Source organism: Callospermophilus lateralis, unplaced genomic scaffold (assembly GCF_048772815.1).
Source record: "Callospermophilus lateralis isolate mCalLat2 unplaced genomic scaffold, mCalLat2.hap1 Scaffold_1167, whole genome shotgun sequence".
Taxonomy (NCBI): Eukaryota; Metazoa; Chordata; class Mammalia; order Rodentia; family Sciuridae; genus Callospermophilus; species Callospermophilus lateralis.
The window spans coordinates 480,299-549,683 of record NW_027511969.1 but is presented as its reverse complement, the minus strand read 5'-3'; the positions used below and the strand labels follow the sequence as shown (position 1 = coordinate 549,683).

Genomic DNA, 69,385 nt, shown 5'->3' with positions numbered 1-69,385 from the left:
CTTGCAACTGTTCTAGAACTCTGAAATTATTTCAAACTAAAAAGTTGTTACATCTGAAGAATTAAATGTATTCAGTGCGATGCTCTTTTGTTAAGTAGATACTAAATCAATGTTATCATTTTAAAAAAAGATTACATATGGCATGACACTCTATTTATAAAGAAAAAATAAACCAAACTAAACAACCTATTATTTGAGAATGCATAAATGCAAAACCCTTGAAGAGAAAATAAAAAGGTGTAATCATGTTTGACGAGGCTCAGTCTGTGATGGCCGCAGGGTAGGAGGGCTGTTGGACCTGGGCAGCAGCAGTAAGGGTGTGAAGAGATTCAAAATGCTGCTACTATTTTTGCACCACAAAGAAACGATAAATGTTTAAGGAGATAAATGTGCTTACCCTGAGTTGAACATTACAAAATGTTTATATGAACAGAAACATCACTTAGCACTGCATAAATACGTACAATTTTATGTATCAATTAAAAATTTTTAATGAAGAAAGCAGTGGTATTGATTGGTTTTTGGACTGAATAGTAGTTTCATGAATGTTCTTTATAGTATTTTATTTAAGAACTTGTACCAAATACTATATAAAACCCTCTACATGAATTAATGTACTTTTTTAAGGTAAAAATTGAGGCAATAGAAGATCATCCAGTTTATAAAGATGAATTTGAATTAGGGCTGGCCTTCATATCTAGAGAAGAGCCAAACAAGAGCTATAAGATGGACCCCACCTTTACCAGAACTAGTGCATATTTCATTAGACCCAGTTTCTGGATGTAACTTATTTACGTATCTATTGACCACCAATGCCTTTTGCCTTCCTAACAAAATTAGCTACAAAAGAATGAAGCACTTCCTTGAAATCCTTAATTTAAATTCTCTGGCTAAGACATAATAACTCTGCCATGAATAAATTATGTGCAACATTGTACTGCAAAAGAAAAAATCTCCAGGATATGCAGATGTGACCCATTAAATAATTAACCATCACTCTATTTTAGGGACCTCCAGGAGTCCTTCCTGCATAATACGGATCACTTCCCACTAGCTGAGAAATAATGCAATAAAATGGGAGTGGTCAATAATATCCTTGAGAGCTTTATTTGATCAATTCAAGTGTCTGAAGTCAGAATCCATAAAACAGAAAATTATTCTAGGTGCTGATGGTTGTTCACTAACATCTCTCCCAATCCTGCTCTGCCCCCCTCCCCGCCCAATATATATATCACAGATTGCTTTGTTTGCCTAAAACATTTAGGTGAAAAATAAAGAAACACTACAAAGAAGTCTTGGTTAGCCAAGTGAATCCCAACCTTACTACTAGTTTTCTAAGTATCTAAGAAAGTCTCTCTCCTTGTCTTCAATTAACACACTTGAAAAGGGATGTTGCTTTATTCTGAATCCAGAAGAATTATACAGAATAGTCATAGTTTGTAAGGCAAATGTGTTCCACAGACATGATTAATGAGAAATTTTATTAATGTCCCCAATTTTACAATTACACCATTAAACAAAAAATATTTATTGAGGGTCAGGGATGATCAGGTTCTAGTCTAAGGACTACAGATATGGTAGTGGACAAACAAGGAGTCTCAGCCTCCAGGGTCTTACCCATATTGACCTCCTACACAAATGAATGGGCAAGTGCCTTCATGTCATTACTAAGGCTTTTTTCATTGTTGTTGTTTTGTAGCACTGGGTATTGGACCCATGATAGGCAAGCATTTGACCCCTGAGGTACAACCCTCACCTTTTTTTTTTTTTTTGGAGACAGATCTTGCTAAGTTACAGAGGCTGGCCTTGAACTTGTGATTCTCCTGCCTCGGCCTCCCAAGCAGCAGGAGTACACCTCTAATAAGGTTTCAAAGTCACCTAAAATCCTTGTGGGTTATAACTTGGAGCCATGACTGTGCTAACTGCAATGCGCCTTGGTAAGGTCTGGACAGTCATCTACCACCATCTGTTTCTGCCCCATGCTGTTCTACTGTGCACAGCGTGGCCACTGTTTGGCCAAAAGAACATGGGACACTTTGCAGACATGTTTTTCTGAGGTGGTGGAGACCTGGATACAGTCTGCAGAGGAGAGTTGATGAAATGGAGTTCTTAAATGTTATAAGGGCAGCACACAACAGAATCATTATTATGAAAATGACACTTTCATTTATGGGAGACAGCACCTGAAGCTATCATTTCAATGTCAAATGGCCTCAAAGACACGTGCATTAAAGGCTTGGTCTGGGGTGGGGCATTGGAAGACGGTGAACCTTTTGGAGGTGAGGCTCCATTGGAGGCTCTTAGTCTTTGGGGGTGTGCCCTCAAAGGGGATTGTGAGACCCTGACCCCTTCCTTTTCCTCTTTTGCTTCCTGAATTGAACAGTTTTCTTTCCCATGTTTCCACCATGGCCATTCTGCCTGTCCACAGCCACCTAAGAGCAACGAGTCCACCAAATCAGAGACTGAAAGCTCTAAAACCAGGAGCCAAAAAAGGCCTTTTTTCATTGTAAGCTAATTATCTCTAGTATATTGTTGTAATGACAGAAACATGACTAACGGACAGAGTTCTTCTGTTACAAGGGCAGCACCTTCTACTAGATTATAAAAGTTACCCCCTCCATGACAGTGACTTCATTATAGAAAATGACATTTTTGTTTACCAGTGATAGTTCCAAGCTCTATCTTCAAGGCCAAGAATTCTACAGATTCACGATGTTCATCATTTATTTCAGAGTGGAATAACTAAATTGAAAAATCAAAGAAAGGAAAGGAAGAAGAGAAGGAAAGAAGGAAGGAACAGAGAGAAAGAAAAAACATAAGGGTTTTTTTTTGGGGGGGGGAAGGGGGTACCTGGGATTGAACTCAGGGGCACTCCACCACTGAGCCACATCCCAGCCCTATTTTCTATTTTATTAGAGACAGGGTCTCATTCAGCTGCTTAGCCCCTCGCTAAATTGCTGAGTCTGGCTTTGAACTCCAGACCCTCCTCCCTCCTCCCCTATTCGAACTCAATCCTCCGCCTCCCAAACTGCTGGGATTCCAGGCATGGGCCACTGCACCTGGTAAAATAAGGTTGTTTTTTTTGTTTGTTTGTCTGTTTGTTTTCATCATCAATGGATTCCTAGCAATGAGAAATTTGAGAATGTTTCCAAATTCTCACATTTGAGCAGCAATAACACATTGGAACTGTCCGAAGTGACAGAACAGAATTGGGTGCCATGGTCACACCCTTGACCTAGGCAGGCCCCCTGCACCTTCTTTCTGCCCCCGTGATCAAGAGACTGTAAAATTTCAATATTTCAGAACCAAAGCCTTTTTAATTTAAAAATTCCAGTTATCAAGAAAAGTAGGCTGTGAGAGAGAGAGAGATTGAAGAGAGAAAGAGAGAGGGAGGTAGAGAGGTGAAGAAACTAATGGTGTTCGCTGATCTTTCCAAATCCTGGTTCTGGAGTCTTTCATGAGGCTTAATACCTTTAGGAGCAGTGAGGTGTGTGGGCCTGCCGTCCACTCCCTTCCCTCAAACACTATGAAAAGCCCTCACCTCTCCGTGGTGCTCCACAGGCTGAATGAAGGGGGCCCAGGTGGGCAGTCCTGGGCTGCCTGAGACAGGGTGTGTTCCGGCTGCTCACACCCAGCAGCCTTCTCTACTGCCTCCACAATTCAGGGACGGTGGCTCCAAAAATGAAGATGAAACCCAGGGTCTGGATCAGCGCAGTTCCCCAGGCCCCTTAGGACTCCACTCTGCAGGGGCAGGACCTAGGACATGGCTTCACACAGGCTCCTGGACTGTGCAACAGTCTTTTTTTTTTAATGAGTGACAGCACAGCTCCCATTTTTTTGGCCATAACATGCTCTCAATCACTCTCACTGTTCCTTATTAACCTCCATATTCCCTTCCCTTGAAAGGCTCTCAGAAAAGGTCAGCTAGAGTCCTAGGAGGATTTCTAGGTGTAGTCTGATGATATTTACACTTACTGAGCAGTTGCTATATACTGGGCAATGCACTAAGTATGCTTTTTCATTTAATTGTCACAACATTTAAAGGTAGACATTATCAATCCCCTTTTATAGATAGGGAAAAGGAGGCTAAAAAGACAAACCATTTGCCAGGGGTCATACTGTTGGGATCTGCCTTTCCAAAAGCCCTGTCCTTAACCATGTCTACACCTGCGGGGCAGCACAGTGGGTCTGAAGGAGCACTTTGTGGGCAGGAGCCTTCCCACACCAGAGCCAGCATCTTGGTGATCATGGGACCTGTCCCAGCCACTCACTTCATCTCCCAGATGGGAATACAAATTTCTACCCTGCCTTTCTTCAGCAGTTGAAGAAGCATCAGCATCTGTTGCTGAGTTCCAATAAGTTCATTTCTCTGGAAAAAACATGTCCATCTGCTCAAGATCACAATAAGAGGAGTGGTGAGAGACGAGGTGTAGATAAGGAAGTTCAAAACTGAAATTACAAGTTAGGTGTTTTTCTTCTCACATTTTTCATTTGTCTTCCTGGAAATGTTGGGGATGGGGTCAGATTATAGTGTTTGACAATGAAATTCCATTAACATTAAAAGCTATCAAAATACAAAATTGAACAAAGTTGGGGACCATGTAGTATGCACTCAATAAATAGTAGAGGTGGGCCAGAAGAAAGACAGGCAGGGAGCACCTAATGCCGGTGTTTCCTGGGGATCTTATTTAATGATTAGCCAATTGGTCTTTCATTTCCTATGCAAGTGGCTAATTGACTCTTTTGAGTGTCTAGCAAATTAATTTGGCCAAAGTTATTTAATTTCTTTCTGTCCTTAGCAATGAGTAAAGAACTCAAAAGACAATGCTTGTGACAAAACAATTAAATGCAGTGACAAAGGGTCTTAGCAAGCCATAATATTCAGAAGTTTGAATTGACCTGTGATTTTTCTCAACTGAAGACCCATAGGATGGGGCTCCTATTTTCCCAATAGTTCCAATTGCTTGGTTGAAGCAACACCCATGAAGACGAAACTCACTCTCTCTCTCTCTCTCTCTCTCTCTCTCTCTCTCTCTCTCTCTCTCACACACACACACACACACACACACACACACACACACCACGATGACTCCCACAAAGCTGATACAAAAATAATGCTGCAAATAGCACTCATAAAATCCCAGTGCATGCGCTTATCCCTTTATTCATAGCATGACACTGATGCAGAAGATCTGTGACAACCTGCAAGGGGGACTCTGGGGGAACTCTCAGAAAAAAAGCACACAGATCAAGAAATGAAAATGAATTTATGATGGTTTGGTTAGAAGCTATGTTTAAATTAAGAAAATAAAGATAGTAAGTACTAACTGGGATATGGGGGGAGGGGCTAGCCATCCAGCAAGGATTTGGGTATATATAAAAAATGAAATATTCATCATCCTACACAAAACACACTTGTGGCTGAAGCTCGGCAACGCAGTCACAAAATCAACCAACTGCCTCCACTCTTAAAAATCCCTGAAAACAGCAAAAATGCCAATACGGATCCATTCAAAACTTTTTGTTACTTTGGGAATAGAGTGAATACAGCCCTACCACAGGCCCACCTGTAACCCAAGACACTGTTAGAGGGATGTGTGTCTCTGTTAAACACATAGCCTCAACATTCAGGTGGGTGGCAGTGGTCATTCTGCGTAGGATGCAAATATGTCAGGGACCTCTGTGGCCCTTCCTCCAGCTTCCATGGATCTGTAGGGACAAGAGGCTGGCTCTGGATGGGGACCCACAGAAGCAAGAGAGGGGGCATAAAGCATGCCTCCTTGCCACCCTGCACGCCCACTCCCACCCTTGCCCTCTCATCACATGACTTCACCAACTAATCTCAGCCATGAACACAGGGACTTTTCTAGGAAACACCTGGAAAATCCACACAGTCAAAAATGCTGGAGAAATTGTGTGTGAGAGAAAGAATAGGGGGTGGGGGTAGCTTCCATCTGTGAACTCCCTCCTCTCCTATTCGAACTCAATCCTGTTAAAACTGTTCATCATAGCTCAGTGTTCAGAGAGAAAATGTTTCCCCTCGGAGAGTCTGAGGGATCTGAGTGAAAAGCATTAACATTATCAAGAGACCATTCATTTCTGATTGAGACAGCATTTCCACTAACAAAAGCCAGGCACAAGATCAAGCCCACTAATGCTTATCAAAGACAAAAGTAAACAACAAAAAGATTTTAATTAACTCTACCCAGCTGAAGCAGATGGAAACTGAAGGCACTGCATGCCCCTTAATAACCAGGTTATGGGAAGCTCAAAGAACTACCAATAAATACAATGCTTTTTCTTTTAAGTCTAGAGGGGGAAAATGACTACAACTTTCACTGAGCACAGCTATGGGGTATTACATATGGAGCTGCATCCCGAATGCTGGACTCAATCACAGCAATTGAAACTGATTCAGAATATGGCTAAACTGCCTTACTTATTTATTAAACTATTATTTATTAAATAATTATATTTTATATATATATTAATATATATTATATATATATTATATATAATATATATTAATATAAATATAAATATATTAAATATATTAATATATTAATATAAATATATTAATATATTAATATAATATATTATATATAATATAATATATATTATAATATATATTAATATATATTAAATAAATAAATATATTATTTATTATTTATTAAACTTATTTATTAAACTATTAATAAATAAGGAGACCTTTCATTGGTTGGCAGGAAGATAGTTGCTACTGGCCAATTTGATTCCTGAAAAAGCTCACATATACTTTTTTTTCATATAAAATTCTCAAAATCCCAAAGTATTTTCTCTGGCATCAGAAGTTGGCATATCTGGCCACACTTTTCCAGGCCTACATGTTTACTTTCACCTGTTCCCAAACTGTTTATTTTGGACTTTTTAAAAACTGAAACTTCTTTGAAAGTGAAGAGTTTGGAAACCTCACAGGTAATCAGAACTCATTCATTAATAGTGAACAAGTAAGAAGAATGAAGGGGTGGGGGATGAAATTCTCCATTTAGGGTACACGGGGAGCCTACACTTTTAAACCTAAAATAATCGAGATTTCTTATTATTCCGCAAAGTTACATAGAAGATTTAGCCAACTGAGCTTAATGCCCCACATCTTGTTAGCAAGGAGGAGGTGGGAGGGAATCAAGACTGCTTATTCCTGATTTAGAACTATCTCCGGAAACATCCCTCCCATAGACGCTGCACCTGGGCTGGTGTACAGGTTCCCAAACTCGGTGGAGAGCGCCACGATTCAGTCACCAGCGGCCCCACCTGCCAGTCCCACCCTGCTTGGAGAGGAGCAAAGCCCCCCACATAGTACAAGTGTCCCACTACCCTCTCCTCTGCTTCCGAGAGCCTGGCCCTGCACGGCAGCATTTCGGGATACTGAAAATCAAACAGACTCTTAATAGAACAGGAGGGCGGCGGGCTGCCATTATATAATAACATAGAGCAGATAAGACTTTTAGAAAACAAAAGCAGTTGGCGGAAGGGGGAGGAGAGATGAATGGGGCAATGGGGAGCTGTCGCCGCCACTTACTCCAAGGCGAAGAAGAGTCTGCTAGTAACCAGGATGAGGATGAGCGTCAGGTAGAAGACGCCTGTCTGCCGGGCCATCATGATCCTCCCGTTGCAGAAGAACTTGTTTCTGCCCGGGGAACACCTCCCATTTCCTCCTGGCCGCGATTTTATTCTTGTTGTGGGGCGACTCCATGGGGGAGGAGCTGTGGGTGCTGATCTGACTGTACTTGCAGTCTTTCATGGGCCCTCCGCCGCGATGAGGCATCCATGAGGGCAGCCGGCTGGGGGCGCACACCCTCAGAAGCTCCCCTCGGGGCGCAGCGCTCCGGGGTCGGTGTGCCGGAACCGAGGCGCAGCCGGGGGCCCAGGGGCGGCGGGGTCGAGCGCGCGACCAGGCGCACGGCGACCGGGGGTCTGCCAGGCGATCCCCCACGCCCCACGGGGCCCCAGAGCCCCGGGACGCGGGCTGGAAGCCACCGAGGACCGCTACCGCGGGCTGCGGACGAGCATCGTCCCTGCTGAATGCGGATTCTGCTATGACAGTTGGGCTCCCCGAGGGGTTAACCTGGGTGTCCTCGGTAAAGTTGTCGCGGAGCTGGGAGCCCATGTAGGGGTTGCCCATGTAGGGGTCGCGGCACCGCAGCTCGGGGGGCGGCCGGGGGGCCGGCGGCAGTCGTGGCTCGGCGGGGCCCGCATGGCCGGGAGGCTTCTGGGGGTGTGCGCCCCCAGCCGGCTGCCCTCATGGATGCCTCCCGGCGGCAGAACGGGTCAGCCTCCTTGCAGCCGGTTGGGCGGCGGCACCCGCACCTTGCCAGCCGTGCTCCTCCTCCAACTCCTCCTCCTGGCGGGCGAAGCCCCGGCACCAGCACGGCGAGGTCGCTGCCCCAGTCCCCTCCAGGCGGACGCCCTGGGCTCGGGGACCCGGCAGGCCCGGCGCAGCAGGCCTCGTTCCCCAAGGCTTCGCCGAGGAGTGATCGGGCGCAGCGCCCGCGGCACCGCCACGCCATGGGCTCTCGGTGTCCTCCTGCAGGCTTCTCTCCTGGGTTATTGCCGGCAGCAACTGCTGCCTCGGGACACGCACGATTACACCGTCACTCGCAAACCCATTCTTGCAACTGCCGAGACCTGACGAGCCACGGCGTGGAGAGGTGACCCTCCCCGGCCTGTACCCCAGCCCGGCGCGCTTCCTCTTCCTCCCCATCGGGGCGCTTGGTCAAGTCGCCGGGGACTCTACTGGTGTCCTGGGAACGGGGTGGGGCGCCCGATGACAGGTCGGGGAGCGGCCGTCAGAGACAGGCCTGACTCTGGGAAGGACTGCGGGCGGGGGTCTCGAGGCCGAGCTTCCAAGGAAGGAGGAAAGAGAAGAGCCGAGGAGTCTGGGTCCCCTTGCCCGAGCTAGGGCTTCCCTCCCATAGTAAAAGCTCCTTGGTGGCCAGGCTGTTTGGGTCGCTGCCTTCCGGCCCTTTCGCTCTCCACTTCTCCTCCACGGGCGCTCATCATTGGCTTGTTTTATTTCTCCCTCCTTTTCCCGGCGGACCACCCTCACAAGCACTGGGACCGGGCGCCTATCCGCTCCGCCTGCGCCTCCCTCCCAGGGGCCTGACCGCCCGGTGGGCCGGCAGGCGCAGCCACCTGGCCGCACCAGTCACAGGCGCCTGCGCGCTCACGCCCTCTAGGCTTTGCCGCGGGATCCAAGCCATGGCTGCAGTGGGAGCCCAAGGTAGGGTGAGCACGGTCCAGGGGCCACTGTGGAGAGCGAAAGCAGCAGGCGGGAACGCTCGATTTTCCGAGCCCCACTTTCCTTTCACAGCCCACTGGGATGTGTAGTTCCTCCTCTCGCTGTCCGGCTCCGAGAGGAAACAATGACTTTGGAACCAAAAAACTACAAGTCCCTGCATCCCCCGCGAGGAGGGCGGGAGAGGCGCGGTGCTGGGCGTTCTGGCCTTGGTGGTTGGAGATGGGAACCAACAAAGGGGAGGGTGGGGTCGGTGCCTTCTCTGTGCTGACCACCTTGTGCATTACACGTGTTCTTTGTCTGATCTTCACCACAACCCTGCTAGACACTATTGAACTTGCCCAACATCACAAAGCTCCCCGGTGGTAGAGATGGCATTGAACCCCGAGCTCTATTTTCCTTACAAAGCAAGCCTTTCGGAGCAGTGTCACAAGGAGAAGAGGTTAACTGTCCAAAAGAGAAAAAGAAATATAGCCAGTTTCGAAAAGCTTCCTGTGGTCTGGAAAAAGTGGTGGGAATGGCAATTAGAATATGACGCGAAATAACAGAGAGAGTTACCAATCAAAATGGAATTTACAGGGGTCCATTCCAAAGCAGATTAGAATCCTGGGGGAATGGATAGGCCCTTAAACACACTATCAAAATTAGTTTTCAATATTCTTTGACAGACAAACATATTACAGGGACAACTCTGTGGCTGCATTGTTCTTGAAAATTCAACTGGCAAGTCTCTGACATTTCAAATGAAAGCTTTCATGTCCTTTAGCTGTGGGAATCAAGGAGGTGTTGTTCTATTTGTTGCAAGCATGTTTTCTCTGGGTGTCCAATTAATATGCTAAATCCATTGTCTCCATGACTTTTAAAAGACTTCCATTCTGGGGTTGGGGATACAACTCATTGGACTGGGGGCTTACCTAGTGCTTAAGGCCTTGGGTTTGATTCCCAGCAACAACACCCCCCCAAGACTCCCACTGTTCTCAATTAAACCCAATTTTTCTGGCACCATGGTTATGCTCTGTTAGAGATACCAAATACTAAAATATTTACAAGTGAAATGATACAAAGTCTAAGATGTGCTTTAAAACATTCCACCCATCCACCTATGAAATGAAAGACAAGGAAGTATAGAAGAAACAACATTGGAAACTGTTGAAAATTGTTCATGTTAGGTAATGCACTTAATTATCTATTGCTGAGAATTACCACAAACTTAGTGGCTTTAAAATATATGCAGATTTACCTCCCAGTTCCTGTGGGTCAGGTTCTCAGCACATTGAGTCCTCTGATGAGGGTCTCACACCCGCTGCCAAGGTGTCAGCCAGGCTGTGTTCTCATTACCTGGAAGACTGGCTTCCATGCTGTTTTGGGGGCACTGGTAGGAGTCATTGCTTTGCAACTGTAAGACTGAGCACCTGGCTTCTTCTTGGTTGTCCACTAGAGACTGTTCACAGCTCGAAGAGGTCACCTGCAATTCCTAGTAAAATACCTGTGGCTCATTATCTCCTGGCCTTCCCACCATGTCCACTGACTTTATCATGCCAGCAAGGAAAGTCTGCTAGCAAAACAGACTTTGATACATCACAATCACACAGAGGCCCCATCTAGTGTGCACTTTTTGTTGGCCAGAAAACAAGTGATTGGTTTCACATACATACACTCATACAGGGTAACAGACACAGGATGAGTGTGTCCACCCAGTGCATAAGAGGGTTCATTATGACATTCTTATCTGTTACATCCACTTGTGTTTATGTTTGGAATTTTTCATAATTAAAAAAGTGAATCATTCATTTTTAAATATTATCTGCATTATCCACAACAAATGCTGATTTCTAGGCACACTGTGCTGTGATTTATTTTATTTTATTTTTAGTTGTAGATGGACACAATACCTTTATTTTATTTATTTATTTTTATGTGGAGCTGAGATTAAACCCAGTGCCTCACACGTGCAAGGTGAGCACTCTACCACTGAGCCACAACCCCAGCCCCACTGTGCTGTGATTTCTTACAGATATCTTTCTAGGGCTTGTGTTTCTTACCACTCCCATGTATACCAAGGCCTTATGTATTAATTAATAGCTAATAATCACCATACTAAGCCCTAAGGCAATTACTTCATTTGTGTGGGTGACTCGGATTTTAATAAGTTCACTCAAACCTGGACTGGCAGCCATGGATTTTAGCTCACCAAGTAACACCTTTTCTTTAAGGTATGGTGGAATTCATTCACTCATTCATTCCATCACTTTACCCTTATTTATTTCAGGACCTGATCTGTGCTAAGTATTTTTAGCAGCAAGGACATAAAAGGAACCAAGAAGAATGATTCTATTTAAGGGATGAAGAGAACCGAAGGAAGCAAACAGCTAATAAATAAATGACTCGATAATAAGAAATCATCAAAGGACAATTACAAAAATGAAGCACAAAGCAAGATTGTGGGATAGACTGGAGCTGGTGAGGAACTTCTGCAGAAGAGACACTGGGGCAGAGATGGGAGCCATGAGAGACAGGAAGTCCAGAGGCTTCACAGCAGAAGAAGCCTGGAAATTTTCAGGAGTGCAAATAAACAAGTCTGCTGGAGTAGAGCAAGGAACAGAGACAGGGGTTAGAAAGAGGGCTGGGAGGAGACACTGAGGCACTGGAGTTGATTCTGCCTGCGCTGGAAGTTCACTTACTCTGCATCTATCCATCACTGGTTCAAATGTGAAGGCATCGAACAGAAGAGTAACATACCAAATTCCCTTCAGAAATATATAGATTCCAAACCTCAATGTTGGAAGATCCTCAGTGCATCTAGAATTATAGAACAAAGAGTTTATTTTGCATAAGAGGAAAATGAGACCCAGAAAATTCCTTCAGAATGCCTCACGTATAACAAATAATCCAAGAATGAGCCTTCATTTCAAAGTGTGCATTCTCTGATTTAAAGCTTTAGGAAACTGATACTGAACAATGACTTCATGCCTGTCATGTTCAAGGCAGTGTGATATAGAAATTTAATATGATCGAAGAAAGTATAATCTAGTTTGGAAATCAAGATGGAGACACATGAGAAATTATATAAGAAAATTGTAAAAATATCGATCTTTTCTCAGGTATCTTCCTGTATTAGGTGATAACATATTTCTTTATACATTCAGCTTATTAAATTCAGAGGACTTCCAGTGAGGCAGGGGCTATAATCTTTGTTTCATAGAGGAAGAGACTGAAGGTCAGAGAAATTTGGTGATTTGCCTCAAGTTTCACAGGAGCTAATGGAATCAAGATGGAAGAGATCTGTGTGTCTGATGTCAGCTTTTCTCTCTGAGCCCACTGCACAATGGTAAAAATACACCATGTCTGATGAACTTCCAACTGAGTAGAATTGAGGAAAGTATCTTGTTCTCAGAGCTAAGAGAACTCTCAGGCCTGAACTACAGCAAAGTGTGTCTGTGTCTGTGTCTGTGACAATCTGGACAGGCAGAGCAAAAGGGGTTAGTATCTCAGGGAAGTGGGAATGGTATAATCGGGTGAGCAAATTGGTAGCAAAGGGCAGTGGACAAGATCCAAGTGCACGTGATTCATCTGGAAGGGGATTCCAGAAGCAGCACTAGGTATAGCGAGCTGGTACGAGGGTACCACTGGCACCTAGAGCAACTAGCTGCCCTCCCTGGATTGGTGGTGACATCTTTGATTCCAGTGGTTCTTCTCTTCTCAGCTGCAAGGACCCACTGACAAAAGGGGTTACGTTATCAACAAAATTGAGATTTTTTTCCTTTCTCAGAATACCCACCAGCAGAGGATGGTCCTGTGTGCACTGTGGAAGGGACGTGTTTAGACCCCAGCACATTGCATGGCCTGTACACTTTTCAGGGCAGGATGGGTGTACACCCAGTATGGTCTGAGGGACATGGTCCTAGGAAAACTGTAAAACTGTCATAAGAAATTTTACCTGAGTTCTAGGATACCAGGAAGCAACTCTGGAAACCACATTCATTTCTTCAGAAAATCAAACACCCTGATTCCTTCCAACCCAGTTTTCTTAACATTTATTTGTACATGTGCTCAGCACATTTGGAAAGAGCTTGTGTCAAAATGAAGATGTTTAAGCTTGTTGCTGGGGTGTGTGCCTGTAACCCCAGTGATTAAGGAGGCAGAGGCAGGAAGATCCCAAGTTTGAGGCCAGCCCAGGCAACTTGGTGAGACCTTGCCCCAAAATAAATAATATAAAGGGCTGGGGGTATCGCTCAGTGGTAAGGCACACCCTGATGTTTAATAAGCTCAACACTACAAAAAAAATGACATAAAGCAGAAAAAATTTAATTTTCCTCAAGAAAAAGTTTTTCTTGCCTTTTAAAAATGTTATTAATGGGGCTGGGGTGGTGGCTTAGCCGTAGAGCACTTGCCTCGCACGTGCAAGGCCCTGAGTTCAATCCTCAGCACCACATAAACATAAATAAGTAAACAAAATAAAATTATAAAAAAAAGCATTAGTGAAAAATACATAACAGTGGGGTTGATTTTCACATACTCATAAATATATAACATAGTTTGCTCCATTTCAATCTCAAGTACTTCCTGTACTTCTCCCCTCACCCTCTCTGGCCTTTCTTTACACAAAAATATTACTTTTTAATATGCTTACAAAAATAATACCTGTACATTAAATATATATATATATATATATATATATATATATATATATATGACACATAAATAGGAAGAATGTAAGATTTTCAAGTTCAAATTCCCCACACTTGCAAATAATAGTCACTAAGATCAACCTTATATTGTTCATTGTGCACTTAAACACACACCCACACACACACATCTGTATCATTTAACAAAAATGGAATCACATCATGCATGTTAGTTTCATCTTGCATGCTTTTTTAAATTTGTCTTTTTTCCTAATTAGTGCCCCACCCTTGTTCTTCCCTCAATCTAGTGTTAGCCACTTGGCCTGGATCCCCTCCAGGCCCATGTAGTCATGAGCACACCCACACATTCACAGGCACACAGCCCATGGTACACTTTCACCCCTTTTGACCTAATACAACTGATAGTCCTTGAGAGTTGTTTTTCCCAGATCAGTCTCGAGCCCAGGGTCACCCATGGTCATTAGACCTAAGTCTCTTCTAAGGTGGAATGGTCCCACCACCTTTGAGATGCCGGATCTTGACATCCTGGATGACAACAGGACTCCCACCAGGTTACAGCCGGGTCACACAGGCAGGGGTTGTGTCATTGGGCAAAGACACCATGTAGTTAATTCCATTGTGGGAACATTTCAGATTTTTAGAAGGTTCCTAATTTGGAGATCAATTCCACCTGTCTAATTTCTGCCAGTGCTTCTGGGTAGATCCTACCCCCTTACTTAGCATCAGTCTCCCCATTCTGCTCTCCTCCAGCCTGAATCTCTCTCTTCCCCTTAACCATTTCTTCCCAGGGAATGAGGCTCAGCCTTCCCACCCCCAGCACCCTCACCTGTGTCTTTCTCTCTCTGGAGACAATTCCTCTCAGGTGACCCCAGAAGAGATGGGCCTGAGCAGGAGGGGCTCTCAGGTGAAGCTGCAGAGTGACCTCTGTCATTTCAGCCTTGCCAAACAACTCAACTGCTGCCTGTCGCAGGAACCCTGCAGGATGAATTCTCTGAACCTGGGCTTGTGTGTTTTCTTGTATGTTTCCCTGCTGAAGTTCACTTGTTTGTTTCTTTCAGTCTATGTAGTGAGGTGACTTTGAGACATTTCTCTTGTTCATCTTGTTCATTAGGTAACTGTGCCTTCTGGAAACTGTCACAGGCATGTCTAATAGGTAGAAGGTGCCTAGACATCTGTTGAAACAGCACTGCTGAGGACAGAGACCTATGGAATGTCCTCATTTGTGTCCTTCCAGGTGATACATAAATCCCTCTTGGGGCCTGGGTGCTCAACCAGCTTCAAATACAACCAACTTTTTCAATAATGCTATGAAAGGTGGGACTTTGCAAAAAGGTCTGCTGGAAAAAGAGTAGGACATTGTTCAGGGTATGGTGTTACTCAGAGTTCTGTCTGACCCGTGCGGGATGTGGTCAGTTTGGGGGTAGCACCACAGTGGAGCAGCATCTAGGGAGAAACAGAAACAGGAAAAGGTGACTGCCAAGAGCGGAGTGTCCCGCAGGCCGAAGACAGGCTAGGGTGTTAGAACTCACCATGAGTCATAGTAAGAAGGAAAACCCTTCCCTCCCCTCCTCTCGGTGTGGTGGACCTTAGCTTTCAGGGGGTGTGTGACTGAGAAAATTGGTGGCATATGAAGGTACATCAGCTGCCTGCTGCCATAGGGCCACCATTTATTTAAGTGATGATCTATTCACATAAAATAATTTATGAGAAAGGGGTGTGTCCCCCATCCACTCCTAGTCCAGCAGAGTGCCACAAGGGCCAGTGACATCCACAGCAAGATTGCTCTAGTGAACTAGGCAGCCAGAGAAAGCAGGCCTGAGTAGGAGACCCTCCAGGACAGTGCAGGAGCATCAGAAAGAGAAAGCAGGCAGACAGGGCATGGCAGATCGGTTGGACCATGCAAAAAAAAAAATGAATTTGCTGGGTGACAGATGACCATCCTTGGGTCTGGTGATGAGCCTGGTGAATTTGCGTTGGCCAGCATAAGTAGATCATGTGACAGAAAACACAGAAACCTCTGCAAAAGCAGTGGCCTATGGCTTGGAAGATGGGGGTATGATTGGCATACAACACATGGTGGATGTCTTCAGGACGTAGGGCTCCTGCCACAGCACTCTGGGCTACCTGGTTCCTTTAGGAGAACTGTGTCTAAAGCACAGTGTGAGCTGAAATCAGGGCTCATGACACACCTGCAGCTGGATCCGTAATTAAGAGGACTTGAGAGAAATTCTTCCTGGATACAAGATGATCAGCTACGTGATTCAAGGTCGCTCTCATTTCCATAGTCATGCAACTCTGCAAAGGCAACCAAATAAGGACAAACATACAGCAGGGCTTGAAATAGTAAATCTAATTCTACTGTACATCCGCTATTTTGGTTTCTCAACTCTACCAACTCAGAATGTGTTTGGGGAACTGCATCTTTCTTCCTAATTGATTGGAATGAAGTAGATTATCTGTGACCATTTTGACTCACCCCTGCCTCCCTTCCCCAGCAAACAGTTCTCTTCTCTTAGAATATGAAGAAAAGCTCTAAGCTCCACCTAGGGAAGGGAGCACTGACTTAAGGAGAAGGAAAGTTTCCACTCCCTCCATGAAATCCGGTCCTTGTTATTCCTGCTCACCCTCTGGTTCAGAGAAACAGCTGAGTGGAGATGTCACTAAATTTTATTTATTTTTTTTTAATTTTTTTATTGGTTGTTCAAAACATTACAAAACTCTTGACATATCATACTTCATAGATTCGATTCAAGTGGGTTATGAACTCCCATTTTTACCCCAAATACAGATTGCAGAATCACATCAGTTACACATCCACATTTTTACATAATGCCATATTAGTAACTGTTGTATTCTGCTACCTTTTCTAACCTCTACTATGCCCCCTCCCCTCCCTTCCAATCTTCTCTCTCTACCCCATCTACTTTAATTCACTTCTTTCCTTGTTTTTTCCCATTCCCCTCACAACCTCTTATATGTTATTTTGTATAACAATGAGCGTCTCCTTCCATTTCCATGCAATTACCCTTTTCTCTCCCTTTCCCTCCCACCTTGTGTCTCTGTTTAATGTTAATCTTTTCCTCCTTCTCTTCCTCCCTGCTCTGTTCTTAGGTGCTCTCATTATATCAAAGAAGACATTTGGCATTTGTTTTTTAGGGATTGGCTAGCTTCACTTAGCATAATCTGCTCTAATGCCATCCATTTCCCTGAAAATTCCATGGTTTTGTCATTTTTTAGTACAGAGTAATACTCCATTGTGTATAAATGCCACATTTTTTTTTTATCCATTCATCTATTGAAGGGCATCTGGGTTGGTTCCACAGTCTAGCTATTGTGAATTGTGCTGCTATGAACATCAATGTGGCAGTATTCCTGTAGTACACTCTTTTAAGGTCTTCAGGGAATAGTCCGAGAAGGGCAATAGCTGGGTCAAATGGTGGTTCCATTCCCAGCTTTCCCAGGAATCTCCATACTGCTTTCCAAATTGGCCACACCAATTTGCAGTCCCACCAGCAATGTACAAGAGTACCCTTTTCCCCACATCCTCACCAGCACTTGTTGTTTGACTTCATAATGGCTGCCAATCTTACTGGAGTGAGATGGGTTTTGATTTGCATTTCTCCGACTTTAGAGATGGTGAGCATTTTTTCATGTACTTGTTGATTGATTGATTGTCCTCCTCTGAGAAGTGTCTGTTCAGGTCCTTGGCCCATTTGTTGATTGGGTTATTTGTTATCTTATTATTTAATTTTTTGAGTTCTTTGTATACTCTGAATATTAGGGCTCTATCAGAAGTGTGAGGAGTAAAAATTTGTTCCCATGATGTAGGCTCCCTATTTACCTCTCTTATTGTTTCTCTTGCTGAGAAAAAACTTTTTAGGCAGGAAGTGTGAATCAGGCGGCATAGCGATACCAGATTTCAAACTAAACTACAGAGCAATAGTAACAAAAACAGCATGGTACTGGTACCAAAATAGGCGGGTGGACCAATGGTACAGAATAGAGGACACAGAGACTAATCCACAAAGTTATAACTATCTTATATTTGATAAATGGGCTAAAAGCATGTAATGGAGAAAGGATAGCATCTTCAACAAATGGTGCTGGGAAAACTGGAAATCCATATGCAACAAAATGAAACTGAATCCCCTTCTCTCACCATGCACAAAAGTTAATTCAAAATGGATCAAGGAGCTTGATATCAAATCAGAGACTGCGTCTGATAGAAGAAAAAGTTGGCTCTGATCTACATATTGTGGGGTCGGGCTCCAAATTCCTTAATAGGACACCCATAGCACAAGAGTTAATAACAAGAATCAACAAATGGGTCTTACTTAGACGTCGCTAAATTTTAGATCCAACCATGAGCTGAAGGGAGGAAGGCATGCTCTCTGTCTTCTAAGTGGAATAGCTGTATTTCCCTGAGCTTGACTGGAATCATGAAGTTTGAGAAAGAATCCCAGTGACTGAGCAGCTCAGTATTTTCTCAAGGTGATTTCTAAGGTACACAGGGCCACAAGATGCCCGAAACTAAGGTTCTATGGTCAAATAAGTTCATAGAATTTCTGCCTTATATGCCCTGCTCTTGAAGATGCTGAGAAGCCCTGAAGCCAAGTAACCAGGCTTACCAAATTTATTTGATCACAAGTAAGTATGTGTGTTTCCAGGTAACACGTAACAGCTTCTGGAGCTGATGTACCATGAAACACACTTGGAAGGATGCTCGTCCATTGAATCTTTTCCTCAATTTATAGAGAAAGAAAACAAAGCCTGTGTTAAGGTGCAAGAGACTAATTGATCTCCGTTACTTTCAGGACTGGGAACTAGACCTAGTTTCCAATTAAGTCCCGGCTCCTCCTATCACCTTCGAAGTCATTGTCCATGGTGGTGACTCTGAGGTCTCCCCTCAAGCATCCTTTTCATTGTCTGGATTTTGAGGTCATGTCTATTTATGGTTCACACAGTAATGAATCCATCAAATACTTTGAATGTTTTAAAAAGGGCATTGGGCCCTGTACCGTTGATCCACTCTACAATAAAGAAAAATTGAAAGGAATAACACATAGCAGCAACTTTTATTTACTGTGATAAAAACAGACATCTTACTCAACCTGGAACTGTTATAAAATAGGATTCTAAAAGATAAGTAATGAGATACCGCAAGTGAGTAATGAGACTCCTGCTTTGGAAGCCAAGCTTCAGCTCACCCAGAGGAATTATTCTCATGCTTACCATTTATATTGCACTGTATTGATTGTAGCACAGTGCACTCCAAAGTAGCTATGGCTCTGGGACCCTGCACAGAATCTGGGAAGAATCCAAGAGGCCCAACAGCTGCATATTGCAGAAGGCACATAGGCTCTCTGGACAGCACAGACTTTCTCCTTATTATGTAATGCTTCTTGTTCATTTCTTCACCTTCCAAGAATCTTGTCACTGGGTATCCTGCTGGAGAGATTGATGAACTACCCTGGAAACCTTACATAATATTTCTATTTCAATCAGAAAGTCTGTCTTTTAAATAAAGTGATATATTTTGGAAGTATTTTATTGTTTTCCTTCTTACAAAAGTAATAAGTGACTCATGTTAAAATGCTTTTGACTTTCCAGAAATAAGTGAAAATGTTGCTTTGGCTAACATTTCACTAATTAAGGCAGAAAATAGAAGAACTACAGATATAAAACTCACCTTTCCCTTCCCTCCAGGTCACCTGTGTGAGCATGAAATCCAGCAGATCTTTTTCTTCTATGCATGCACTTAATTTGACAATAACTTTAAAGACCTCTGCACTATATTTTTGTCAAGCAGCAGTGAGAATGATTTGACCAATATGTGACCCTTACAGCATTTTAAAAATAATTCAGCCTCATACTTTAAACACAGAGTAAGTGAATCTCCAAAGAAATGTTTTAAAAATTGATGGGAAAAAAAGGCCCAACAGTGTGTGAAACCAGCTAGAGCAAGGGCTACCAGAATCCTGGGAACTGTAATGCTAATAGATTTCTAGCTGTCAAAATTTGAAATAGAATCTACAGGGACCAAAAATTTTGAAATAAAAATGTGGTCAGATGCATGTCTGGTGGGGACTTTTCAGCTGACTCAAAACAAACACCAAAATAGCAACAGTGTCTATCTCTGATAGACTTGCCTTCCCAGCAGCCTCCTCTCTGCAGCAAGACATTTCTATTACATTTTCCTAAAAGGGACTCAAGCTTACTTTGAAGTGATAGTCCTGCCGGCATTGCATGCAGCACCAAAGCTCTGTAATTTCCTAATCTCTGGTTTCCACACTTGAAAATACTCTGTCTTGCTATTTTAGAACTAAAGTCTCTGTTTTGCAAAGACTGTGCTCTGAATGTTTGCAAGTCACCTGTTTAGAACTTGTATTATGCATTCCCACAGAACAAGTCTAAGTGGGATTTTGAAATTCCTGAAGCAGGCCAGTTAATCTGATTGCAGTTGAAGTACCTAATTGTGTGCACTGTGGAAATGTGAGACCTTGGGAAAAAAGATCTTTTTTTAAAAAATGTTTTCTTTCAGTGTTTCAACTTGGGATGCCTGGAATGTGGTCCTAATCTCAGGTCCTGTACTTGTGGTTTAAGGCTTCTGAGACTCTGGAAACACCATCTCCCAGAACCTGGTACAAGGCAAGTACCTAGCGTTGGTGTGGAATGGGGGCTGAAATCTCTCCCGGCAAACAAATGCACCCTCTCCAAGGAACAGTTGGTCCCTCCTGTAGTTTGTATCCAAAAGGGATCCTCAAAATGCAAATGACTTACCCTAAGGCTCAAGAGTAGCCACTGGTTTGCTTTACTTTTTCATTGATAGTGTATTGGGAAACAAGCTTGCAAGTAGAAAAGAGGGAAACTGTGGTTTAGATCAGGGAGTTAGTATGAAGCCACATACTCCATTACAAAAGTAGATGGGTCCCTCAGGGTTTGTAGTTGCTCTCAAAACACAGACTCTGGATCACAGAACTCTGCAACTTCTCTAGATTTGAAGGTTCATTATCTCCCTTATGTTTCATATAGTAAAGAGCAATACAATCCTTAAAACAAAAAAGGTTCTGTGCTTCTACTGGGAGACAGCAAAGGAGGAGAGAGTGAAGGAACCTGCACTTCTAGACAAGTGAGTTTTCAGGCTCCACTCAATTGAAAACTCTGGAACTAGGACCAGCAATCTGTGTCTAACATTCCTCTCTGGGTGATTCCAGTCATCAAGCTCAAGTGTAAGGACCACTGGCCCAGTGGATAAGGAAGAGCCTCTTTTTAAATCCTAGTGTCACCCCTTAACAGCAAGCTGCATAAGCTCTAGCAAGTTGTTCTTTCTGAGTTTTTAAGAGAAGATTAAATGAGGCACTGTATTAGAAGCACTTGGGGCAATGTCATACTGTGTTGATCAGCTTTCCATCACTATAACAAATAATGACATAATGAACTTTAAAAGAGAAAAGGCTTACTTTGGCTTATGGTTTTAGAAGTGCTAGTCCATAATAGGTTGGCCTTGTTGCTTTTAGGCCTGTAGTGAGGCAGGACCTCATGGTTGGAACACATGGTGGAGGAAAACCACTTAGATTGGAGGGATAAAAGAGATAAAGGACCCTTTCAGACCCTGGCATCCTACTCTCAGAGAATCTAAAGGTCAAATACATTCTGTGGGATCTCATCCACACAGAAAAAGAGCAGTATTTCTCAATCCTGGCTGATCACTAGTGCCTTCATGCAGCTTTTATTCTTTGCCCTATCCGGGACCTTCAGAGCCATCATCTCCAGTGGTGGAAGCTGGGAATCTGTAATTGTTACAATCTCCATAGGCAATTCTGAGGGGAAAGCCATTGGAAATCAAAGGTGGTAATGATTGGAGAGAACATTTATTGAGTGTTTGTGCCAGGCACTATGCTACCTTCTTTATATACATTTACTTCTCACTGCAACCCTTCCAAGGTAGGTATTTAACAAATGAGGAAACTGAGGTATAGAGAAACTAAATAATCCAATTTCACACAACTGAGAAAGTGGTTTAGGACCTGAACTCATGTTTGAGTTGGTAGATGCATTTAACTGGTTAAAATAATCATAATGATAATCTTAATGCATTCATGTAGTCATTCATCAGACATGCATTTACTATGTGTGGCCAAGTAATAAACTGGGAGCCAGAGAATGTAAAAATGAATATAGATCTGCATCCCCATCCTCAAGAAACCCACGCCCTAAAGTGATCCGGAAAAAAACAAAACCCAAAAGGGCAGACAGGCTGCTTCATTCGGAAAAATGATGTCATGAGTCTCCCAGCAGCTGAAAAGGTTTCCTACTAACCACTAGACCTGTCCTCTCAAGAGCCATGTACCCATCCGTGCCCGTTTGGCTCCCCGCCTCCTAGGCTGTGAGGTCCAGGCCTGTCTGCCAGCTGTCCACGCTCCGCAGCAGCGCTGGGGCGCCCCGGAGCCCACGTGGCTGGCCCTGCCTGGGCCTCGGCGGTCCTCACTGGGTCCCAGCGCTGACGCAGTCATCTTGCCAGGCATCCTCGCTGGGCTGTAGGCCGACCAATCAAATCGGAGGGAGGAGGCGCAGCCCCACGGAGCGAGCAGTGGCTGTCTTCCAGGAGTAAATCCGGTCACTCGCATCAAAGGGACAGGAAATTTCTCAGAAAAGTACAGAGAAAAGACTGAAGCCTGTCTTTAGAATCGCGGGATGTTAGCGCGGGCCAAATCACCGGACACGGTGTCAGAAAACCGAGCCCCGGGTCTCACCTGGAGGGGACCGTGCTCCTGGCTAATCTGCGACCCCTCACTGCCCCCTAGAGTTAGGGTCGAGCATTCTTTCAATAGACAAAATAATGATTAAAGTCAGCGATCGTCACCTTGGGGAAGGCGAGTGACCCTCCCAGGGAGACCGCCGTGAAGGACATCGCCCCTGCTCCCGGTGCGGGGCAGGGGACACTGCGGGCTGCGCTCGCATCTTTCCCGCCCAGACCAGGAGAAGCGAGGGTCTGGGGACAGCTGCCATACTCCGGATTCGTCTTCAGGTTGCACGGTGAGGCCGCAGCGGAACCTTTCTCCTCCGCCCTGCTCTAGATTCCACCCGGGCCCCGTTGGCGCCGTATGCAGTGGTGGAGACTTAGACATGGAGAAGGCGGGCGCTGGGTCTGGCGAGCCTTCTCATCTGGAGACTCCGGCGCCCACGGACGATCGGCTTTTCCTGGTTAAAGGTGTGACGCGGGGAGGTGCAGTGCCTGGCCTGCGCCCAGGGTCATTCCCCTTCGCATTTCGCTCAGAGCCCACGTCGCGGCCTTGCCCCTGGATTTGGCGGGGTCGGGAACCGCTGGCCTGGGGAGGCGGCCGGAGCCGGGAGGCGGGTCCGCGATCGCTCCTCGCGTGGGGCTGCATTTCCCCATCCCCTCGGCAGTTTTTCTCCTGCTCTAATTACACTCACTCTCTTTACCCCCGGGAGAAACTTCACGCCGCCGCCCGCGGAGAGGGCAATGAACTGCATCCCGGAATGACCTCGGGAAGCAGAGGTCGTGAGGTCGGGCGCACTTCACCCGAGGCTGCCGCTTACCTTCGGCAACAGCTACTTAGCCATAATTTCTCGAATTTCAGAAGTAATTTTGAATGTAACTTAAAAAGTATCTGAAACTTATTTGTTTTGAACTTAATTGTTTCTTCTTTTTTTTTTTTAATTTGAATCTCCCCTCCCCCAAACTCTTGGCAGGTGGAATTTTCCTTGGTTCTGTTGCCACAGCAGGAATGTTGGCTGGATTTGTTACCACACTATCATTGGCTAAAAAGAAAAGCCCTGAATGGTTCAATAAGGTTTGTGACACTGAGATCCATTCTTTGCATTGTTATTGTTTATAATAAATTGCATCTTTTTATATAAAAAAGTAAAGGAAATGTTGATGTCCTTTCTCATTGTTTTAAGAAGTAAGTCTGAGTATACCACATGGGTTAAAGAAATTTACAAATTAATTGATGGTCTTCATTTTCATTTAAAAAGAAGTGCTGGATTCGTGGTTTTTTAAATTTTAGCAGAACAAGACTTTGAAAGCTTATCTGGTATAAGTCACAACATGACTTTAAATTTAGGTAACTCACTGTTAGTATAAGAGGTCTCAATATTTTATGTACTATTAGAAAAATTATGGCAGTTAAGCTCTTGATACTTACTGCAGTAGGATCTCTGTTTCAGAGATGTAATACTGAAATAAAGCGAATCCTTGTGTCAGTGAGAAATATGTCGGCTCTTTAAACAGGAGGTTCATTCACTGCTATGGCCCCAGCCCCTAGAAAATAATTTAGATGCTCAGAAACTAGTTGAATGATTGTAACATACTTAAAGCAAAATATCCTTAACTTATTAGCAAGATTGACACAGTTGCTTTTTGGTGTTGTGTACCTCATTTCCTTCACTTATGAGGAATTTTCTTTGAGTTTTCTTGTAGATTCATGTCTTTGTATTGTTCCATCTCTTCTTCCCGCCCCTTTTGACTTATTCAGTACTTCATTGCTTTAACAAATGTTTACTTGGAAACTTTTATGTGTCATACACTGTACTAACTAGGTGCAAAGGATAAAAAATGAACAACACTTCTGCCACTCAGGAATCTTAGAGTCTAGTGAGGTGGACACAGATTAAATATTCACCCAGATTATTACCGTTGTTGAGGAAGAGTGTTGCATGAAAAATCTTAAACCATTTGGATTTGCTTTCTCTTATCTTGGGCATTCATACTTAACTCTTCTGGACACTGTAATGACAAGAGCCAAATTTAAAGCATTTAAATTCCCTATGAGGGCTTACATGGAACAACTCAAATTATCGCTAAGAACCATATGGATCATTTTCTCCCTTTGTAATTGAATATTTTTAGAGCAGAAATATATCTTGTGGCAGAAAGCAGTAAAATTTAATAGTGGTGCTTTAACAGTAGAATTTGGTTGATTTGTAAGCTGAAGTGTTTTTATGTTAACCCTCAGCTCACAGACTTAAGAATCTGATGAAAGCTAGAGATTCTACACATATTTACAACTTTGCATTCTGTTTTGTTCTTAGATTTATTCATCACATATGCTCTTCATGGTCTAAGATGGTGGTTTGCAGACTGATCCAGAGAACACTGGTGATTGAAACCCTTTTGTGGGCCTGTAAGGTCAGAATTATTCAAATTCTGATTATTTGAATATTATTCAAATTCTTCATGATTATTCAAACATAATTGCACTCATGGTATGGAAGTAATGGACAGTGAAACTGCTGTGCCTTGGCATAGTCACCGTAGTGGCAGAAAATCATACTAATAGTCATTTTTGGGTTTTTCATTTCAGTACATCTGCAATTAAAACAAACAAACATTACATAAGAATGTTATTGTCCAAGCAGTAAAAATTTTAGTTTTAGTAAATCATGACATTTGAATTGTGAGAAGAAATGGGAAATACTCATACAGTTTTTCTTAACATTGAGGCAAGATGTCTTTCTCTAGGAAAAGCAGTGTGTGATTGAGTTGCCAACTGAACAAGCCACTTTTCCCTTGGAATATTTTTATTTGAAAGAACAACTGACAAACTGTTATTTAGAAGGAGGTATATGAAAGACATTTTCCTAGGAGTGAAAAATATGAACCTGTGTTTCCACTGTTAAAATTCAAACTTTCAGTTAAAATTAGGTTTTAGAAAACTTATCTGCCATCCTGGGCTTAACCCCTACTTAGTGGTCAGCAACTTTACTGATGAGAATTTTTATGGTGATATTAAGGATGTTTTAAAAAATATATTGTTTAATAAATCATATCAGTAATTGAAATATGTATATAACTTGGTAAATCAGTATCTTCTGAGTAATCATGTATTCATGGACAAAGTACAAAATAGACTAATATATTTTAATGTAATAAATTACAAAGAAGTTCATTGACATGACTTCAGATTCCATATTGTAACTAACCTTGAGTTAGGAGTTTTGTCAAGTTTTATAAAAAAGGAAAGTTTTTAAATTACTTCTCTCTTTCCCAGCCATATATCTGTAGGCCAGATTTTATTCATATAGTTTAACCAAAACAACAACAAAAAAAAAATTTGCAACATGAAGCAGACATGAAAATCCAGTTCTCTTTTTTATTAGACTAGGCATCTAAAAAATTAGCAAGAATGTAAAATTTGCTTCTATTTTAAAATGAATAAAACTTGAGAACTTCTTGGTTTTGATTTCTAATATATTAAATATTAGTAAATATAACCCACATAACTGAAAATCTTTTAGGTCCAAGTATAAAAAGATCCTGAGACCCAGAAAGTTTGAGAACCACCATTCTGGATGGTTAAATATGTAAGTTCTGCTTCCCTCTGGGAAACAATGGAATCAGAGCATTACCATTTTTCCATGTTCTGAGAGTTAAAATGGGTTGTGGAAGAACTCAAGTTCTGGAGCACGCATTTAATCAGTGTGTATTGAGCAAGCACCAATGTAAGAGTATCACTGAGGCAATGAACTTAAAGGTCACCCACCACCTAGACATCTTCTATTATTATAATAATTATTTTTCCAAACAATGAATACTTGCCAAGTGCCAGCTGTTATTCTAAAGGCTTTACCCATTTAACCAACACACAGCCCTATGAGCCGATATTACTGTGTGTTGTTCCCATTAAAGAGCAAGAAACTGAGGCACACGTGAATCAAGCAACTTGCTGGACATGGTACTTTTCTATCTTCAGTTATTTCTGGGAAATAAATTCTGGGGAATAAATCATACCACTTAGTAATATTGTTATTCACATAAACTCCTATCCACTAACCTGGGAATGTAGGTATTTATTATAACACAGGATTGTAACCCAAAAGTACTTTTTAATGACCAACTTTTCAGCTAGGGGCTACCTACACTGCTTCTATTTCAGACAGATAATCAGCTCCTTAGTGACCTATTTTCATTTTTAGCTGTGTCTTATGCTAGAAAGCTGGAAACTGGAAAACAATAATAAGGGCTAAGTAAGCACAGTTGTTTTTCTTTGTAATTTTTTGAATAAAAAGGAAAATGCCATCTAAGATGGCCAGAGAGTCCACTCTTGAGCTTCTTTTATCTATTTAAATGACCAAGCTGTATTTCTAAAACTGGTTCTTTTCACATATCAGTTTCATAAAAAGATTGCAAGGTTATATGAGTGAAATTTTGTGTGTATATTTCTATTAATATATACATAAACGTGAAATTTGCTTATCTAAAGTAATTCAGTGCCTTTACTTATAAATGTTATGGCATGGAACAACTTTATCACATTACTGAGTTATTTCAAGATCCATTTATGTAACAAGTAGATTAAAAGGACAGGTTATCATTCATCTTTCTCATAGCTGTAACTTCTGAAAAATTATAAAAAATACCTTTTAAATGTATTTTGCATACATTATTAAGTTATTCTGTGACGTAAATATAAAAATTTGATATTAGATAAGAATGCTTTATAGGGGAAATTAAACTAGATTGAACATTCTTTTTAAAAAATCTATTTGATTTATGTAAAATCCTAGAATTATACTGAAAAAAACCTAAAACGTAGACTTATTCATTAGTATGCAGTTAGCATTCTGACAATTTGCTCTTGGTAGTTCCTACGTGTATGAATAATAGATTATTAATTCTCAGAGGCTACTAGGTAAATGTTAGAAGATAAGGAATATACATATGTTCTGGCATAGAAGTATTATAAATACTGAGTTTTCACTTAGAAAATCATTTTTGTTTTATCTTGGGAATACTCCTTAGTGTTTTACTGTAACTGCAGTATGATTTGTTAAATTCAACTTCCAAATACAAAAGCCTGAGTTTTACTTTTAAAAAAATGAAGCCAGGTGCAGTGGCATATGCCTGTAATCCCAAGACTCAGGAGGCTGAGGCAGGAGGATCTCAAGTTCAAGGTCATCCTTAGCAACCTAGTGAGGCCCCAAGCAACTTAGTAAGACCCTGTATTTTAAAACAAAAAATGGCAGTGAGAGAAAGTGCTTTCACTTTTTGGCAAATTAATCTTTTCCTGAAGCAAGTCAGTCAACATTCATTTTGAAAAATTTGAATGGAGTGCGTGAATGTCATTTGGCATTTTCCCCTAGAGGAAAAAGCTTGGGTCTACACTTTTAAAACTCAAAGATTAATTTTTAACATCAAGTTGCCACAAAAATTCATTTTCAGAAGCATAATTTATATAGTATGACTAATAATAACTAATTTTATTTTATAATTTATGAGACTGATATTACACAAATATGACCTGCTTTTTAAAAAGTCTAAGGCAAAATTAAGATTTTCATGTGAATATTGATGTATCATTAAGATTTATTTTCATGCAGTTTCTTTTTTACTTGATTTAGTAAAACAAATGTGGGTGAATGTAGACTTTAAAATATATATATATGCATAGGCCAATTTCTGTCCTTCCCAGGGGAATGATGGTTTTTAATCTTTGTTTCTAAATTAATATTAAGGCTAAAGCACTTAAACTGACCCTGGTAAAATAACATTTGGTTAATTCTGGGCAAAAATCAGGTCAATTAAAAGCCAGGGAGTGCATCTATGTGAGATATGTGGTGTCTAGGGAACCACACTGAAACTACAGCAACATGGACAAGGAATGAGATGGAGAGAATATTGTTTGTATTGTGGAAAATGGTTAAAGAAGGATGTGTTGGTGACCTGGTTAGGTCTAAGAATATCTACAAAAAATGCCAGTCAATAAGCACTGCATACCTAGTAGATGTAGTCATGATGCTATGTACAGGGATGCAGATCAACAAAGTGTAGGCTTTCTGTGTGCTGGAGCAGTGTTAGCAATCTCCAGCCAAGCATGCATAAGAAAAAGTGGCACTAAGAAATAGGTTGAGCAATATAAAGAAAATTCTTCTGAAAAAGAAGCGGACACAAATAAATAGAATTTTCTTTCCAAATGAAAGACAGGATGTTATAATCTGCTGTTATCAGATTAGGTAATTATTTTAATGTTATTCTAATAAAAATGCCAATGATTGGGGAATAGAGAAATCTCGTGGAATGTTCTGAGTTTTTTTCGGGAAGAATTAACAGGCACAGTGTCTTGTATGCTGAAATGTCTGTCAATCAGAGATATTGACTTAATAAGAAGTGAAGTTGCTATTTGACCTTGGTTTGGCCTGGCCTCCTAGCATCATGATGCTTACATCATTTCAAACACTCCCAGCTTTCTTATCCTTTCTGAATTGATCATTTTACCCAATCCTTTCTGTCTTCATTTCAGGGAAGCATGGCTATAGCTGCCTTACCAGAGAGCGGGTCTTTCCTTGCCTTGAGAGCTCTTGGCTGGGACTCTGGGCAAAAATTTATGCCTGGTGTGGAGTTGGTGTGATCAGCTTCGCAGTCTGGAAAGCTTTAGGATTTCACAGTGTAAGTAATTACAAACTTATGATTGGCATCTGGCTGTTTTTTCTACTTTCTGCTATCTAAATTTTCCTGGTGTTCGAATTTCCATATAGTGTGGTCCTGTGTTGGGAAGTAATGTCAAAGAATGTAATGAAATTCTTGCCAATTTCTAGGCAACTTCTCATTACTAGTAACTAATAAAGCTTTTCAACTATAATTATGTAATGACTAATTCATAGCTAATGTTCATTCTATGTAAATTGATGTTAGCTACTTCTTTAATGAATTATTAATTGGAACAACTTTCTGTACTATTTAACATCCATCCATATGTATAAACATTCTTGTAAAATAATTAAAGCATTTTTAAAATGGGTTATTTAAATGATTAATTGTGTTGTTTACACATTATTGGAAAAAATCCTAAGAGCCTAAATATGTGTGTGTTTATGTCTGGGTGTATATGTATGTGTTTATAAAATTTATACCCTAAGCTAAAAAGCTATTCATTAAAAAAGATTGGTTTCTTTCTTTTCTGTTGTTAAGAAGGTCCACAGAATTTCCAAACAACTAGTAGGAAGTTCTGTGTATCAGGCTCTTAATGACAGATGAGCATTGATGGGAGTTTAGAATAGGTGGCAGTAATGGAGTTGATGAAAAGAGGTTCTGGATTTATTTCAAAGGTGGAGTTAGCAAGGTCTTGTTGTAGATTGGATGTGGGATGTGAGAAGAAAGTGAAATCAGGGAATGTCTCCAAGATTTTGGTGTGGGCAACTGCAAAATGGATAGAGACCAATGTTAGGGGATAACATAAAGGGCTCAGTCTGGGACTTGTGTTTGAGATATGTTAGACAGCCACATGAAGAACCAAGTAATCAGTTAGATATAGAAGTTTGGAATTCAGGGGGAGGTTCAAAGTAGAGATATAAATTTGAGATTCATCAGTAGATGGATAGTGTTTAAAGTCTTTAGACCAGATGAGCTCATGAAAGCAGGCAGCTGGGTGGCAAGAAAGCAAAGAGGTTTGAGGAGGGAGCTCTTATGCATTCCTAAGGTTGAGAGATTGGAGAGAGGAGAAAGTAGCAAAAGTGATATCCTGACCAAAGAGGCAAGGAGAGCCAGAGTAGTAGCTGGCATTCCAGGAGAAGAAAACATTTTAAGAAGAGGCTGTGTTGCATGCTAGTGAGAATTTGCATAAGAACACTGACCACTGACTTGAGCATAGCAATATCATGGTCACTGTTGAAATGGTGGCAGAAAGCCTGAGTGGAGTATATTCAAAAGAGAAAGAGGAGAGAAATTGGAGGCAGTAGGTACAGACAAGTATTGAGTTTTGCTGTAAAGTGAAATAAAGAAATGGAGTCATAACCAGAAGGATTGGGGGCGGGGGGGAGTTAAGAAGGTTTTGGTTTTAAGTTGCAGAATAATGTGGAGATGAATTAATTTAGTAGAGAAGGAGACACTGAGTTGTGGGGGGGCAACAGGGAGTAGTTTGCTAAAGCAACCTTATAAACATAGTTGAGCTTTTCACATTCACTTTAATCATAACTAAACATGGGGATTATTGTACTTTTCAGTCAAAACACACTGATGGACAAATGATAGTTTCCCTGGTCTGAACAACCGTTATTTTTAAAGTGATTTTGCTTTCTAATCATCCTTTGTAACAATAAATTAGGGACAACTTGGAAAATTCTGAAAACCACTGACTGAAGATTTTTGATGATTGTTATTACTTCAATTTTTTTCATTTCGTCCATTGTACCAACGTTTTAGACATAGCAGACTATTTATTCTGCCTAATAACAATATAGCATTACTATCCCCCATTTTATAAGTGAGGAATAAGTGCTCAAGACCCTAACTCACTTGCCTAGGATCACACAACTGACAGAGTCAAGTTTTGAACTGAATTCTAAATCTTAATATCTGTGTGTTTTCTAGCTTTACCTCCATTAGCTAAGATGGGAAATAAAGGAATAAGTGAAAGGAGCCAGGGGAGGAAGGCAGGTAGTGAATTTGGTTTTGATTGTGACCTGACCATGTTCTTGATAATTCACCAAGTTTTTCTGGGTAAGTGAGAGCCTCATCTCTCCACATGATAATTGATGTCAAGTCTGGTCTAGGACTGGCCATTCTTTACTCAAAGAAGAGAAAATCTTCTTTTAAGCTGTCATCTGCAATTAAAAAATGCCTACAATATTACAGTAAATGGAAAATGGGACTCATAGCTATGTATGATAGGAGAGCGGGTACCTGAAACAAGTTACCCGGGAAGAAAAATGTCAGATAGAAATATGTGAGTGAATTATGGGCATATGAGTGAATTTTTTATTTTGCCTTTACATATTTTCCTTTAAATTATTACTTTACTAGTAATACCTTTTAAAAAATTGTGCAAGATTTTATTTCTATTAGTTTTTTACTGCAAAGGAGTTCATAAAACTCCTCTGGCTACCCATGAAATGTACTCTGGGCTTGCACCTAGTAATAAAGTTAAGTGGCTGACAGTCTGTTAGCACTTTCCATTGACAGTGCAATTGATGGGTGATGTTTCCAGTGTTTAGTACTCTGGTTATAAACTCAATAAAAAAATTTGAGGTATTAAAATATGAATAAACTTTGATTTAAGAGTCATGGAATGATTCAATCTAAATTTTCATAGACCAACAAAATTAGGATATTATACACTGGAGAATTTGGCTTTATGGGCTAGATTGTGCTATTTTAGTTTCTAGAATGTGAACTTTGTTTTATGGCACTAGTAAGGATTATTGCCTAAATTAAATATTTTGGGGAGAAAAAATATTTTCTGACTGGCAACACTGAATACAAGAATACACAGTTTCCTTTTCTGTTGCATCTTTGTCTAATTATATAGAGGGAATGCAGATACCCTCTCCCCACATACAGGTCACTAGGCACATCAGTTTGATCTGCATATTTAAGAAGTGTCACAGAAAAATGAATCCACTAATATTTTCCAAGAGGCACATGTTTTAAGGACAGCAGTATTTTTAATTTGTTGGTGTGTGCATTTGGAAATCATTAATGGGTCTTTCGAGAGCCGCACACTGTGCTAAGAACATCTCCTCAGTAAGCTGTTGTCTAAGCCTTACCATTCCCTTCCCAGGAAGATTCTTACTACCCTCTTCTGAGGCTCACAAACAGCATATGGGATATTTCATCGCTACATTTAGAGAGTTCCTGCATTTAGAGTTTTGATGATGAGATTTACCTAAGTCCAGTAATGAACTTGTGTCACTATCACTTCCTCTTTGGGAAATGGCATTTTTCTCTACCTAAGGACAACAGTATTGGTTAGAAAACAAAGACCAGAAATGGTCCATGCACACAATAAATCGTTAAGAGGGGACTTTCTAGATAAATGCAGGTAAGTAAAAACCAACTCCAGCATCAAATAATTGTTGTTTAGCTACCTTGAAATGCATTAAATCTGCAATAAACTCAGCCCCCACCATCACAAAAAAAAGGTGCCATCTAATGGCTGACTTTGAGCAGCTTGATAAAAGTACGTGTATTTCCTAATTTAGTTCACAGCTACATCTACTGGCCTAAAAGGGAACGAACGTGTTAAAATGCTTAAATCAAAATACTGTTCAGATTCTTAAAAATATTTTTGTTTTACTATATTTATAATTATCATGAAATTTCATATTTCATGGAGCACATGTAATACATCAAATATATTTGTATTTTATATAATGGCACATCATTTAATCAGGGTTCAAAAAAAGGAGAGCTAGTGGGAGTTCAGTAACATGCCCAATTAGGGGGTTTTCCCAGGAATAGGTGGGGACCTCCCTGCCTACAGAAATCAGCATAGACTCACGTCTACCCTGCCACCTGGCCAGCTTTGGGCCAGCAAGCACAGCCTGATTGTTCAGTCTAGGTTTGTTGGTTACTCTTAATTATTGTATCATTTGAGTAGGACTGAGGATTAAATTCAACACAGTAACTTAATTGTGGAGGGGGGAGATGAGTTTGTCCTATGGGTTCATTGTTCCTAAACGAGCTATGCACCTGATCTCAAGAGACTGATCATTCAACAGGGGCAGTATGATTAGCTTGTTTTATCAGGGCAGATACTTCAAGCTCAGAAAATAATTGAGGTAAATGATCTGAGTTCCTGTAGTGGACTAACTGGCAATTCCCTAATTATAGAAGAAAAAGTAGAAACCATGTCATATACAGTTATTCGTATGTTACTCAATTGCATAACTTTGACTTTATTACTTTTATTATCTATAGTGGGTATTGATATTTGAAGGATTTCTGAAGAGGTTTAGCTAGTTTTCAATTAGACTACCTTGGATATTGTTTTCTTCTGTTCAGAGGGGAAACACAGGTATCTCAGTATTCCCTGGTTGATTCAATTGGAACTTTACAGAAGGGAGAATACACTGCTGAGGCCCTGTGCTGTACATTTGTGAGGGGTTGCCATCTCAAAGAACTGGCAGAGTCACCTCTGCTTCCCTTTCCTGTGTCTTGTGTAGATGTATTCATGATGCCTGGTATAGTAAGAATTTATAGATAATTTATAGCAATTGCCTTCATAGAAACTAAAACCCAAATAAAAACAATGAATGAAAATGTTCTTAGTTATTTTGAATTACTTTAAATTATTTAGAGATATAAATTATAAATGTTTTTAACTTTTTTATTGTGGGATAAGAGGTATTTGTCTTTATTTCTATTTTATATTAGTCAGCTTCATGTCACTATAACAAAATATCTGAGAAAATTAATGTCTAAATGAAAAGATTTAGTTCACAGTTTTGGAGGTCCCAGGCATATTGAGTGACCCCATTGCTCTGGCCTCCTGGTGGAGGTGCTGGACAGCAGTGGCAGGGGTGTGAAGTGGAGCACAGTTGCTTGCTCATATCATGGGCCAGGGAGCAAAGAAAAAACTGCACAGTCCCTCTGGGTCACATACCCATGACCTCAGGAACTCCCACAAGATTCTACCACCTTCTATAATGTCCTTCTTGGGACCAAGCCCAAGACATATAGGTCCTGGGGGACATTCAAGATCTAAACTAAAGTACACATATTGGTGTTTATTTTTAAAGAAAAATATATTTAGGGCCTATCTTTTTTAAAAAATAAAGATGACATTGGTTTGGGGTTAATATATATATATATATATATATATATATATATATATATATATATATATATATTCACTGTTTAAAAAAAAATCAACTCAATGTAGAAAAGTACAAAAAACAAACAGAAGCCAGCAGAAATCCCACCAAGTTACAGTCACCATAGTAGGAACACCCTTTTAGACCTATGCTATGTATCTACAGGTAGATTCATAGAATTGTGCAGAAATGTTGTGTGCTGGGTTGGGATGGAGCTCAGTGATAGAGAGTTTGCTTAGTATGTGGGAGGCCCTGGGTTCCATCCCTCGCACTGAAACAACAAAAAACCCCTCGGGTACTGGGACCTTTTTGACTGCACAGTTACAGGGAAATTTCACACAGCAGAGTGTATAAATCTCTATCACTTTTAATGACTACATGGTACTCCATTGCATATTATAATCTACTTAATCTGCTTAACTGTCAGTAGTAGTTAGATAATAGTTTTTCACTATTATACACCATAGTGATCATGTAGGCATACATCTTACTGTACTTTTCTTGATTGAGAAATTTGTCTTAAAGATAGAGGATGTATGTTTGAAAAATGTCTTTGCAAAAAATTTAAAAATAAAAAATAAAAATGTTTTGCTATCTACTGCTAAATGACCCTAACCCTAACCCTAAATGACCCTCCAGAAAAATTTGTTTATAAGGTAACAGCTTAGAATAAATCTGACATAACTTTCCTATGTTTGAATATAAATATATGAATACAACACCAGTGAAATTCCACATCATGTACAACCTCAAGAATAGGATCCTAATTAGAATAACTTATACTCCATGTATGTAAATATGTCAAAATACACTCTACTGTCATGTATATATAGAGAGAGAACAAATTTTTTAAGAAGATTACAGCCCATGTAAGTTTCCTAGCATCCTGGCCGTTTGTGACTTGTATTATTCTGAAACTTTTGGCCATGTGATAGATAGGGAATTATCTCTTTTTTTTCTTTTTAAACTGCATCTCTGTTGCTATAAAGGCTCAAATGAAAACAGTCTGTGATTGGATTTTTTCAAACCTCCTCAGGCCTGTCCTGTCTTCTCATCTGCTAATATAGGTGGCTGCTTTCTCAAGATCCCAGGTCTCCTTTTCTTTAAAATAAACAAACAAAAAAGGTAAACCATATAGTAGAACAGCTATCTTTTAAATATTTTTCTAGAAATGGGCCTTTGGCCTTCCTGTTCTGAGAGTTAAAGGAAGTATTATTGTATTCTTCCTCTGAGACTATTCTGGGTGTATTCTAACAACATTTATTTTGTCTGATTCTTTGTTGTAACTGCTGCAAGGTATAATTTTTATGTTAATATTTAGATTTATTTCTTAACTCTATGATCAGCCTGATGGTTTTTGCTAATTATAATTACATTTCTTCCTTTGACTCTTTAATTCAGTTTTATTACTATTCTGGTTCATCCTTTATTAGTACATTTATTCTTAGACTATTTTTATGTATTCATCTCAAGTGAAGCAGTATTGTAGAGTGACTGTAAGACCCTAAATGTAAGTAAAACGAGGGAAAAATCTTAGAAGTTTTCAACTTTGAAGATATCTAACAAAGGGAATAGGCTAAGTTCTGTTTACTTCTCACTGGTTTAGTTCAAAGATTAAAAACAAGTATGAGTCTCCTGGCAAATTGTTTAATGGTAGCCATTTCAGAGTGATCTGCAAGGGAAGTCTGAGAAGTGGCTGAAGCATCTTTCTGCGTCTTCCTAATCTAATTTCAATGTTTCTGAGATCTCTACCAGTTCTGCCCTAGGAAGAAGCTTCAGTTTTTTACTCTGATTAACACTCAGCATACTGGCCTCACCTCCTCTTCTTCACAGTGCTCACTAGAACCCCCAGAAAACAGGCAGAATGATCTTCCAGAGATTGTTTCATCTGTCAATCCCTTAGGCTTTCAAGCAGTTTATGGATTAAGGAATATTTTCCTGGAATCATTTTTAAATGAATTGGAAGCATCAGTTAGTAAGTTTGAGGCAACAGAGACATCTCTGTTGCCCTTGTTTTGCATTACTTTGCAGCTCTGATGGCTTAACATAGGGCTGGGGAGAGGCCCTTGATGTGTGGAGCAATTTGGTGACAGGGGGACTGAATCACAGGTCTTGTTCAGTGTAAAATGGGAGATAATGACCAACGTGTTTTACACCAAGGAAGGAGAAATCTGATGCTGGGGCATATTTACAAAATATTTCTTTAAAAACCCACCAGTTTCCTTTCATAAGTCAAATTGGGCCTCTGGCAATTTATGAAATGGGAATGTACACTCATTAAAGAAGGCCTTCTTTCCAGAGGCCTGGCACAAATCAGGCTTAGTCACCTCAGGAATGGTCCCAGCCATATTCCACAGGAGGAAAGGTGGCCTTGGTCTCACTGAGTTTTCTTTTCATTTTTTTCCTTTGTCCTTATTTCTTATACTGAAATTATAAAATTTGGCCGGTATGAACAGATGTCTCTAAATAAAGCATTGTGGACTGATAGACCTGATATTGTGCTATTGTGTGCTTCCTCTTAAGCTTCATTTTAAAAGCTACCTGATATTGGTAGTCAAATATAGCTAAAGTTCAATGAAACATTGAGTTTAATAAATATGTGCTGCAGTCTGGCTGGGCACAAATCACGAGCCACTCACAGCTTGTAGATTCAAACAGCAATTCTTTATTCCCGATCTCACACCGGCCATCTACAAACACGTTCTGGGGAAATCCATGTTCTCTGCCCAAATCCACCTCCACTGGGCTTCTGTCTCCCAATTATACTGTCTGACCCTAAGAACTCAAGAGGAACTCAGGCAGCAGGATACGCCCTATTCCCCCGGCAGGAATACGCCCTAAACTCGGATTATCTTAAACCGGGAACACCCTAAACACGGATCCGCCCTGGTCCTTGAGCAAGGTCACTTTCCAGGAGTCCTTCCACTAAACAATATAGGGGTACACTGGCAAGGAAATTGTCATACCTACTTGGCTAATGGCTCCCAGCAAATATGTTAATATACTTATATACTTACTTGTCAGTATATCAGAAAATGAAGTCTCTTAAATTCAATTTCCCTAATAAATATTACTAAAAATTTTAAGAAGATATATATATATATTTATTTATTTATTTTTTAGTTGGGAACAATATCATCTTTATTTTTTATATTTTTATATGGTGCTAAGGAGCGAACCCAGCATGTGCTAGGCAAGTGCTCTACTGCTGAGTAGCGAATGGCAGCACTGTCCACTAAGGTGCCCCAGGGGAGAAGCTAGATCACCATTCATGACCATACTCTTTCTCACGCTGTCTTGTCAGTCACGAAATGCCTCTCTCCTGCATAGCCACAATGGCTGGGGACACTTCTTGTCCCAAGATGATCAAAATGGCCTCTCTGCTCTCTCTGCCTCCCACCTTTCTTCACTGCAATCCTTGCTGTATCTTACTGCCAGGCACTCTGGCCTTCACCTTCCCCAGACTTCTCCCTGCAGCTGTACCATACACTCTACTTGTTACCAGGGACAAAATCTCCATGCTGCTACCAAAGGCCCACCCTTGCCACTTGGGCAGTAGGTCCCAATCCAGACCTTGCTGCTGTCCTGTTCCTCAGGCTTTACTGATGGTTACATTCTCCCTATTGCTGTAGCATGTACAGATGTGCTGTTCTCTCCCATTGGTCTGCTCCCTTCACAGAAAATATTTCCTGAAAGGATTGTATGTGGTGGTCTATCTCCTGCCAGCTTCTTTCCTTGGGACTGCAGTACTATTGTCCAGGTTGCCAGTGCTCTCCTTCTTCCTAGATCCAGGTCTTACCTCCGTTCCTTGACCTTCTGGCCGCATTTGACCCATTGAGCGACCTCTCAGGAAGCAATGTCTTGTGGGTCTTGTGGTTTCTGAGACACCTTGGACCTCAATGGTCTTTGCCAGCTCCCCCTTTGATACTTTTGACATTAGTCCATTGACTCCATAGAGACTCTTTATTCTTCATCAATGCACAGACCCTCAGCTCTGTCATCTAGCTCCTGGCATTTTAAATCAATCTGTTCATGCGAGTGGCATCCAGATATATAGCTCTTCAGACTTGCCTCTCGGCTGCACTTTCCATTTTCACTGTGCCTCACAGGCATGTCTAATGACCCATGTCTCATCCAGAGCTCTTGATTTCCTCACCTCCTCCCAATGTATTCCTCACCTAGTCTCTCCCCCATTTCAGGAAGGACCACCATCATCCCGTCCCCCTAGTTCAAACCAAAAGCCCAGGTAAGAATTGTTTCAGATTCTCTCATTTCCCTTCATCCCTTCTAATCCATGGGCGAGACCTGTTAGTTGTAGCTCATAGCCCAACTCCTTCATCTCTCTCCGCCTCCATTCTTCTCTTACCTAGTGTATTGAGCATCCTTTTGGTCTCCTGACCTCACCTTCATTTCCCCTGCATTTTTTTTCTCCACACAGCAGCTGGAGATATTTTTTAAATGTAAGTTAAGTTATGACACTATTTCACTTAAAATTCTTCACTAGCTTCCTGTGGAAGAAGGTTTGCATGGTAAAGCCCCACCTCCTTCCCTGACCTTGTCCTGAGCTACCACAGTTGCGCACCCCTCCTGTTGCACTTGGGCCCTGCCAATCCCCTTGTTTCCCCAATACACCAGGTTTACTCCTGCCTAGGACCTTTATTCTAACTTTACCCAGGAAATTTATGGCCTGACTCTCTGTACAGCCAGCTCTATTGCCATTCAGAACTTCCACCCAGATTTATTTCACCTCCTCAGAGAAGTATCCTCAAACCATATGGTCTAAAATTACTCATTATCCTGTTTTCTTCACAGCACCAATTGCAAAATAAAATTATTTGGCCTATTTCCTTGTTTTATCAGTTTTTGTAAAAATGTAAATTCTGAAAACAGAGCTCTCCTTTATCTTGTTCTTTGTATCATCGGCACCTGTCACAGTGCCTTCCATTAGTAGGTGTTTTTTAAATATTTGTTGAATGAAATCCGCTATCTCAAGGGCTCCCTTTGCCTTGAGAATGAAATTCAGTTCCTTTAATGGTTTATGCACCCTTCTGTGATCTGGCCCCTGCTTATTCTTTAACTTATTGGTTCTCAACTGGAGGCAAAAATGTCCCCCCACCTAGACCCAGAATATATGTAGAAGATATGTGGCAGTATCTGGAGGCACTTTTGCTTGTCAGACCTGGGATGATGCTGCTGGCATGGTGCTTCTTGGAGACTTGGGGGCTTCTTTAATTCTAAAATATAATTTTATAACTTTAAAATTACAAAGAAAGCTTTTAAAATAATTTTGTTTATGTAATGCTCTTCTTCCTTATGAGTTTATAGTCTGTTTCTGATCAGATTATAATGTTAATTAACACTAATTTTTACTCATTTGGATCCTCCCCCCCCAAAAAAAAATCAAGGAATTCTTATGCTGATTTTTTTGGGGAGGTACCAGTGATTGAATCCAGGGGTGCTTAACCACTGAGCCGCATCCCAGCCCTTTTTATATTTTATTTAGAAACAAAGTCTTACTAAGTTGCTTAGGCTGATTATTTTCTTAATGGTTCCCCAAAACAACATTTTAAATAATTCTAATGTTTAAAAATATTTTCTCTTCCATTTGTATACTTGTTCCACTGTATTTCTAGTAGTATAGATTTTGTTGTTATTTTAACTTGGTTAAGGTTTGAAAAATGCTTGGCTATGAAAATAGGTAAGAATTTTTTTTAACTTATAGCCTTGCTAAGAAACCCCAAAGGGAGATGGGCGCAGTTGCAGACACCTGTGGCCTGGGAGGCTGAGGCAGGAGGATAGCAAGTTCAAAACCAGTCTCAGTAATTTAGAGAGACCCTGAGCAACCTAGTGAGAGCCTGTCTCAAAATAGAATATAAAAATGGATAAATATGTGTGGCTCAGTGGTCAAGTGCACCCCTGGGTTTAATCCCCAGTATCAAATAAATAAAAAATAAATAAATAAATAAATAAAATAACCTAAAGGGGCATCACTCATTTTACTACCTCTGTTGTAGCACCAGGTAGATTCTCTAGCCCAGCTTTTCATCTCTTACTCTTCTGTCTAGCCTTACAAATTCAGGTCTGCATTGATTTACTCATCCTTTTCTATCATAAGCATTTCCCAAATCCCTATTCATGTGTCCATCTCTGATCTAGAGGACAAGGATACGCTAATAAATAAGGTTGATCCCTTTAGAAGTGATATATTCAATATGTATTTCACATTTAATTGTGATAAATCCTGTAATAGAGATAGGTACAAAGTGGTGACATAGGATTTTTAAAAATCTATTCTGCTTGAAGGATTGGCAAGATCTGTGAAATGATGGGCTGTGGGAACTGGGCTCCTGGACAGAAAAAAGGAGAGTGGGAGTGGGCTGGGAGAGGCCAGGTGGAAGGACAGAGTGACTGAGTTGCAGCCATTCCAGAGACATGCGGTGGTCTGAATTTCCTGCCACCTCCCTCCTGAGTGGTATAAACAAAAGCATTAAAGTGTAATCCTGCCATCAGCTATAATATCACACTGCATTTTGAATAGATAATTTGAGCTAGGTTTTCAATTCAAAAAGAATAATGAGCCACCTAAGATAGAAACCATTAGGGAGCTGTCTGGCTATATTTGGCTTTCCACAACTTTGAGTAGACCTACATCTGCTCTGGAGGTCACTTACATCTCTCCATACTTCCCATTTATCTTGAGACTTATTGAAAATAAAAAGTGGCTTTGTTTGATGTATTTTTATTTTGGAGAGGTTTACCCCCCCCAACCCAGCCCTATAATGATTTAGTTATGGCTAGGTGGAAAGACTGAAGACACTGGTCTCATATATTATATTGCTGAAGAAATTCAAACTCTAGGAAGAAAATTACATAGAAGGAAGCCATCCACTTTAGAGTCTTTATGTCCTTGAATTTCATGCTCAAGAGCACTTATCCTGGAAAATGACTTGTCTGGTCAAAGGAATCATTTAGGAAGAAGGTGGGAGCACTCATCAGGTTAAAACATTTCCAGTGAGGACTAGGATAAAAGAAATGATAGCTATCAAAATCTTTTTGTTTCTTTTAAAGGATCCCTCTAAAATATTGGCTACTATTCAAAAAAGATGATTATTTTTAAAATTCAGGTTTTTAATTTGACAAATGGTATACCATAAATCTGACTGCCTGAGTGGAGAGAATTCATGTTCTGATGCTTTTGTGCTTTTGTGTGTCACAGAGCTTGTGGCTCTGTACCATCTAAATAGAGTGTTGGGGTCCCTATGGCTTAGACAGTGCATCATCACAGCCAATGAGTCACATTGAAACAAGGTTGTGGAACTACAATGATTGCCAATTTTCCCCACCCCTCATCCAACTCCTTTGCTTATTGTTCCTCTCTTCAGTGTCAGGAAGAATGAGAACAGCTTTTCATGTCCTGAATATAAATTATTCATTTTGTCAGGATTTGTTATCCCAAAACTGTAATCTTGTGCATTATGAAAGGGCTATATGTACCAAGAAGCCCCATTCTGGGAGAGTAAATCCTGTCTTAGAACAAGAGAGGTGCTTTGAGCAATCCTTACTGGGTTCAAATCACTTATGAGTGGGGAGAAAGAATCATAATTGTAAGTGAGGCTTTTGTAGTTTATTGAGTTTATCAGAGGGTGCATTTCATCATATGTAAAATGTACATCTCCTCAGCAATTTGTAAGGAAATTAGTTAAGAAGACTGCCTTGAAAAAATGCAGAGGAAGTAAGATATACTAATACAGTGTTGTATACTAAATAATTTTCATTATTTTAGTCATCAGTCTGATTTGTGCATTGCTTAAAATTTGTGATTTTAAGAACATTTTAAAGATAAGTTCCTTTTTTGTGACTTCTTAAGAAGTCGTTTTTACTAGGACTCAATCACAGGCCTTCCTTTGGTATAAGAAGGAATGTGTATCCTCTCCTGGTGAGTTTTGACTATTGAAGTAATACACGGGCAGCCCCTTGCCCTGTTGTCGAGCACCTGTCGACTTACATGGGTGTGAGTCATGGTCATGGTCATGGTCAGTCCTTCCTAAATAAAAGGTCCTTCAGCTAAATACACTGGGAAACAGGAGCCCATTTCTCTTCCGATGCTATTAGGAGACAATGCATAGGCACCTTTGTGGCCTGCAATATTACATACTCACCTGTACTTGATTGATGCATCTTACTTGGTCTGCCTACTCAGAGTAGAAAATCGATGACTCCAGGACTCTGGGTTCACCTGCCAAACGTGTAGAGTATGTGTATAAAACGGACTGCAGGATGCCCTCGCTGGACAGGAAGCCCATCCCCAAGCCTTGGTGTGTGCAGAGCCGGAGTGCTTGGCGAAGCCTAGTGGGATGGGGGCTTGGCCTGCGAGGCCTCATGGGATGGGGGCATGGCCTGTGAGGCCTCGTGGGCGGGCGGGGCCTGCACAGAGGCGTTACCTTGCCCTAGCCGGGTTCCTCTGGCCCTCAACCAACTGTGCCTCTGCGGTGGCTTTCCTCCCTCTCTTCCTCCTGAGTGCGCAGCCATGAGCTGGGCTGCCGGCATGCTGCAGTCCAACCAGAGAGCCAGCGCGAAGCTCCTGGGCCCCGGGAGAGCGTGCAGGCCACCTCGGGCGGCGCAGGTCCCGCTGGGCGTCGGTCGGCTGCTCACGCCCGATTCGGAGATGGCGACCGTGAAGGGGACCCTCTTCAAGAATTTGGCTCCCGAGGAGCGCATCCACCACACCAAGGTGTCCATTATAGGGAGCAGGTCGATGGGCGTGGCCTGCGCCTTAAGCATCTTGCTGAAAGACCTGAGCGATGAGCTCGCCCTTGTGGATGTTAACGAAGCCAGGCTGAAGGGCGAGACCATGGACCTTCAGCAAGGCAGCGCCTTCGCGAAGCTGCCCAGCATCGTGTGCAGCAGAGACTACCTGGTCACCGCAAACTCCAGCCTGGTGATTATCACGGCACGGGCGCACCAGGAGAAGGGAGAAACCCGCCTCGACTTAGTCCAGCGGAATGTGGCCATCTTTAGATTGATGATTTCCAGTGTCCTCCAGTACAGCCCCCTCTGCAAACTGATCGTGGTTTCCAACCCAGTGGATATCTTGACCTACGTAGCCTGGAAGTTCAGTGCGTTTCCCAAAAGCCACGTTATTGGAAGTGGCTGTAATCTGGATACTGCTCGTTTCCGTTTTTTGATTGGACAAAAGCTTGGTATCCACTCCGAAAGCTGTCATGAGTGGAGAACATGGAGAACATGGAGACTTGAGTGTTCCCATGTGGACTGCAGTAAACATCGCTGGCGTCCTTCTAAAAGATCTGAACACAGCTATAGGTACTGGTAAGTACCCTGAGCAGTGGGAAAATGTCCACAAAGAAGTAGTTAACAGTGCCTATGAGATTATTAAAATGAAAGGTTATACTTCATGGGCCATTGGCCTATCTGTAGCTGATTTAACAGAAAGTATCTTGAAGAATCTCAGGAGAGTGCATCCAGTTTCCACCATAATTAAAGGTCTTTATGGAATAAATGAAGAAGTATTCCTCAGTGTTCCTTGTGTCCTAGGAGAAAATGGTATAACAGACATTATAAAGACAAAGATGACCCCTGAAGAGGAGGCCCGCTTGAAAAAGAGTGCAAAAACTCTTTGGGGAATTCAGAAGGAGCTCAAACTTTGAAGTTGTTTGGAGACACCATTCTGAAGTTACTAAAGACAAGATATAGATATAGGATTGTGTATGCCAAGGTTTGGAATAACTTGAATTCCTAAAAATTGATGAAGAGGTTCCCCTCTTTATTTAGCCCTCCAGGTTTTGTTTGTTTGGTTTTTATTATTTAGTATCCAGATGTTAGATGGTACTTTTTACAATTCTTGACTGCAACATAAAAGGGGGTTTTGGTGTCTCTTATTTATCATTACTTTCCTTGAACATCAGTGTGGTTGCTATCTAGTCCAAAAACAAGTCTGTTTGGTTTGGGATACAAAACAAAGATATTGGTGTTTATTGTGTTATAGAAATTCCATTCTTTTTGTTAAATACATACTAATTCATTCTGGCTCATTGATAAATATGTTCACTTATATACTCTTTTTAAAAGTTGTAACTTCCTCTAATACAGAAATAAAATTGTGTAAACACATGGTACTTTTTTGTAATGAATCCATCTTGAGGCTTCCCTCTTTTTGCTGGGACAGCCAATCAGCTGGACCATTAAACACAAACATCATGAAATGGGGACTCTGTGTGTGTGTGTGTACAGCACACGTGTGCATGCATGCCTGTGAAGCAAGATCATTAAATATGAAAATAATGGTGATCAGATGTAGCTGTTATCAAACGTTCAATGCAGGGGGGCTGAGGTTGTGGCTCAGCAGTACAGCTCTTGCCTAGCACATGTGAAGCCCTGGGTTCAATCCTCAGCACACATAAAAATAAAAAAATAAAGATACTGTGTCCATCTACAACCAAAAATTAAATATCTTAAAAAAAAAGTTCAGTGCAGTCAAGTAGAATATCTTTAGAAAGAGGCCTGACAGTCACAGGTGGTACAGCTACTGTCATTGATTTGGCAAAAAAAGGAAACCCTTGAATTGTGCTGTTACCAAAAGTAAAACCTGATTTAGGGAAAGCAATTCAGACATGCCTGTGAGAACATCATTTGCTGTCTTGTTAAATCAAGATGCTATTATAAATTGTTCTAGCTGGGCTAGGTCTTAGTACTGTGGGCCCTGGCTCCGAGAGTCATTCCTGTTGCTTGGTTTATTTCATGTGAACAGCTTTTGCTTTTCGGTTGTGCCCTGTTTTTAATTGCTTCATAAGACTTGGCCATCGTAGTGAGAATTGCTTTTCTCAGAAAACATTCATTTAAGTTCATATTCTAGACTTTATGGATATGATATACTAAGAGTTTAGGAAAAAGTAAAGATGGTTTATCTGTCCTTTACTTAAAGGACAATATTAATAACTTAGAAAATGGAAAGCTGAGATTTAAAAATTCACATTAGCTTTCCTAACACCATTGGATATCTAAATGAATAACATGATTATGTTCTAATACATGTCATCTTCAAATCCTTGTTGCAATCAGCATCTGCTCTCTAAGCCAAGCCAGTGCTGGCTGCTTAGTTGAATTTTATCAAACAGATTTAGGACAGCAATCCCTCATAAAAAAAAAAATGGCCCTGTGTATGCTGATCAGATGGATCTCCCATATACAATTTCACTGAAAACATCTAGAAACGTTCTAATTCCCCCAGGAAACAGTTTCATATAAAGGGATTAACTGATTTGCTGAGTTCCCTGAACATGGGAAAACTGGTGGTTTGTTTGACCCAAGTGGGTATAAGAGATTTGTAGGGCTCATTTGCAGAGTCCCTGTTCCCTCTTATGTGATAAACTTTCATTCAACTGTGTTACAGTCATAATGTATGACTTTAGGGTATCAGAGTATGCCTTATGTCTGTTTTTTATGTCAGCCAGGATAGGCTGAGTTATGCCACAATGAAAGACAATCTCCCCACAATCTCCCTTAAAATACAGAGGTTTATTTCTCATGTAGACGCCTCAGAGGGTTCAAGTGAGTCTTTTGGAAAGCTCTTCTTCAAGTTCTGGCTTAGCACCTCAGGTTACTTTTATCTTGAAGCACCACCTGGGTGACACAGATTTCCAGTACTGCAATGGGAAGGCAGGAGAGGCCTAGAAAGTCAACTCCCATGGTTAATACTCAGCCTGGAAGTGCCAAACATTTCTTTTTCTTATATACACTAGTCACATGTTTATCGAACTTCAAGAAGTGGGAGTATGATCCCTTATCTCCAGAAGTAGATGTATCCTGGCTCTTGGTGAAAATTAGTGCTACATCTGTCATACATACAAAAGAAAATATCCACTATTACAAGAGGTATATATTATGTTTTTAAAAATGTTTTCAGTGAAAGGTGGCACATGGGTGAAAGTTTTAGAGACACTTTGTGTTTCTGGATCATAGAAACAGTGTGACTGAAGGGAGATTCCTAGACATCAGTCAGCCAGGCAAGTATCCTTAGGAGCCACATCATCTCTCTTATTTCTGGTTTTTCATAATAAAGCGGAGAGTCATAATTTAAGCTATATAGAACTTTGAAGATTAAATAATGGTGCTTTGTCCATGCCTGATACATAGGATATCCCAAATGATAAACATTATGATTCCTGTTCAAGTAACACTTTTACAACCTAATGATAATTTTTATCTCCTGATATATTAGTATTATATGGTCTTACTCTGTTCTGTTTTAGGAAGAAACTGAATTACCAGATTCTTGAAAGTTATCATTGACATATCTAAAGGCTGTGCCTTCATATCAGTAGATCCTATAATGATCCTGGCAATAGTCCTACATCTGCAAGTGAGAAGATAGAAACTAAGTGAACTCATTAGTGGCAAAAACAACTCAAAAGAGTTTTAAATTCCAATAACTGCCCATTTATTAGAATTGATGCTGTAAGGATTTTCAGAAATTAATTAAACTGAGGTATAATCTGAAGATCTTAAGTATATGGAGCTCCATATGGAGCTCTAAAACAACTAGAGACCCTGTTTATAACTTAAATGTAGACATTTAAGGCACCACCTTGGTGACAGATTTCCAGTATTGCAATGGGAATGCAGGAGAGACCTAGGAAGTCACCTCCTATGGTTAATACTCAGCCTGGAAGTGACACACATTTCTTTTTCTCATATACACTAGTCACATGGTTAAGCTACATATACTTAAAATCTGAAGTTGTTGTTGCTTTGCTTTGGAGAAGTCAGTTCTTTCTATGTACTATCAATGAAGATTTTCAGAATAAAAAACTATACCAAAAACTCCCACAAAATACAAATAGTAGTCCACCAAGATTGAGGCAACCAGAAATAAATAGACACCCCCCTATAGTTCCAGTTCCTTCCAGGGATGAAGTGCTATCTCTAGTGAAAAAAATGTGAAGATTTTAAGTAGCAGAGCTCCATTGTCTAAAGCAACTTGAGACCTGTTTATAACTTAAATGTTGATGCTGGGTTTCCATATCCACAGCTTGAGCATTCGAGACTAGGGCTAAGTGGTGTTTCCCCCACTCTCCTCGGTTCTTTCTCCTGTTTTGAAGCCCTTATATTCCTGGTTGGCTGTTTTCCAGATGATTCCTCCTACTGGTTCAGTTACTTACCTATGACCCTGGGAAAAAGTAAATAATACAGTATGGGGGAAATGAGAGGAAAGAGGAAAACCAGGCCAGGAATGGGAATGGGAGCACTATCCTGCTGAAGTTGAGCAGCTGCCCTTCACTCTCCTACCCTGGCCTCCTTTGCTTCCCACCCACTGCTTCCTGGCAGCTTATTATTCTATGTCACTGAGAAGAGAACAGTAAATGATGCTGCTTGTGCCTTGGTCATCTCACATCCCTTTTGAAAACTGTGTCATTAAGCTAAGTTTTAACATGTTCACCCAGAAAGACGAAGGGAGAGAACCAGGCAACACATTGTAAACTCTGTCCGAGAAGTGCCTGTTTTTCAACTACGAAAGTCTGTGCAAAGTTCCTCAATGGGGGCATGGTTGGTGCTTTGGACAAGTCAGTTCTTTCTGTGTACCATCAATAAGGATTTTCAGAGTAAAAAACTACCAAAAATTCCCACCAAATACAAATAGTAGTCCACTAAGATTGTGACAACCAGAAATAGACACCCCCCCCCCAATATTCCAGGTCCTTCCAGGGATGAAGTACTGTCCCTAGTGAAGAACCTCTTATAAAGGGATCATCATAGTGCAAAAACTCTGCTCAGCAAGGAGAGTGAAAAGAAGGGGTGGGGGAAAGAGAGGCATGTCCCATAATGTGTGTATCTTCAAGATTGGAATCTGGGTCTAGAGCTTGGAGATGCTTGGCGTGGGTCTCCTAAGACTATATAGTATCTTCAGTCTCAGAACAGTTCAACCAAAATTATATATAACTAAAATAATGCTTTTAACAAACAAACCACTATAATTATATCCATGTGAGCTTTGTTCTTAGAACACATCTTTATAATGTGTGTGCACCTAATATACAGTAGGTGTGTTTTATGTGCATCATCGCAATCCTCACAACTGGAGGCAGATAGTTATTATCTCCATCCTGCATAGTGGAAACTATGGCTGGAGAGAGTAGGCAGCTTTTCCAGGTGGCGGAACTAGAGTTTGAATGGAGACTCTGATATCACCTCTGAATTTGGAAACAAGGTAAAGATTTAGCCTCAATTTGAAAAAAATAAGTATCAACATGAAAAAATATATTAACTAACTCTCAGATAACCACTCTAAGAATGTCTGCATGTTGCTGATGAGTCCAGGGTTCTTCACAATCCAGATGAGGAGAGGAGAAACGGTGAGGCTGTGGTGCTGCCGAAATGGCGTCTTCATAGGAGACCCAGAGAGAGGATAAGCATCCATCAGAGTGTGTAAGACTCTAGCTCCAGGAGCCAACACTTCCCCTCTCAGCTGGGGTGTAGGCCTTAGGTGGACCAGGCACCCAGGTGAACTGCAGGAATCCTATCAGCACTACATAAGATCTCCCAACCCCTGCCCTGACTCTTGGATTCCATATCAACTTCTGCTGGTAAAACCCCTCCCCAGGCTTTTCTACACTGCATGGCCCATAAGAACTTTCTAATTTATTTGCCATTCATTGATTCATTTGTTTTAATAAACTCCTACTAAGTTTCTTTTCTCCATTCTTTCCCTCTGACCCTAAAATTCTCACTTTGAATGACCTAAGTATGTTCATTTATTTGGACTGACAGAAATGGCATTCTTTGCTTCATCTGTATGTGTGAAAGCCAGCGATCCACACCATTCCTCTGATAGCAGATTCATATCCTAGAGGGTTGACAGTGTTGCCTTCCAGACTAAGAATGAAATTTTGTGTTATTTAGTTAATAGATTCATACTTGGAAGAAGAGGTGTGTGCTTTGTTCTGTCGAGGCAGCTGGAATACAGACCTCGGAGGTTATTGGTTATTCCTTTTGCTCTGCACCTGTGAGCAGTGAAGTGTTTTCCAGTCAGCAAAGGTGCCGTCTCTAATAGTTTTGGCTGTTTCTCCCTTCTTCTGACATTTGATGACCAATTGTTTTTCCTTCTTCTAGATGAAAGACTTTCGAAGTAAAATGCAATCGATATTTCCAACAATTCCCAAGAACTCCACATCAGCTGTTGAGTGGGAGGAAGCACTGAAATCTAAATAGAAGGACATGGGTGAATTCCAGAATGATTGCTGCAGGAAGGGTGATTTTGGAAACACCACCACAGTTGAAAAGGGACTGGGAGCAATTTCCCCATCGATCACCAACAGATTGTGATGAAGCGCAGGACGGCAGTGTCGAGGCTCCCTGGCAGGCGCTCTTTCTGTGTGCCTGAGTCTGTCGGGTGGGAAATGTCTTCCCAAAGTTCAGATGCCTATTTAACAATAATAATCAGTGGGATGCCTTCCCAGGTGGAGGGGGCCCAAAGGAAAGATGTCTGTTTGGAACAATAAACCAAGGGTTGTACCTGGGAAAAAAAAGAGTTTATAATAAAGTATGACAAAGAATCTTTATAAGCAGACCTGTAACAGCAGTGATACCTCAATGTATTTAAATAAGTGGGTTTTATGAGCCTTTCCTGTCAGTATATGCCTGAGACTATGGATGGTTACTATGAGGCAGTGTCTAAAGTGACAGGCTCATTGGTGACTCCCACATAGTGGGAGGCAGTCGTGTGGCTTGTGGTCCGGAAAGTCATCTTTGGTTTGCAGCTAGGACACATTCCAGTTGCTCACCTAATGGCCTCACTGGAAGGCCCTGTGAACCATTATGGGTAGGACAAAAAGCCAACAACAGATTATGATAAATGACACAGCTGGGCTAAAATAACAATAATGGGTATAAGTTGTACTTTCTTGAAAAATTAGTTCTGGGTCCTGAATACTGACAATCTATAGTTTTGTCTCAAAGTAAACCTATCTTGAATATTTTTAACAGAGTCATCTGAGTCTCAGAAATTGGTAACTGTTCCTTAATGAAGCTAATTCTTACCTACATACATAACCCTCTCATGTCCTCCAGGATCTCACAGAAAACAGATGGAAAATAATGTCTACATGCAATTATTTTTACTGGAAATTAAAATTCTTTAAAGAAGAGAAAATAATGTGTCAGTATGTCCAGAGAAATCACCCCTGGTCGAACATCACTTGTGCAATTTCCTTAGACTCACTTAGGCTCTAATTAGTCAGCAATCAGGTTTTATAAAGCACATTTGAAATTTCTGTTATAATGAAACCTTTTAGTTGTAAGGGAAAATTTTAAATGAAATGCCAAATGCATAATGTAACATTCTTCTCTAGATCACGCTACCCTATTAAAATTACTGTATTGTTAATTAAACAGGTGTAATCAGTGTCTGGGTTCACGTGGAACCTGTCAAAAATCCAAGACTAAAAGGAAAGGATTGTGAAATTTATCAGCGTATGGGGTGAGGAGTAGTAAAAAATTCTTCACTCATTTTTAAGTAACTCTTTAAATAACTCTCTCTGAAGAGAAGATTTCCAGCCTTTGAATGCAACGAAGAGGCAGGAGCCAAACCAAGCAGGTGAGGGCTGGGTCCAGGCTCCCCTCAGCAGGTGGGTGACCTACAACCATTTGTAGCTAGGATCTCCATTTTCATTTCCCCAGATGGAGAGAGCCTATTGATTTCTGGAAGATCTTCCCTGGGTAGAAGGAATGAGAATCCTAAGTTGCTGGAGTGATAAAGGGGAGTCATTAATTGTGATTCTGTTGAATGAATTCCTGCCTTTGAGCTCCTTGAGGGTGGGGACTTCCTCTGGGGGGCCTTCTGAACTTGTGACAGCACCTGCTTTGGGGGCTGGGTACACTGGACTGATGGCAGACAAGCCCTAGGAAGGAGCCAGGCCTTGGTGGGTGTGCTGCGTTCCCATGGGGCCTGGCACAGAGGAAGCCTGAGAAAGTCACGCAGGTGGAGTGAGGGAATGCTGGCCTGTGGTGCTAACAAAACCCTGTCCTTACACATGACTTATGTCATCCTTGACAGATGGCAGAGGGACCCTGTAGAAATGACCATGAGTCACCTGCTGAGGGAAAGCTACCTGGGACAGATTTCCCAGAATAGGTACCAAGCATTGGCTCCAATTGCACTTTAAAAGCAAAAACAAAGTAACAAAGATGAAAATTCAAAAAGAAAACAAGCAATATGACTAAAGTGATGTCTTTCCTCAGTCAGAACTCAGATATCAGAAGATTTAGTCTATTCCTTTTATACCAGAGGCATATTGTTAAATTGGTTAATGGAAAAGAAAAATGTTTAACAGATAATGTTATTCTTTATGTGAAGTACCATCTGTGTATTGCATTCTGAATGTTCTGGATATGGAAGAGAGGAAGTGTTATGGAATTTCAAGTTTGCCTTCTTGCTGTCTTTATCTTGGGTAGAGTATGACAAACATAATCACATTTTGCTCCTGGAGCATAAAGAGTTTTAATCACCCTATTAACCAGGATGACATTTTTCACAGACTTAAAAAGAAATAGAACAGATATTATCTCCCCATAAGCAATCCATTTCATGGAGGCTGAGCACTAGAAATGCTTTGAAGAAGGGTTAACACAAGCCATTTCCATTTCCTGTCTCAGCCAACATTAAGGAGGTTTTTGGTAAGGATGTGGCTTCCACTGGGTGAGTGTTAAGCTTTACACTTAGAATCACAGTGCCCAAAGGGATGCAAGAGGAAGTCATAGGAGAAAACATGGTGGGCAGAGGTGACTTTCAACACTCGATTCTTTCAAGAGAAATGTGCATCCTGATAAGTTATGTATCCTCTCCACTGGCTGGTTTTTTGTTGTTGTTGTTGTTGTTGTTGTTGTTGTTTGAGCCAAGAAAATGTGATTTTTGAACAACCTGAGAATGAAAAATAGGGACTGGGAAGTATCTCAGCAGCCTGCCACTAGAAGAAACAAGAATGTATTCCAGTGATAGGGACGGTAAGCAGATGTCCTACAGCAAAGCCAAGATGGGGCAGTGGGTGACCCTCCTCCATCCTCATTCCAACTTGACATTGACAGTGGAAAGAAACTTGCCATGCTCTCATCTGAGCTACTGGGGAGGCTGAGGCAGGAGGTTCCCAAATGCCAGGCCCTTCTGGCAACCCGATAAGACCGTGTCTTGAAATATAAAGGGTTGTAGCTCAGAGAGCACCCCTGGGTTCAACCCCCAGTACAACTAATCATCTCAATTATCTCACCTGCCATACTTTAGTCCCATGGGCGGTATGGGGCTGAGCTTGCAAATTAATCATTGCAACCTAAGGGAAAGACCGAAGAAATCAGCGTCGGGAGGAGGGCCCATTGGGACAAAAGTAATTTAAATTCACTGAATTTAGCTATTTCACTTCAGGCAATATTTAATCTTCCATAGGTCTGGTTTATGGAGAATGTTGTTTATTTTCATCTCATTTCACGTATCTTCTTTAAAACAAATAGTTAAGTATAGGAAAAGTACAAAAGTTTTCCTCAAATAGTTGAATTTCCTGCCACAGTCAGATGCATATTTTATAGCTTTTTTTTGATGTTTAGAATTTTTCATGTAGGTGTTTTTATTTTCTGCCAAGAGTCACTGAATGATAGAGCAAGTACTGGGGCCTCTCTTAGTGTTATCAGGATTCATTGTCAAAGGCTGTGATTTCATGAGCACAGAGAGAAGGAAAGCAAGCATCTTTTTAGCAAATCTTGTCTGTTGACAGATAACTCAGTTTTGGAGAAAATTAGAATCACAGTTATCAGGAAGTAGGTACAGTTTCAGTATTAGTGGAGTGATTTAGGACCTTAATTTACATTTCTTACATAAGGTGGATCAGATCCTTTGCCTCATTACCATTTGATGAGGCATGAACACTTACTTTAAAAAATGGAACAATAGTAAAATAATAATAATAACAGGCAAGTGAGTGTGTAAATGTACTTAAAGACATAAAGTCCATCCTCACTGGACTCTCCTGAGAAGCCCCATCAGGCAGAGTGGGAAACTTGGTATATTCATAACACCTATTACCTGCTCATCTGAAAACAATTAAAAAGTCAGTCTTCCCCTGATATCCCAGGCTCAGGGTGGTTTTCCAGGTTTTAACCTGACAGTGACACTCTGTGGGACACATTTGGGAGGATGTCTGAAACATGAGGCTCTGGGCTGTACTCTCAGCATCCATGCCCTGCTTGAAAAGAACAAGTTGACCAAACAGTTGGTAAAAGAAAGCTCCATTCAATAGTCCTTCTGGAATCGTGCCCCACCTTGAAGAGGCAGGTGATGGGAATGGGTTTATTTTGTTGCTACTGGTTGTCTTCTCCAGCTGTCCCTGTGGTAGGGGTCGAGTTTCTCCATTTTCTGCCCCAAGCAGAGACCAGATGTTAGACAGCCAGGGGAGGGTGACCAACGGGTCCATCAAGGCAGCCACCACCTGAACCCTTTCATTTTTCTTCATACATGGTGGCCACAGCTGCTCAGGGACCTTCCTGCAATTGAGACAGAGGTTATAAAGCTAAGAAAGTTCTAGTGAGACCTCTCATCATAAGAAAGGAGGAAACCCTCTGCTCTCAGTTTTCTTGTGGGCCAGCTCAGATTCCCTTTTCATAGATTTTTATTACAAATAATTTTGGTAAAATATCTGTGTGGTAAAATATCATAAAGTCTGCCAACTGTTTCCGAGGGACACTGTTTTTTACGGCATCATCAGTGCAAGACAAGGCAAGTAGGTGATCCTGGTTCTCCCCAAGTTGGAGGTCAAGATGTGGCTCCCACCAGCCATCAACTTGAGTCCCAGTTGCCCGTGTCTCTCACATACAATGATGTCCTGGCTGGTGAAGATGATGGATTGGTGAAGTTTAACGTCTCCGAGCAGGAGGTGGAATTCACATTCCATACAGGAGCAAGTTAGCTGTAAACTTCCAAATGTAACTGAAGGAGCTGGAAGTGAGGTTCGGGATCAAAAGCACAGGGTCCAGGGAGACCTCAGCAAAATGCCCACACCCCTGCCAGAGGCAGACATTCACCCTCAGATTGTTTCTTCAGGTAGGACCAAGCCTACCATGAGCTCCTGTCAAGCATGGGGAGGGGTGGAGGGAAAGGGAGATGAAGAAAAGGGCCAGGGGCTGGGAGAGAAGGAAAGAGCAGGGAGGAGAAGGAGGAGATGCCTCACCAGGAGAGGACCCAAATGGCCAAGTGGCTGAACCAGGGTACAGCCATGTCCTGGTGGAACACATCTGCCTTCTCACCCAGGCTAGCCCCATTTACACCAGCCACCAAAACTCAAAAAAAAAAAAAAAGAAAATCACATCAAACAGGCAAAGAAATCATTTCTGAGTCTTGTGGAGGACAATTCCAACTCTTAGTCCTGTGACCAAATAGGTTAAAAATTAAAAGCCATCTGGCAAAATCCTAATGCATTAACTAACCCTGGCCTACTGGACAGAAAGAAGCACTTGAGGTGAAGAGCCCCAGCACCGAGAGGGGCCAGTCCCACCCAGCGCCTCATCTTGGGGTCCTCCCTGAGTGCAGAGACCTGGAAATACACACACACTTCTCACCTCATTTCTGAAACCTCTCCTCTCACTTTAGCATTGGCAAAACCGTCTTGAACTCAGCCTGCCTCTTCTTCTCTGGGGTGGAGGGTTTTATTTTGTCTCCAGAAAGGCACATTGAAGTTCTACTCTGAGAGCACCTGGGATCAGGAAGGGCTCCCAGGAATAACGTGGGCCAGGGCATCTGGTCACAAAGTTGTTTGTTGAACAAATTGGACAAACCAACCAGCCATCCACTTTGCTTGAATCTAATATTGCCTGGAAAGACCAATAATTCCACCCAATCTCCCCAATTTGTGCCCTTAATGTAAGTCCAAGCATTATGTCTTACTTTTTCACTAGTCACTAAATCATTCTGAGAGGAGTGCCATCACATATTAATTATGTAGCATGACAAAGCCCACTGTCCTCTGGTTTCCGGGATTGTGTCTGCTGGGAGGCAGTGGCAGTTATTAGACAAGTTCGGCTGCCAGGTTAATATCATCCCTTCTGGTATCAGTTTGCCACCCACTCTCTGTGCCTGGACTGTAAGCACCAAAATTAAACCCTCTCTCTCAAACATGCAGCAGGCTGAGTCTTCTGGGCCCCGGGCCATGGTGACCAGGCAGTGACTTTATTCCCTGTGGCTTCAAACTTCTAAATTGCCCACTCAGAGTAAGTGTTCAGTGCCCAGGAGCTGTGCCAGCCCAGGCCCCAGGCTGGGAGCCTGGCGATCACTCTTCAGTGTGGGATCCAGCACTGGCCAGGGGCAGCTGGCCAGAGGGAGGCAGAAGCACCTCCAGGCTCAGCCAGAGGCCCAGGAAAACTTAGCCCTGAGTGCTCCAGAAAATATTCCTGAAACCTTCCTGAAGAAGCCATTTCCAAACCCTGTCCATGTCCATCCTGGTTATTAACAGTCTGTGACACACCAATAAACGTTTTCTGTGTGGCTAAAACTCCTTCATAACAAACCCGCCACCGTTCACACTGGAAAGGTTCTTCACGCTCACGCAGCACCCACGTAACCAGGCAGTCTGCTCAAAGGGGCTTCCAGGGGCCACTGGGGAGTGAAAGGGACACCAGAGTCCCTTGCCCTCCAGCGGCTCAGTCGCCAGACCACCACCTGCAGGCCCCCTCTATCATAACTCAGCCCCCAGCTGGAGGCCTCTCAGAAGCAAACCACTGACAGCCGAGATGACGGGCAAACGACGCCATGCCCACTGCTTTCATTTCACAAGGGCACAAGGACTCTTGTGTCACCACTGGCAGGGACACTGAATGAAGGTGTGTGGTGGTCTGCAGCACACAGCACTCGACAGGACGCCCTGCCAGCCCTTCCCATGTGGTGTGGCTGACAGCGTGAGGCAGCACACAGACAGCAGACGCTCACCCCAGCTCACTCCTGCCCGCCCCTCGGGGCAGCTTCCTCCCAAGCTGGTGCTTGGGTCTCCAGGTCACAGCCACCTCTCACCCAGCCCCCAGACCTCGGCTTCAAAGGCTGCACCTGCTGGTGAGCTGGGCCTTCTTGGGGACAGTCCCTACCTCCATATGTACATATCTGAACTCTGAGGGACCACTGGGGTCAGAGGGGAGGGCTGGGATGCCTCCCTGCTGGGGTAAACAGGGCCCATGAGTCCACTTAAGTCAGGAAAGGAGGGGAACCCCATCACCCTGTCTAGACCATGGTTCTCAAATCTTAGCCTGAATCCAAATCATCCAGGGAAACAGTTAAAACACAGACCCCTGGCCCCAGCTGTGGGGTCTGATTCAGCCTGTCTTGGATAGAGTCGGAACCCAGGTTCTTCAGTTCCCTGGGATGCTCTGCTGCCTGTTCTTACAATGTGCCAAGGCTGGCCAGCCACCTTTCTCCTTATGGAGCAGGGCTTGGCTTGCCCTCTGCACACCGTCTGCTCTTTAGAGCCTTGTACTCTGGCATGTCTGGGTGGCCCCGAGTGCTGCCCAGCACCCTGGGTGATGCTGGTCCAGGAACCACAGTCTGAGAACCACTGCCCTATTCTGTTCCTTCCTCTAATGATAGGATGGTGCCTGTGATAAAAATGGGTCCCAGGGACTCACCATTGCTGATGGTTCACTTGCCACCACAAGCAACCGTCTCAGGCTTCTGCAGCTTCCTGCACCCGACCTTGTCCTGATTCCACACCTCCAAGCCACTGTGTTCACAGGGCTGGAAAGACATCCAGGGTGTCACTGTCCCACCTCAGCAGACCGTCTCCCACCTGGCCACCTCTGAGTGTGGCAGGACCTTCACCTTCACCTTCATCCAGGCAGGCAGTGGAGGGTACTACCTGCCCCTGTGGAGTGTCAGGGGACGGGGCAGGACAAAGGAGCCCACAACAAGAGGAGAATCCACAGACCTGCTCTGGGTGGTATGGGGATAAGGCGAGCATACAGGTGTTCAGCAGGTCTCAGCCCAGAAGCTGTGGACACTCAGGCAAGGTCACATGCAACTTCAGCTGCAAGACTCTGACATGGCTGATGAGAGTCCTTCCCTGCAGGCCTCCTCTGGGGCAGGAGAGGAAGGGGCCTTGGGAGACAAGTTGAGAGGGCGTGAGGCTGAACAGAGCTGGCTAATCCAGCTTGGGACTGGGTCACGGGATGGGGGTACAAGAGGGAAATAAGGAAAGATGGGTTAGAGCCAAAATTACAAAAGGCCTGGATTGGCAACAGGAGGCTGTGGTTTTGCCTATAAGCAATGGGACTATGAAGTTCATTCCGTTTTCTGAGCTTGTGACAAATGACACTGATATGTTCAAGTAATTAGTTAATTAATCTAAGGCATGCTTATTAAGTGCCTGGTTGGTGCTAGGTGGGGGCCTGGCAACAATTAAACAGGCCTCCTGAAAGAACTCCCCTTCTAGTGACAGGGAAGGGAGAAGACGGCTTTGACTGTGGAGGACAGGAAGGAGTGAGGCGCCACCGTGGGTGGCCAGCAGGGGAAGAAGAGCCCAGTCAGATGACCAGAGAGAGACTGGCTGAACAGCCTGGAGCACAAAGGGTGTGGGCTGTGGGCTGAGCTTCCACAGGACCCCCAGAACCCCCAGGACCCCCAATAATTTTCCTTTTTGAAAAAGAGAAAATTAAAACTGTTATAACAGAGCTGTAACCAGGCAGGATCCCTGTGTGGTCACCACATGGGGACATGTTGGCTAGAGCAGCCTGGTGACCCTGGGTGCAGCCTCTATGTGGGATCCTTCCATGAAATGATGAGAGCCAGGTCACATGCTGCCCATAAAAGTACTAGAGGTATGGGGGTCACCCCAGGTTTCAGGGAAAGGGGGCCTGGACACACAGGCACAGGACCTCAAGGTCCCTTGAGGGACTGGCTACTGAGCACAGGCATATGCAGCAAAGGGTCTCGTCCTGTGCTCTGGAGAACCCCCAGGAGGTAATTAGACAACCCCCACTATGAGGAAGAGGAACCGATCCTATTAATAACAGCATCTGCTATAGTTGGGGGCTGTTCTAAACGTTTCACATGTATTGACTCATTTAATGAGCCTCTCAGAATGGATACACTATCATTATCCTTGTTGTATAGAGGAGGAAACCGAGATCAAAGGACTTCTTACAAGTTCATAGCTGAGACTCAAACCAGGTGAAATACCAGATGCAAGATCACCATCTAATAAATGCCATCACTCAGATTAAAATCCACGTCTGACCTACAAAGCCCTCCATATCCCATTTACCAAGTCAGCTGATAAGACAGGAAACAGTTTCAGCTTGAGAGTCCTACGTTGGCCAGGCAGGGGCAAGAATACCAGTGGAGGCCCAGATACAGAATGCTTACTGTTACTTGGAACTATCATAAATCAAGCTAACCAGCTGATTCATAAAATATGCTTAGCCACCTTCCTTGACAACTAGTTTCATAGTCTAGAAGACAGGTGCACATATGGAATCCTTAGACTCTGTAGAGGCCCGTGGGACAAAATGGCAGGGGCAGAGCTGGCCTGACCGAGGGCTCAGCCCATTCTCCTCCCTCAGCCAGGCCTGGTCCTTTGCTGCATGCGTATATGCACACCCAGCCTACAGTCCTAGTGTCCCCTGCTCCCCTGGATCACACTGGCCTCTTCTCAGGCCTAGGCGTAGGGACACCTGTGGGGCTGGGGGCCCTGGCCTTGGGGATTTTCTATGGGATGAGGGAGCCAGAGAAGCAGGGCCCTTTGTAGTGAGGGCTGGGCTGGGCCCTTGTTTAAGGCAGCCCAGGATCTCTCCAGTCCCACTGCTCCCTGCTGCCCTAGCCACAGGTGGGGAGAGCTGGACCTTCCCTTTTACCTACCTCAGAGACCATTCTAGGAGTCACCAGGTGAATGAAAACAGGGCCAGGTACCCCCTAATTTCCTTGCAAAACTAATCCACTGTTTTGCAACTTTATTTTCCTTACTGAGACTTTGAAAGGTCTGCAAGGCCCATTTCCATCTTTGCTTTGGCCACCCAAAAGCTCAGAACCTAACTTCTTCTTGAATCACGCTTGTTTTCCCACCTTCTCTGCCTTCTCCTCCTGCATAAGTTTTCCATTTTCTCTTCCTGTTTTAGCAACCTTATTGTGCACATATCTTTCAATGGAAGCTGCCTCTGATCTTTTTAGAAGCTGACACAGTGTAAATTATAAATAAAAATAAATACTGCTGAAATCTCCCCCATTGAAGCCTTCTTATTTCAGAAGGTTCCTGAAATCCTGACTTGGCATTTGAGATCAATTCAACGCAAAACATCTTGTGCACCAACACATTTCTAAGGTTTTGCTTAGATGCTGGCTTGCAATTGGCCTGGACTCAAAACTGAAAACTCTCCTGGGGTAAGCATCTGACCTCAAACAGGGCTGTTTGCAATGCCTCACATTTGTCCTAAGAAAGCATGGTTTAAATTTGGGGGTTAAAATTTGTGGGTTATTCCTAGCTAGCTGGGCATAGCTGGAGTGGGAGGTTGGGAAAGGTGGAGTCACTTATGATTAAAGATAAAGAGTCTTGAATTTACCAGTTAGCACAGGGATTTCATTGTCTTTCCTTTTTCTCTGTCATCAGAGGGGCCAAAGGAAAGAAGGGCATTCCCTCTGGTGGGGGTGCAGTAGGGGGAAATCAGGATTCTGCTGCTACTGGTCTAACTCTCTAAAGGGAGTTCCAGCACTGACTGAGCAGACATCCTTCAGCTCTCCAGGGTCAGGGAAAAGGAACCTTCTTACTTAACCCGGGAGAAAAGACACCAAAGAGATTCAGCCTGTCCAATGAACACCTTTGTCTCATGCCTTTATTTTTTGAAATCTTATCCTATGAGACTAGATACTTTGCCAGTTAATGCTATTGATATTTAGCAGTTGTGCTAGAGAATTCTGTTTTGTTCAAAAGAAGCTGTATACACACACCCATGGTATCTGGCTGCTTTAAGCTCCTGGGGGCCCCTGTCCCCTTCCCTGACCACTACCCCGAAGGGAGTTTGCTTATTATGGGTCAATCATGAACCTGGTTCTGCTCCTCCCACCCCAACTCCTCCAAATCCAATTCAGCCCTGCTTTTGGTCTGCAGGACAATGGGGTCTCTTCTCCATTCCTGTCTTCAGGACACTGTAAGCTCTATTCCTCGGCCATGGGCCCAGCTACTCACTGTGGGTATGTCTCCTGCAGTCACACTACAGGACATCCTTCCCCGAGCTCACCTGGGCTCCTCCAGGCAATCTGGACTTTGCTCCTCTTCGAACCACACAAGCAAAGCACCTGTGGCCTATGGAGGTCCTACTGCCAGACTCGCTTTGAAGGATGAATCACCCTTCAGAAAGTGAATTTACAAAGTGACACGGAAACCATAGCTGCAGAAAGGCTGGGCACGTGGCACTGTTTTCAGTGTGAACACTGCCGTCATTGTGCATATAGACGCATCTTTCCCATGCACACATCTCTGGAAGCCGGGACCCCAGGGAATTTTAACCCTTCTTTGCACTCCTTGGGCTCTCCCAGCCCCAGTGGACATGCCTTACTCTTCAAACTAGAAAAAGTAATAAAGGGTGTTTTTTTTTATAAATATTGAGAATAATAAAAACAACATTGCCTACAGTATATTGGTTGATCTGAAACCTTGAGCAGTCTCCACTCCCCAGTCCTACCCTGGGGAAGTAGAAATGCCACCAGTCCTCCTTGCTGTAAGTCTCTGCACCAGACTGGCGCTTGCCTGGGGCCACTTGGGTTACTTGAGATCATGGAGACCCTTCAGTGTTCCCTCTGCCTTGAGAGCAGAGCCCTCAGTTCCCACTCTGGACTTTGCTTGCCCACCCAGAGCAGGCCTGCTGTGGGTGGAGTTGAGATTCTACAGAAGCTGTGTGCAGTCCTGCCCCCAGTACCTGTGACCTTCTTCAGAAACCATCTTTGCAGATACGATCAAGTTAAAGTCATATTTCATTAGAGTAGGGTCTACTCCAACATGAATGCTGTCCTTATAAACAGAGAAGAGACAAGGGCATGCTGCAGAATGGCACTGTGAGAAAGACACGCTGGAGTGACAGGTGGCCCCCTAGGAGAAAGGAATGGAGCAGATCCTCCCCTGGAGCCTTGGAAAGCAGGGCCCTGTGCACACTTAGAACCATGGGAGAATAAATTTCTGTCGTTTTAAGCCACCTAATCTGTGGCACTTTGGTGAGGCAGCTCCAGGGAAGAATACACGGCCTTGGTTGCCCCACAAGCACCTGCAGTGGGCGGCCCCTGCCAGATGCCCAGTGGAAATGCCCGCTGCTGACTTTCCCAGTCTCACCTCCTAGAGGAAGCCACCCATCTGCCACCCCCATCTGCCGCCCCGCTGGGCTTCTGATGGCGTTGCTTGTCAAGCTGTCCCTGCCTTCACCTCCAGTTCCAGGAGGAACTGGGTCCACGTCTTGTTGCTCTGTGTGGGTTCCCATGCTCTCAGCATGGGCTCACAGGCAACATGAGACAAGTGTCCGTCCCGCTCGCGGACCGGTGGGTCGCTGGGCCACAGTCAGCCTCTGGCGCTCCTCGGCCTGTCCCGCTAAGCTAAGCCCGCCCTTCCACCGCGTCCCCTTCCAGGGTCCCCTGCGTTGGTGTTCTCAAGGACACCCTGTAGACTCCCCGGGGGGAGCAGGAAGCGCGAAGAAGTGTCATTCACGCTTCGACCAGCAGATGGCGGGCGCGACGCGGCCCGCGGCCGCTGCTGTCGCGCTGCTGGCGGGTGACAGAACCGTGGAGAGGGCGGGGAGCGCGGCGGCCCGACACGGGGCGCTGTCCCAACCCGCGCAGGACACGGCCTCCCCCGCGTGCCACAAGCTGGCCGCTGGCAAGCCGGGGCCCAGCCTCACGTGCCATCTGCAAAAAGGACTGTGAGGACACCGCCAGCTACCGGGCCCCGCCGCGCGGGTCGCGTTGCCTTTGGCTCTTTTGTTTTATGTCCAGTTCCCGAGAACCAGGGCCACTAAAGGCTCCCGGAAACGCCCAAGCGACATCTCGCGGATCTTCCCCCTGAGAAGCCACACGTAACCCTGGCCTGCCCACGTGTCCGAAAGGTGTGGTCAAGGGCTCGTGGTCACTTCGACCCGGTCGCCTTTAGCCATTGGGCACCAGTCCGGAAAGGCCCCCTCAGGCGGACCTGTCGCCTGTCCCTAGCTCCCGCAGCGCACCGCCCCAGATGCGGGAGGCCGCATGGTTCCGGTCCAGACGGAGGTGCAAGGGCGGAGAGACACTCAGGGTTCACTCCCAGCCGCTCCACCACCCCATCTCCACGCTCCCGAGAGCTGGCAGAGGAGCGCGACAGCCTGCGCATTCCTGGAACTCCTTGTCGCGCCCGGTGCCCTCTCCTGAAGCTCAGCCCCAGGAGAGCCCTCCCCAGATTGCCAGGGTCGCCCGCGAGATCCAGTGCGGTTTCTGGCAATTTGGACATCAGCGTACTTTCTAAGTGTCTACTTTCCTACTTTTTGAATGACTTTTGTTTCTTGCTCAAGATAGAAAAATGAGAAAATGTATAAAACATATAAGATAAATGAATGAAGAGTCACCTGAAATCCCAGCTTCCTCTGCCAGTAATGGGAGTGACATTTAGGTGTGTCTGTCTCCGTGCATGGGTGTCTGTACAGTGATGTTATTTTTCCAAAGCTGGGGTCACACCCTCCCACCTACCTCTGAGATGTGCCTTTCCTGCTGCTGAAGCGTCATTGAGCACACACTCAGAGGCCACACGAAGAGCTGGCAGCCCTGGGAGGAAGGGCAGGGCGTGGGGGGCAAACCCCACGGCCCAGGGTCAGGGGGAGGAGGGCTAAGCCTGTGAGCCTCCCGAGAACCTGCCACCCCATGGTCCCCGGGGTTCAGTGCGGCCTTTTAAAGGACTCTTTGAATAAGAAAATACCATTCCTGCTCTTTCTCTCTTGCCCCTGACAGTTCCATCTGCAGTTGAAACAACTCCCTCCTTCATAGGGGGCTCTTTTGGCATGGATTTAAATCTGAAAAATATGAACCACATCTATGTATTGATACCTAAAGGAGCACCATGCCTATTGTCTACAACCTGGCACGAAGGAGTATCTAATCAGTGATTCTCCATGTGGAAGGGTGGAGGTCAGGTCCCCCCCTCCCGCAGGGGACATGTGACAGTGCCTAGAAACATTTTTGATTGCCAAGACTGGTGGAGTGCTCCTGGCAGTGCACAGGAGCGCCACACTCTTCTCCGTCGTCCCTGCAGGTTCATAAAGAAAAGGCAGCTGAAAGAAACCCAGAGAAGGGCAAAGAGAAGCAGGGCAGAGAGGCAAGCGGGGAGGGTAGGGTTCCATGACAGCGGGTGGGAAATGGCTTCTGTCCTGGGTGGGGGACAGGCCGGATGAAGGACAGTCCAGGAGACCAGGAAACTTGGGCCCCAGAGCCACCTGGGATTCTCTCCAAATCCCACACAAGGCATCTCAAAACCCAGTGTGGCCATGGTCTGGGTCCTCAGGCAGCACCCCAGTTTGCATGTCTACATTCTAATTGTACCCTCCTCTGGGCTCTGTTTGGCCCCCCTCCTGAGTCTTTTAGGTGTCTTTTGAGGTTCTGGTGTTTTGCTTGCTCTGCTAACAAGTCAGAATGTGAATGAGCAGGCCAAGAAAGAAGGCACAGTGCCTCACACTGGCTGCTGCTGAGCTGCCCACGTCCACCAGGCTGGCTGGGGTTTGAGCTGAGCTAGAATGTCTTTGGGTGCTGCCTCGCTTTCCTCAGAGCCTGTGAGGCAGCTGTGCCCTCTCTCTAGGGACCAGCCCATCCATGATCAAGGGGCTTGGACCCTTCTCTTGGTGCTGTGAGCCTCCTGTGGTCAGGTAGGTTAGGAAGACCTGTTGTCTGGCCCTATTTAGGTCTTGAAGGAGTTCTTGTCCTCAAAATTTCTGTAGTTTGCAGAGACACCAGGGACTTCATCTTCCTGCTCAGACAGTCTGGGTACAAGGAGTACCTCCTGCCCACCCCACTCCTAGGAGCACAAGGAGGGCCCTCTGGGGCAGCAACTCAGGTGAGCTGCCCAGGAGAAGCTCTACCCTTTGGAGGATAACTACAAACCTGGTCGTCTCCGGTGGGCCTTGTGGGTGGTGCCTGGGACCCTCTGTGGCCATTGCTCTGTAGCACTTGTAGGACTGAGACACACAATTCACAATCACACATTGCCGCAGAACAGTGTATTGCGAGAGAGGGAATCTGGGCCAGGCTGTTGGGTGGGAACCTTTTCCACTGACTGTGGTGATTCAGCCTCTCTGAAATCAAAGTTCTTGTGTCAAGCTGGGATAAACCTACCTTACAGGGTAACTCTTAGCATTTAGAGGTAAAAGATTCAGTGTGCATGGTTCAGCCCTGGGCCTGATGCAAATTATGGTAATGATCTTTACTTCCTATCATTTTCCTTGGGCAGCAGTCATTGGCTTGATAACCTGTCAGAGAAATTCAAATGATTTCAAATGGGCCTTGTGCAGAGAAGTGAAGCCCTTAGCGGAGGTGAAGAGTGCTTTCTGGGGGCTCCTTTTCTGCGTTTGTTTATGTTGGTCCTTTTGTTCCCACAGCATACATTTGTCCTATTATTGGTGGCTCCCCTCTTCTTAAGGAAAATCCCCACCATATGAATCTTGACTTCTCAGGCAGCAGTTCACATTCCCAGCTCCCCTTGCAGCTGGACTTGGGCTCCACCCACCAGATATGACCACAGAGGGAGTCTGGGAGAGGCCAACGCACAGGATCCAGCCTGCCGGGAAGCCCACCGTGCTAGCACTGGTGGAGGCAAATGTACCCCAGTTCTGGTAACAGTAGTGGCTTGGGCTGCAGCACCTGGCTGCTTGGTCCCCTTCTTGTGCAGGGAGGCACCATGGTGGGTAGAGCCCTGCTTGTGACGGAGCCTAGAGCTCCATGTTTGGTGTGACTTTGACACTGATCCTGGAAGATCAGCCTTGACCTGTTTCCCAGACCTCTCCATGAGCCTGAGGACCCCTGCTACCCTTTGTTGATTTTTTTTTCTGTCTGAGCTAAGCGATGTGTCCTGCTGCTCAGAACCAAGACAACTGCCCAAGAAGCCTCTATTCCCTGATAGTCACAATACCATGTGGCAGGTCCACATCCTCTTCACCTCACCTCATGGCATCGCCTCATTCCTTCCACAACAGCAGTGGAAGGGGAGCGACTGGCCTCAGATCCAAGCCTCCTTGTGTCAGCCATATATCTATATATATATATTTGGGTCATCAAACCTAAAATACACTTCAGACCAGACGCTGAGATGGGCACTGGAGCTCACCTGGAGCTCACAGGTACTCCATGGCCCCCGAGCAGCTGGACCCCAGTTGCCTCTTCTCAACTTGGAGCCCCTAGGTCTCAGGCAGAGGCAGGAGACCTTGGGGAGTGATGGGGAGAAGTGTGCACCCCTGAGGCTTCCTGGTACCATCAGGAGGGAGAAGGCCACCTCATGCTGCCTGGGGAGTCTGCCTGGGCCTTGCCCTTTGCCTCACTTCTTAAGTTTGTTGAAGCATTTGAGCTGCTCATCGGCAACTCAGAATACCCAGTGAACCGTGTCTCTGCAGGCCAGGCCCGTGCATGGAAGGAACAGCTGTGCATGCTCATTTTCTCTCTGATGACCCTTGTCTCAAATCTTTCTGTGAGCAGCACTTTTTATCTCCTTCAACGACCTCCAGGTCAAAGCCAGGGTCTAAGTCTGGATTAGGAGGGCTGCTCCTCCACCCCCACTCATTTCCTCACTTAATGCACATTTCTTGAGCAGACACTCTGCTGCGCTGGGTGTGATCCCAGGTGTGGGTTCCCAGTGTTCATCAGACAAGGTGATGCTGCTGTCATGTGGCCTTCACAGCATGGAAGGCAGACTCCAGGAATGAAGGAGGTGGTCTGACAGAGGACAGGTCCCGGGAGACATGGGGAGAATGGGGTTTGCCTGGGCTCTGGGGGTGCTGGGCAGGGTCAAGCTCTGTGACCACCACAGACTGAGACAACAGGGTCCACTGAAGGTCTGGGGAGCTCCTGAGCCTAGGAAGAAAGAGGACGATTCTGGTGTTCAGAAGCCAAAGGGGCTGGAGTGCGGGGGATGACAGAGAGGGTGGACAGAATCTGTGGGCCCACTGCAAGGTGAAATCACAGGCCTATTTTAGTCAGCTTTTTTGTAGCATTGACTAAAGGACCAAACCAGAACAATTGTAGAGGAGGAAAAGTTTATCTAGGGGCTCACAGTTTCAGAGGTCTCAATCCATAGACAGCAGACTCCATTCCTCAGGGCTCAAGGTGAGGCAGGACATTGTGGCAGAAGAGTATGGCAGAGGGAAGCAGCTCACATGGTGATCAGAAAGTCGAGAGAAATCTCCACTTACTAGATACAAATATATTCCCCAAGCCACACACAATGCCCACCTCCTTCAGCCACACCCCACAGCCTTCTGTTACCACTCAGTTCATCCCATGGATTGGGTTAAGACTCTCACAACCCAATCACTCTCCCCTAAAACTTCTTGAATTGTGTCATATGGGAGATTTTTGGGGGGCATCTCACATCCCAACTGTAACAGAGCCACTTGTTCAAAACTTCAGGCAGTGTGCACAGTGGCACACATCCACAGTCCCAGGTCCCAACTCAGGAGGCTGAGGCAGGAGGATCACCAGGAGTTGGAGACCAACCTGGGCAACACAGTGAGACCTTGACTCTAAACAACCAAACAAACAAACAATAAAATGCTACTTAAAAAAAAAAGAAAAGAAAATTTCCTTTTCAGAATTCCTCAAGGACACAGCATCAGGATGGAAATGGCTCCATGTCTGAGTGACACCAGGCAGCAGAACTGGACCTGTGAGCAGAGGCAGCTATCTGAGGCTCCGACAGGGGCTGCCCAGGAGGAGACCTGGGGAGAGGTGGATGTGGGGGTCTGTTTAGAGAGAGCTGGTGAATCGGCTGCAGGAGTGAGAACAGCAGACCCCAGAGCTCTGCGTAATGTTTGCAAGTTCGAGGTGGCCGTTCAACAAGCGGTCAGGAGGGCCAAGCCGGCCACCTTCACCTGCAGGTGGAAGGAGCGCCTTTCACAAACAGATGCCCTCTCTCTCTCCCCTCGCCGAAGCCTGATTCCAGCACGTGACCCACCACAATGCTTGTTAGGAGACTCCTCACAGTTAGAAGCCGTGTTGCCAGATGCTAAATCTCCCCCATAAGAAATCTGAAGACAAAATTGCAGCAGTCACTGTCCAAAACCAATATGTACAAAACAGCACAGAGCCTGTCGGAGCAGCAGGTGTCGCAGCAGTAAACACTGGAGCCAAGCATGTTGACTTTGGCAACGCTCACACGCATCTCGTCATGGAAAGAGAGTTTATTAAAATTGAAAACTGGGAGTAGATGACTCGGCGAGGCTGCCCTCTCCTACTGTCGTCCAAGGTAATGAGAAGGACAAGCACTACCATTTCTTGAGCTCATGGTATGTCATGGTGTGTTCAAAACACTGACTTTGTCCTCCCAACAACACTGTGGAGCAGCCTGATTATCCTATTTTTCAAGGGCTGAAATGGGGCTCAGAGAAGCTGAGTGATTTGCTTGGGATTCCAGACACAAGTAGCTGGTGACCATATTAAAAATCAGAGTTAAAGACCCTGAGAGTTGCCTGCCAACTTGCAGCCACCTCTTTCTGCCTAATGGAACCTAGCAATCTGACTGCCCCCCTCCCTCCAGGATGAATTATGATTGGTCTCTGCTGGTCACAAGAATCCTGTTTTCCTTTGCTAGTGGCTGGTATAGGAAAACATGTAACTCATTCTGGCCAATGAGATGGAAGAGAAAACTATGGGAGGAGGGGCTTTGGGTATAAAAAAGGGAGAGGACTCAAAGACATTCTTTTTGAATCCACCTCTCCTTCCTGCCTGTGGATACATGGTGTGGGCTAAGGTATGTGGCCTGTGTCAGCCTCCTTAGATCTAGGAGGTGACAAAGATAAAGCTAAAGATGCAAAATAGAAGCTTGGAATATGCCCAGGTCCAGAATGACATCACTGACTGCCAAACCGATCTTAGTCCACCTGCTTCCAGACTTCTTGTTGAGCAAGCAATACATGTCCTATGGTTGAAGCCACTGGGAGGCATTGATAGGTTATTTTTTGGGTGAACACCTTCTAACATGATCCCCAGGTTGATTTAGCTTCAAAGCTCATGATCTTTTTCCTCTTACACTCTGACATTTGCATGGGGATCCAGCTGTCCTCTGCTATCCATTGTCACCTTAATGCTCAACAATTACAGAAACAATCAGATTTAGAAACTGCAAGGAAAACTGTCAATTTGAAGGAGAGTTGGTCAATTCAGCAAGATCAGAAATCTTGCTCTGGCCTCAATTGTTCTTGGTATAAATCCTAGGATCACAGAACATCAAAGCTGGAATGGACCAAAAATATCATCTGACCCAAACCCCTGGCTTAAAGATAAAGAAATTGAGGCTTTGAGAGGCCAAGTGCCCTGTGCAGAGGCCCATGGACAGCGGCAGCCTGACATGGGGACAACTCTCCCAGCTGGCTCTCCACCAGCGAGCTGCTCTGTGGTCACCTCTCCAGCTCCTCACACTTTGTCCCAACTCTGCTTGGCCAGTAACCTCAAATCAAAAAGAGATTCAACCTCACCATAACTCGTGGTAGAATAAATTTGGGTGGCCTAACTGAAGTTTCTCACTGCCCTCTCCCTGTGTTATTGTGGAAACTTAACCAGAAAAATACAAGGAACCCGGCAGTGTGGTGGTGGGGAGGGTCAGGTTCTTGGCTTTTCAGATTTATATCAATTCTGAAACTCATCCAAGAGAATTAGCATGAAAGTGTACATTCAGAAGTGGATCCAGGAAGCTCT

General features: G+C 43.5%; 2 pseudogenes; both read left to right on the top strand.

Annotated features, from left to right (window-relative positions):
- The first annotated feature begins 23,046 nt into the window (after nucleotides 1–23,046).
- LOC143390355 (transmembrane protein 242-like) lies at nucleotides 23,047–49,695 on the top strand (annotated as a pseudogene).
- Nucleotides 43,001–44,138, top strand: LOC143390352 (L-lactate dehydrogenase A-like 6A; annotated as a pseudogene).
- Nucleotides 49,696–69,385: the final 19,690 nt, after the last annotated feature.